General features: G+C 43.9%; 3 protein-coding genes across 4 annotated transcripts in view; all 3 read right to left on the bottom strand.

The window, feature by feature from the left end:
* Nucleotides 1–14691: 14691 nt before the first annotated feature.
* SLC39A4 (solute carrier family 39 member 4) lies at nt 14692–27892 on the bottom strand. Its single transcript, XM_027857684.1, has 12 exons — nt 26364–27892; nt 23909–24169; nt 22888–23089; nt 22203–22381; nt 21935–22106; nt 20461–20633; nt 19604–19750; nt 19328–19444; nt 18763–18817; nt 16362–16514; nt 16031–16218; nt 14692–15943 (listed from the first exon to the last, which is right to left on the bottom strand). The coding sequence occupies exons 1-12, from the start codon at nt 26547–26549 to the stop codon at nt 15815–15817; spliced, it is 1962 nt and encodes a 653-aa protein (XP_027713485.1). The 5' UTR covers nt 26550–27892; the 3' UTR covers nt 14692–15814.
* Nucleotides 27893–42895: 15003 nt separating this feature from the next.
* On the bottom strand, nt 42896–51430 carry VPS28 (VPS28, ESCRT-I subunit). 2 transcript variants are annotated; one of them, XM_027857685.1, is made up of 9 exons: nt 51114–51430; nt 50667–50695; nt 50412–50449; nt 49832–49921; nt 47772–47877; nt 47517–47618; nt 43671–43724; nt 43371–43462; nt 42896–43141 (listed from the first exon to the last, which is right to left on the bottom strand). In XM_027857685.1, exons 1-9 carry the CDS (start codon nt 51148–51150, stop codon nt 43024–43026), a joined length of 666 nt encoding a protein of 221 aa, XP_027713486.1. In that variant the 5' UTR covers nt 51151–51430; the 3' UTR covers nt 42896–43023. The 2 variants fall into 2 exon arrangements, with proteins under 2 accessions (XP_027713486.1, XP_027713487.1); XM_027857686.1 differs by lacking the exon at nt 50667–50695 and having other exon boundaries at nt 51114–51429.
* A 1341-nt stretch (nt 51431–52771) lies between these two features.
* The window catches only part of TONSL (tonsoku like, DNA repair protein), a 32375-nt gene continuing 24198 nt past the window's right edge, over nt 52772–60948 (bottom strand). Inside the window, exons 22-26 of the mRNA XM_027857703.1 lie at nt 60852–60948; nt 59452–59627; nt 58328–58401; nt 57126–57259; nt 52772–53092 (exon numbers count right to left, since the gene is read on the bottom strand). The exon at nt 60852–60948 is cut by the window's right edge and continues 75 nt beyond it. Coding sequence (XP_027713504.1) covers nt 52899–53092; nt 57126–57259; nt 58328–58401; nt 59452–59627; nt 60852–60948 — 675 coding nt within the window. The 3' untranslated portion in view covers nt 52772–52898. The remainder of the gene's footprint in view (nt 53093–57125; nt 57260–58327; nt 58402–59451; nt 59628–60851) is intronic.

Genomic DNA, 60948 nt, shown 5'->3' with positions numbered 1-60948 from the left:
CTCCTTCTGCTATATCTGCATGAGCCACTAGGTGGTGGGCTACACTTAACTACAAGTTTACACCCATTATCCCACCCCCAAACTGAGGAAGGCACCCAGCATTTATTAAACACCTACTATGTGCTAAGCACTTTATAAATATCTATTTGATCCTCACAACAACTCTATGAGGTAGATGCTATTATTACCTTCATTTTACAGTTGAGGAAACTGAGTCAGAGAGAGGGCAAGTGACCTGTCTAGGGTTACACATGTCTGAAGCTAGAATTAAACTCAAGTCTTACTGACTCCAGGCCTAGGTCTCTATCTGCTGTGCCATCTAGCTGCCCAGCTTTGGGCCTAGGGGCAAGACTATTCCAATAACATCACTTGCTTGATTATTCTGTTCGCATTTTCACTAAATTCTGAATCTTGCTTTCCCTCCTTAGCATGACCCCCAAATGACTGGCTAAATTGGAAATTAGGTCAAATGCATTTACTAAAGCAAAAGCAAAAAAATAAATAAAGTGTAGTTTTAAAACTCCAGCATAGCTGGCCCATTCCTGCTCTGTAAATATATATATATATATATTGTTCCTAGAAAGAGCACGTTAACTGATTGCCCTATAGATCAACTTACCATACCAGTCACTTCTCTGACATTCCATTCCCTAGTCACAACTCAAGTGTGTGTGTGTGGGTGTGTGTGGGTGTTGTCTCTCCCTTTTAGAATATAATCTCCTTGAAGGCGGGGACTGTGTCCTCTTTGTATTTGTGTCCCCATGGCTTAGCACAGGATCTGCCCTTAATAAATGCTTTTTCATCCATTCCTGGTAAGCTTGGAATTTTCACTTCTGCCCATCCTATCTTCTGTATCTTTAAAAACAACAAATAGATGCATCCAAAGGTCCCAAAGTCACAAGGGGGACAGGGAACACATCATAGTCTTCTTGAACAAGGAAAGGACAATGACTAACAATTTGTATTATAAATGTTATCTATAGCAATAAGACAAGAAACAGAAATTGAAGGAATTTGAACAGGCAACAAGGAAACAGAACTATCACTCTTTGCAGACAATATGATGACATACTTAAAGAATCTTAGAAAATCAACTAAAAAATTAGTTGAAATAATTAACAACTTCAGCAAAGTTGCAGGATGTAAAATAAACTCACATAAATCATCAGCATTTCTTTATAGTACAAGCCAAAGTCCAGCAGAAAGAGATAGAAAGAAATTCCATTTAAAATAACTGTAGACAATATAAAATACATGGGAGTCTACCTGCCAAGAGAAACTCAGGAACTATATCAACACAATTACAAAACACTTTTCATACAAATAAAGTCAGATTTAAACAATTGGAGAAATATTAATTGATCATGGGTAGGCTGAACCAATATAACAAAAATGACAATTCTACCTAAATCGATTTACTTATTCAGTGCCATACTAATAACATTACCAAATCATCATTTTATAGAGCAAAAAAAAAAAAACATAGCAAAATTTATCTGGAAGAGCAAAAGGTCAAAAGTATCAAGGGAATCAATGGAAAAAAAAAATGTGAAAGTGGCCTAGCTGTACCAAATCTCAAACTGTATTAAAGCAGTAATCATCAGAACAATCTGGTACTGACTAAGAAATAGAGAGGTGGCTCAATGGAATAGATTAGGTACAAAATACACAGTAGTAAATTACCATAGTAAGCTAGTGTTCGATAAACGTGAAGATCCAAGCTTTTGGGAGAAGAACTCACTATTTGACAAAAATTTCTAGGCAAACTGGAAAATTAGGCATAGACCAACACCTCAAACCATATACCAAGATAAGGTTAAAATGGGTACGTGATTTAGACATAAAGGGTGATATCATAAGCAAATTAGGGGAGCATGGAAAATTTTACCAGTCAGATTTATGGATTAAGGGAAGAATTTATGACCAAATAAGAGAGAGGACATTACAAAATATAAAATGCATAATTTTTATTACATCAAATTAATAACTTTTGCACAAACAAAAGAAATGCTGCCAATATTAGAAAAAATGTTTATAGGAAGTTTCTCTGATAAAGGCCTTATTTCTCAAATATATAGACAGCTGAGTCAAATTCATAAGAATATGAGTCATTCCCCCAATTGATAAATTATCAAAGGATATAAACAGGCAGTTTTCAGAAGAAATCAAAGCTATCTATAGTCATTTGAAAAAATGCTCTAAATTACTGTTGATTAGAGAATGCAAATTAAAATGATTGGTTAACATGACAAAAAGGAAAATGATAAATGTTGGGGTTATGGAAAAATAGGGACACTAATGCATTGTTAATGGAGTTGTAAACTGATCTAGCCATTATGGAGAGCAATTTGGAACTATGCCCAAAGGGCTATAAAACTGTGCATACCCTTTGATCCAGCAATACCACTACTAGGTCTGTATCCCAAAGAGATTTAAAAAAAAAAAAAAGGAAAAGGAAAAGGACTTATATACAAAAATATTTATAGCAGCTCTTTTTATGGTGGCAAAGTATTGGAAATTGAGGAGATGCCCATCAACTGAGGAATGGCTGAACAAGTTGTGGTATGTGATTGTTCTGGAATACTACTGTGCTATAAGAAATGACAAGTAGGATGCTTTCAGAAAAACCTAGAAATACTTACATGAACTGCTGCAAAGTGAAATGAGCAGAACCAGGAGAATATTGTAAACGATAACAGCAATATTATATGGTCCTCAAATGTGACTGATTTAGCTATCCTCAGCAATACAATGATCTAAGACAATTCTGAAGGCAGTATGATGAAAAATGCTCTCCAACTCTAGAGAAAGAACTGATGAAGTCTGAATGCAGATTGAAACATAAATTTCCTTTATTATTCTTGTTTTTTAGTCTTCACTTTCTTTTGTAACATGGCTAATGGAAATGTTTTACATGACTGCATATGTATAATCTATATCAAATTGCTTGCCTTCTCAAGAAGAGGGGAGGGTGGGAGAGAATTTGGAATTCAAAATTAAAAAAACCAATGTTAAAATATTTGTTCACATGTAATTGTGAAATAAAATCAAACAAAAATTAAATGTTCAAAAAAAAAAAACAAGGAAAGGACAAGATTAGAGCTGAGTTTTAGGAATATCAGTTAAGTAGCTATGTGGAAAATAGATGGGAGAGGGAAGACATGGGAAGAAAGGAGACCAGTTGGAGACTATTTCAATAGTCCAGGTAGAAAGAGTCTGAACCAGTATAGAGACTATGAGAGTACAGAGAAGAGAAGGGTTGTGATACATCTGAAAATTAAGGTAAAAGAACAATCATTTTATTGTTTATATTAATAATAAGCAATAAATTGAGAAAATGGCCTCTCTCAGTGACCAAAAACCCTAAATGAGGGCTGACAAGGTCTTTGAAAACAATTAGCAAGATGATAGAACAAAATGTTGAGCAACAAAGATTTGTCTTCTTCTGATTGGCCATCAGTGACGTGGTCAGAATTAAGATCACATCATTTGGACCTCCCTTTCTGAAACTCTTAAACACAGCCAAGACGTGATTCAATTCACAAGACAAAGGGTCTCAGGCAATGGGAGTAGTCTTCAGGTGATGGGAGTTGCTACAATAGTTTAAATTGATGAGATTTGACCTTTAGGTTAACCAAGTTTCTCTGGAAAGTGGGTAATGGTTAGGAGTACAAAGTATAGGTAACTACAAGACAAAAGCTTGACCTTTAGGCAAGTTTGTCTGAGATGTGAGTGGAAGGTGAACTTTACGAGGGGAAGGAATTGTACAAGGGAATTGTCAAAATATTTCAAAGAGACCCTGTTTCCCAGAGCTAAGACCCAGCAAGCAAGCTGTGCCCTGAGTTTAGCATAACAATCATCCTTTGCACTCTGGATTAACTCACCCCCTGGCAAAATGTGTTGCTTTGACCAGCACCAGGTGTTCACTGAAGGATTTACGATTTTCGCTCCCCTTATTTCCCAGGCACCTGAGAGCCAACATCCATGTCTCTGGCAATGCTCACAATTCCTGTTCCTTGTACTCCTGTCCATGTCACAGAAATCTGGTTCTGTACCCACAGAGTGATCACGATCCCCAAGACTTGAGACAATCAACTTAAGAACTGTTCCTGAGGACCCAGGAATGCCATGCATGAGCTTGCCATGGGAAGAGTAACTCAAGACCTAAAAATGATTGTCATGGCCCAACCCAGTAAATATATATATATATGTACACACACACACACACACACACACACACACACACACACACTCTGCCTTTCCCCTAGTCAGATAAGTCCTCTTTCTGAACAGGGTAGAGGGCAGAGCCTTCCACCTGTAAAGGTTGTTTTCCTCACTTTGCATTATCTTGGTGTCTGTTTGATCCCCGACTCTCCTGTCTCTAGCCTATTCCGTTCAGTACTGGCCACCCACAGGTTATTTAGACCATTAGATGCTGGTTCCAGTCCAGTTGACATTAATTGGTGTCAGATGTAGGATTTGACATGGAACAGGGCCAAGTGGATCTTCTGGTACCAGTGGGGGTGGACTAGGGACCACAGGAGATTTCTCCAGAGTCCAATCCCCCCTTGTCTGGGGAGTCCACCACCCTTTCCTGCTCAAATCCTCCAGGCTCACCCTTGATTGACCTCACCTTTCTTTGTGAGGAAAATTCTAGGACTCCTTCCTTGGCCCAGTTCAAAGGCTAGAGGCTGGTTCCAGTCAGGTTGACAGAATATTAAGTCTATCTTGATGAAGTCTTAGCAAAGATAGAATTAAAATCAATTTTCAATTTTACAATTTCCCCTTTTCATTCTTGTAAGGCCATACCTCCCTTGAATCACTTAGCCCCATTAAAGTTACAAATCAAGGTATAATTAAAATCACATATGTCTATTAGTCCATAAGGTTTAGTAAAGCTGAAGCAATGATTTCAGAAAAAATTCTGCGAAAAAGTATTTCTGCTTGTATTAATGCTGCAACCCTAATATATGAGAATAGGGACTAAAGAAATTTTATTCCAGAGAATCTACTTTAATAGGACTAATTTCAGGAGAATGACCCCCAAACCATCAGGCTTAATCTTACAACAATTCATCCCTTGGTCTTTGAGACCACCAGTGATCGATGCATTGACAAACTCTGTCAGGGGCAGTCCCCTTAGGTAAGCAGGCCTTATAGAGACAGCGGCACATGGGGAAGGAAAGAAAGAGAAGGGCAAACATTCAGTCTCTTTCCTAGTCAGCCATTCCCAGCGTCCATTTCATCAGCACATCATATCTGAGAGCTCACATTTCCTCATACAGTCATCTGGTTTCTGAAAACTTCTCCTCTTGGGTATTCTGTAATGGGGCCTACTCTCAGAGCATCTTTGAAAGGAGGGTTTTCTCCTAGAAGATCTGCTTCTCTGGTTCAAGTGGCTTGTAGAGACTCTGATGTTTCTGCTAAGATCTACCAATAAACAGACTCAATGCAATTTAGTACAACCTCTAAAATTTTGCTTTTTCAATGAGTAGTTCATGTGGTGAAAACCAGCTCAAACCTTATGGTTCTGAAACTACTAACAATAGAGCTATAAAAACATCAAATTAGGAACCCATAGTTCAATGGAAACTTCAGAGAATTTAAATTTTTATATTCCCTTTGCTGTTTTTATCTTTATCTAAACCCTGTACCTGATATAGACACTGCCAAACAAATAGTTGAAGGAGAAATCTTAAAAAGAACCTATGAGGAGCTAACTTATAAAGTAAGATTTAATATTTACCAAAGTAAACATACAAGCTAGGGCAAATTATCATGTTGATATATTTAAGAAATTCAGATAGCGAAGAATTAAATATGAACCAATATATAAGAGTAGGTCATCTGATTTCTAATTGGAGGAAAGATTAGGGGCTTTCTGATTTGGGAGGGGGAGAGCAAACAGGTGTAATTCCTTAAAATAAGAAAAAAAGTGTCCCACTACCCCCCCCCCCACAAGTGGCTGTATTCAATCAAAGGAATGTGGAAACAATAACTAATTGGCCACTATAGGGTCAATTTTCAGATAAGACATGTGAGTTGCTTGAGATGTATAATTGTGAGAAAACTCCTTGCATCAGTCTTAGGATATGACTGAATTTCTGGTCAGCAAACCCTAGGTCCTTAGTTAAGGGTCTCTAACCAACAGGTAGAGGTGGTTTAGCTTCCCAGCCAGGACAGGGCTAGGTTCAAACAATGCAATAAAGTTTTCTCACAATTCCCATAACTGAATAAAGTTTTCTCACAAGACAGAAGTTAGACTAGACTCATAATTGAATAGAAAGGGAACTGAGCTAGCTGCAAAATTGAATCACAAGATGGAGTCAGTGTGGTTCACTCAATTCCCACAATTTCCTCAATTCCCCCTTTTGATTCTTGGGGGAGGGGGCACTTTTTCACGTATTCGTAACTAGAAGTATGTAAGTCAGGCTACATATTAAACTACTTAAAGAGCTCAAAATGGATTAATTTGAGAAGGGAGATTTACATGTCACCAAGGAAACCAAGAAAACTTAAACATAAACCTCATGGAACAAAAAGTCTAAGTAATAAAAAAAGATCAACAATATTAACTAACATCAAGTCTCCTTGTATCCTAGTAAATCACTCCCAATGTCCACTTAATCATTTCATCTTGTCTTGAGTCCTAGATGTCATATGTAATTGTCTGGTCTCTGGAAAATATCTTCTCTTGGATACTCTGGAATAGGTCTCATCTTTAGAGCAGGTTGAAGAGGGCTTTGCTTCTTTGGTTCCAAATCACTTGTAGAGATTCCTAGATAATTCTGCTAAAAATCTACCAGTAAGAAGACTCAGTATAATTTAGTCCAATTTCTTTCATTTGGTTCTCCAATAACATAATTCATGTGGTGAAAACCAGGGCAAATCTTATGGTTCTGAAACTATTAACAACAAAGCCAAAAGAAGAACATCAAATTAGGAAGCCATAATTCACCTGAGACTTTAGAAAATTTCCACTTTTATATACCACTTATTGTTTTTAGCTTGACCTAAGCCTTGTACCTGATATAAGAATCTAAAAAGAAATTCACTAGTGTCTAACCGTAAAATGAACCCTTTTATCTTTTAAAATTGTTATAGATAGGGACAGCTAGGTGGCACAGTGGATAGAGCACCGGCCCTGGAGTCAGGAGGATCTGAGTTCAAATCCGACCTCAGACACATGATACTCACTAGCTGTGTGACTCTGGGCAAGTCACTTAACCCCATTGCCTAGCCCCCCCCCAAAAAAAATTGTGACAGATACTTTAAAGTGGGGGGAAATTTTCACTTTCTTTATAATTATCAATGCAATTTGTTTTTGCTTATTTAATTTATTTTTATTTTAGTCTACTGCCTATTCCTAAACTCAACATTCCACCTCCTGCACTAGCTGTTAGCACTCACTCTCTCTCTCAATGTCATTGTATAACTTTGTATATACTTTTTGGTTTATGTATGATATCTTTGAGGGTAATGCCTATTCACTTTATAAAAGGGATGTATATCCCCAACGCCTGACACACAGTAGGAACTTATTATATTGAATCATCCTCAAATGCCATCTCCTCCATCAAGTCTTCCTGATTCCCCACAGGCTTATTAACAAGTTTTCTCCCAGACCTAACATTGCACCTAGACTCTGCTTGTACCTCTCAAAAACACTTAATTAGCATTACAAATCTCTCTGTGTTTGTCTTTTGCTGCTTCTAGATTCTAAGTTCCATGAGGCAGGGGCTGTATGTTTCTTTCAGCACACAGTAGGCATAAATGAAAAGATGGTACCATGGGACAATCTTCAGAAAAGAGAGAGACCAATGTTTTTTGTGAATTAGTGGATCAGACAGGGAAGGCTTTCTCTAAGAGTGGAGAGTTGAAAGAGAGGAAGGATGTAGAGAGGTGGGAAGAAGGGCATGGGGAGGGGGTGTTTGGGAGGGGCTCTCCAGGTAGGGGGAGCAAAGACATGGGGACAGGAGCCCACAAAGCACATTCAGTGAAAAGATAAGAGACCAGCTTAGAGAGGTAGTCTGAGATCAGGTCATGGAGAGCCCTGAATACGGGGGCTGAGGTGTATAGATTTTCTCCAGAGGAAATGTGGTTATATGTGATAGAGAAATATACATGGGGAAGGAACTGTGAAAGGGAATATTAAATCTAGCTTGATTAAGTCTTAGCAAAATAGAATTAAAATAAATTTTTGACTTTATAGTTGCAAGATGTGCTATGGAGGTATCACTGATAAGACTTGGCAAATGATTAGATATAGAAGGTGGAAGTGAAGGGAGGAGTTAAAGGAAAGAGGAGAAACAAGGGTTTTTAAAAATTTCTTATTTTCAAATTCAGTCTAGCACCCATTTTCAATTTTTTTTTCAGTTTCCATAATAGATCAATCCATAATAACCTTCTCCTCCTTCCCCTCCTCTTCCTCCTTCTTCTTTCATTTGACCAGATTTTATTGACTAGACTTCTGCAGTGACTTGCTGGAGGGTCTGCCTGCCTCATCTCTCCCCATTCCATTCCATTCTCCATTCAGCCACTAAAATGATTTTACTAAAGCACAGATCTGAACATCTCACCCCCATAGCAGATAAACTGCAGTGGCTTGCTATCACCTCCAAGAGCGAATACAAAATGCTCTATTTGTCATTCGAAGTCCTTCATAACCTAAGCCCCTCCTACTTCTCCAGTAGTCTTACACCTTACTCCCTGCCATGTATTCTTCAATCCAGTGACACTGGCCTCTTGGCTATTCCACAAACAAGATATTCTATTTCTTGGTTCCAGGCATTTTCTCTGGCTATCCCCAATGCTTGGAATGTTCTCCCTCCTCCACTCTGCCTACTGACTTCTCTGGCTTTTACAGGAAGCCTTTCCCAACCCCTATTAATTCTAGTACCTTTTCTCTGTTAATTATTTCCCATTTATCCTGTATGTAGCTTGCCTTGTATATATTTATTTGTATGTTGTCTCTCTCACTAGACTGCAAACTCCCCAAGGGTAAGGACTGTCTCTGACCTCTTTTTCTATCCCCAGCACTCCCCACAGTGACTGGCTTATAAGGCAGGTAGTAGTAGGTACTTAATAAATGTTTACTGATTGATTGATCCTTATCTTTTTATATCATTCTATTTTGAGTGTGAATACCTTATTTGTCTCATAAAAGGAGTTTGGGTAGAGTGCCTTCTCTTTTTTTTTTCTTTTAGTATTTATAAAATACTATGCGCTAGGCACTCTGCAAAGCTCCAGGGACACACACACAAAAAAAAAAGATTTAAAAAAGTGCAATTGGGGCAGTTAGGTGGCGCAGTGGATAGAGCTCCAGCCTTGGAGTCAGGAGGACCTGAGTTCAAATCCAGCCTCAGACACTTGGCAGTTACTAGCTATGTGACCCTGGGCAAGTCACTTAACCCCAATTGCCTCACCAAAAAGCAAAATAAAAATGCAGTCTTTGATCTCAGGGAGCTCACAGTCCAATGGGGGAGACAATGTGCAAACAACTATGTATAAACATGATAAATTGGGGGTAGTTTGTTTTTTTTGGAAAGTAAAAAAAAAGTATGCTTCAGTCTGTATTCAGACACCATCAGTTTATTCTCTGGGGATGGATAGCGTTTTTCATCATAAGTCTTCAGAGTCGTCTTGGATACTCGTATTGCTGAGAATAGCTAAATCATTCACAGCTGATCATCTTATAATTTGCTGTTACTTTGTAAACAGTACATTTCACTTTGCATCAGCTCATGTAAGTCTTTCCAGGTTTTTCTAAGAGCATCCTGCTCATCATTTCTTATAGTACAATAGTATTCCATCATAATCACATACCACAATTTGTTCAGCCATTCACCAGTTGATGGGCATACCCTCAATTTTCAATTCTTTGCACCCAGAAAAGAGCTGCTATAAATATTTTGTACATATAGGTCCTTTTCCTTTTTGGTTTTTTTTCCTCTCTTTTGGGATACAGACTTGTTAGTGGTATTGCTAGCTAAAAGGGTAAACATTGGCAAAGATACTGGCATCTTTGGTTTGCCATTTCCTTCTGAAGGCCCTTCCTCTGATTGGATGGCTCCTCCCAAAACCCCAACCATCTCTTCATTTCCCACCAAGCTAAGGTTCTCCATCATGCCTCACTCCCTCCTCTCTTCCTTCTTAGCTTCCTCTTACGAGGTGTTTTCCTCCTCCCTTAGAATATTGAGTCCTTCAGGTCGGGGATAGTCTTTTTGCTTGTATTTGTATTCCCAGGGTTTAATATGGTGCCTGGCACATAGTAAACAGTTAATAAATGCTTGTCAACTTAATGTCACCTGAGAAGGATACATGGACAAGCAGTACAGTTTTGGGACTACCACCATTAAACTGAAATGTACGAAAACCCAAAATGCGGATATTGGAGGTCATGGCTTCATTGGCAACCTTCCTTTCCTATTGTTTGTCTAGGGAAATGTTCATATCTGTTGATGCCTGTCAAGTATGTATTTAAATAGAAAAAAAAAAAAGCCAGAAGCAAGAAGGACTGATAAAATGTCACCAGCATGGCATAGGACTTTTTCTACAGTGAAGAAATGAGCTAGAAGCCTCTCCTCACAGAGCTACCACCTACACTGGCTGTTCCCTAAAGGACTGAATGACTGTACATATACTCTTCCATAAATAAACTTTTCCAGGGTATGTAAACTGTATTTGAGTTGTTTTTTCATTTCCCTAGAAAAACCAGGGACTTTCCACCTGACTGCTCACTACTAAATGATAGAGAATGGACAGGGGACACAAACAACCTTCCCAGCTCTGAAAATTATCATTTCTAACCCAGAACTCATAGTCTGGTGGGAAATAGAATGCTGAGACTTCTTCCTAATGAATATTGTTCTCTGAGTTCAACTGTCATGGGAAATGGAGTTCTGGGACCTTTTTCCCCTCAACACTGCCTACTATCATAGGTATCAGTGGACCATGGGCAGTGAGGTGGCACAGTGGATAGAGCACCGGATTTGGAATCAGGAAGACTCATCTTCATGAGTTCAAACCCAGCCTCAGACACTTGCTAGATGTGTGACCCTGGGCAAGTCACTTAATAACCCTGTATGCCTCAGTTTCCTCACCTGTGAAATGAGCTGCAGAAGGAAATGGCAAACCACTTTGCCAAGAAAACCTCAAAATGGAGTCATGGAGAGTTGGACACAACTGAACAATATCAGTGTACCTGTCAGCTCATCTTCATTAGAGAATTAGGTCTTTAAGGTCTTTTATCATTGACTATATGGTTTTTCATCTTTATATTCCTCATAATGTAACACAAGAACCTGCATATGAGAGTCATATATTAAACATTTCTTAACTTGAACAAATGTCCTAAAGAATAGTTTTGCTATTGTTTCAGATTTCAGGAAAATTGGGTCAAAATTGCACTTTCTCTGCCACTTCCTCTTTATCTGGGCATCCAAGGACCTCTGAAGTCTCCAACCTGCTTTTTCAGCCTCAATTCACTTTATTTCCCTTTAATGTTCTTGCCAAAGTAGATTTTTAGTCACTCTCCAAACTCTCCATTTCCCATTCTTTTGTCTACTTGCCTTCATATCTAGTACTTTATTGGCTTTGGTCATGGGGAAGTCATTTAACTTCCCTGTTTCTTAATAATTGGGGATGACAGCAGTAGCGCCTACTTCTCAGGGTTGTAAGGCTCAAATGAGATAATAATGCAAAACACCAGGCAAACTTGAAAGTATTACACTAGGTGTCCCGATAGTCTTAAGCTATTAAAGCTGCCAACAGCAGTCAGACTTTTGGGACACTCTGTATTAATATCACTTATTATTTCTTGCATCTACCTCTAAGAATCTTTGTCTTTATGATAGTTTTAGTTCAGGTGTTCTTTCAGTCATTGGTGCTATATTCCTCTCAAATGACCTTATATTTACTTAACTGTATATATGGAGTCTGTGCCCAAAGTAGAATGTGACCTCATTTAGGGAGGAGCTTCCATTTTGTTTTTGTTTTGTCTTGTATCCCCAATGCCTAGGCATGCATTGCACAATGCAGACACTTAATGATAATCTGATAATCAAACTGAGTTTGATATAGCACTAATTAGTGTCATCTCTTCCCTTCTCTAGGCCTCAATTTCTTCATCTGTAAATGAGAGGGATGCAGCAGATGACCTCCCAGGTCTCTTCTAGCTCTGATCTTGATCGTCTTCAACAGGTAGAGATGTGGCAGGAATGCCTTCTGTCCCAAGGGTGCCAGCTTTAGGAATTCAGAGATGTGAGAGAGCACAGAATGAGACCGGAGAGTGGCTGTTAGTTTACTTTGGTGGGACTCCAGAGTGATAAAGGAGAGTAATGTGAAATAAGGCTGGAGGAGTAGGGTAAGGCCATATGTAAGGCTCTGACTGCCAGGATAACGGTTATATTTTGTCCCGTAGACAATGGTGAGCCCCTAAATATTTTTGGCAGAATAGTGGCAAGGTAAGACCAGGGAACTGGGAAATTGATAGTACTTGTGACCTTGGGACTAAACAGAAATCACAGATACTTTCAAATCACGTTATAGGTGTTGCCAATACCTCCAAATATCATTTATGCTCATTACTACTTTAAAATTATGGCATTCGATTAGACCCATGATAGATTACTACAATCACAAATTTTAAAAAAAAACTATTTAAATAACTATTTCAACACAATTGATTTCCTTTGTAATTTTATGTATTTTATTTTATACATTTTAAAACATTCTGAGAAGGAGCCCATAGAAATACCAGATTGCCGAAGGGACCCAGGACATAGAAAAAGTTTATAGACCCATGTAGTGTGATGACTGAATTCAAAAAAGACATTCTAACCTCACTCAATATGCCCGTAATTTGACCCAGATTCTTCTTTCATGTTAATCTTATTCCTAGCTAGGCTATGAAGAACTGTTTATAGTATTTGCTCCCAGTAAGGGCTGGTCACCCCTCCAGGAACCGGATATTCATAAACAGGAATATCAGATCACTCATACCCACAAGGCAACTCTCATCCCCCACCACGTACCATCTTTGCAAAAGCTCTCCTCCCCAAAATTCTTGTCCTAATGGTATCTGCACAGGTAGTGCAGGTCAAAAGATCAGCAGAAATTCTTACAAGCTCTCCCTCCACAGGGGTGCTAAGTCGTCTAGTGGCTTTGGAGCTTGTCTCCCAAGTAAGGGAATATTCCCCTGCGGAGAAGCAAGGTGTTGATATATAGATAGTGGCCCATAGAGAAGTGGCAAGCGTAAATGAGGTGGTATAAACTTCTGAGAAAGTCATATTGGGGTCACATCTTGGGCAAGGCCCTGGAGGTGTCCGTCCCAGGGGCTTCCTCCAACGAGGCGCCTTGGAGGGGCACTTCTTGGACCAGTGACCCTCCTGGTTGCATCGAAAGCAGGTTTTCCCCCTGCCCAAGTTGCCAGGAACACCCTGACCATGGCAGCGGCCAGGAATGGAGCATGTTCTTTGTCTCTAGCCCTCTTCCTGCATTCTTTCTCCTCTGATGCAACTAGGCCTCTGAAGACTCCAAAGGCCATCTCCAATAACTGTGCCTGAGGTATTTGGGGTCCCATTGCTAATTTCTGTAGTTTTCTCCTAATATCTGGGGCAGATTGGTTAATGAAATACATGCTAAGGATTGCTGCCCCTTCTGTAGAGTCAGGATCTAAATTAGTATACTTTTTAATGGCTTCTACTAGTCTATCTTGGAAGAGGGCAGGGTTTTCCTTTTCTCCCAAAGTTAATTCTCTTAATCTTCTGAAAGTTTACTGGCTTTTGAAATGCTGTTTTCAAACCTTCTATCAGCCAAATTATCATATGGTCTCTCTTTCCCCCATCCTCACTCTTCCGATAATTCCATCCCAGATCACTAGCAGGAACTGCAGCTATTCCTGGGGGGTATAGTGTGGGGTCATTGCTTGCACAAGGATTCCCCAAGTTTTGGGCTTGTTCCCAGATTCTCTTCCTCCCCTCAGTGGTACAACAGGTAGAGAAGAGGACATGCAAATCACTCCAAGAAAGCTCAAATTGTAGGGACACATCCCTGAAGCCTTCAGTAAACTTAGGATCTTCAGAGCATCGCCCCAATCTGTCCTTAACCTGGTTGAGGTCTGAAATGGAGAATGGAACATGCACCCTAAGTGTCCTATCAGCCGAGACAGGTACTTCAATTAAAGGAAGAAGCCCTGAAGGCCCTGCAGGAGCAGGGGCTTGTGGGGGAGGGAGATAGGAAGTTCCACTTCTCATGAGTGAGGGACTGGAAAGCGCCGGCTGAACTGGCAAGGCCGAGGAATCTGGCTGGCAAGGGGAAAGATTACCTGACGCTGGAGGAGGGGGAGGGGTCAGGAAAGGAGATACCAAGGCTAGGCCCTTGTCAGAGTCTGAGCAGGGGTCTCCTTGGAAGCAGAGGATGAGGCCAGGCCCTTGCTCAAGGCCTGAATAGAAGTCATCTCCAGAGTAGGGGCCTGGGGAGGAAATGCAAGAGCCAGAGGAAAAGGGAAGGAAAGCCAAGGGAAAGAGGAGATGGGCAAGGAGGAGGGGGCATGGGAAACAAGGGGGGCCAGTTATTCCCGCTCAGGGAACCATAGGATAAGGTCTAGAGATTTAGGGGTGCTGGGATCCCCAGATCACGACTCACGGGCCCTGCCTGAATGAATTCAACCCAAACTTTCTTTCAGCCAGAGAAAAAGTTTATTAAAATCACACAGGCCAGACTCTTAAGGAATCTGAACGTTAGTAATGCCCATAAGGACGAGGGGGCATGAGAAAGTCTCAAGTGTTTAAATGGGGGCCAGAGTGGATCTTATATACACTCAAGTAATTTTGGGTGACCAGGTGAGAACTCCAATTTGGAACATCTTGAGAGATTGAATAGATGATGGGAATAGATAATGAAGGGAAGGAATGGAAGGAAGAAGTTTGAAAGGCATCTGAATAAAACCAAAAGGTGGGGCTAGGGCATTCAAAGGGAGATAAGGCAGTGGATAAGGAACTGTTTGAGACAGTTATGAGTAAGAAAAGTTTAAGGGTTTTCAGGGGCCTGTAGACAAATGGGAGCCAGATTCTTTGTGGGGGCAAGGGGCAAAGGTCTCGGCTTGGGCCCATACCCCATCACCCCCACTCCGTGCAGGCATTGTGTGTCTGTCCACCACTCCATCCTGCTCCCCCTTCCACACTGGGCTCCCTCCATCCTTTCATTCTCCCCCTCCTCCTTCCCATTGAAGGGCAGGAGACCAAAGCAGCCCAAAAAAGGAAAAAACAGGTTTATAAGGGTTACATGAAGTGGAGGCAGGGGCCCCCTCTGGAACTCGCCCTGGGTTATTCTGCTCTCCCTGCTCCCCTGTGTCTAGCAGAGAGGGTGCAGCAGGAATTCCCAGAGGCCTGAGGGGCTGAGGACCAGGAACAAAAAGCTGATGTGTAGGATCTCGAGGTCACTGGAGGTTAGAAAGCAGTGAGGGGCAGGGGACAGATCCCTCCTCGCCCTTCAGGGGGAAGTTATGTATGCATTTTAGGATGTGCTGAAAGAATTTTGTAGACATTTTCTCTGAGGCTCTAATGAGTGGATCCTGAAAGATCCAGAGAGTGATGGGGGCGAAGAGGAAACCTGGGGGCACCTCAATTCAGGTATCATCAAAGAGCATCCCAGAGAAGTATCTAGTGCACTGTGCAAGGTGACAGAAGGGGTCAGAGGCCAGAGGCCAGAGGGCTATGCTGAGTCTGATTCAGAGTCAGAGAGTAGTAGAGAGTAGAGGGTGGGCGGTGAAGGGTCAGGTGTCAGGCAGGCTGCCGACGAAGCGAGCGAGGGATCAGAAGGTGATGTTCTCCTCGTACAAAGACAGTACCAGCAGGATGGCCCAGCCGCTGAGGAGCCCCAGATTGTGCAGGAAGAAGAGCAGCCAGGGCCTCTTGTCCTTCTCGTTCATCATCGACGGCAGCTAACAGAGGAAAGGAGGCAGGGTCACCGCGTGGTGTGTCTCCGCTACCCCGGCACCAGCCGCCCACTTCTCTGCCCCAGCACTGACCATGTCACAGAGTGCCACATAGAGGAAGAGCCCAATGGCGACCGCGAGGATCCAGATCTCACTTTGCTCATTGGACCCGATCCCCAGAGCCACGTAGAGCCCAGCAAAGGCCGTCAAGCTCGACACCAAGTTCAGCAGCAGGGCACGACTCACGGACAGCCCTGCATGGAGCAGGGCACCAAAGTCGCCTGGGGAGAGGAAGGAGATCAGTGCAGGGCATCTGATGCTTCTCTCCCCCTGCGTCACCCACCTTCTAGGACTCCGGGCCAGCCCCCATGAGCCTGGGCCTGCTCGTTCCCTGGGATCGAGAAGTTGGGGATAGATGCCTCACCGAGTTCATGGGGCACCTCATGGCACAGAACAGCCAGGGAGGTGGCCAGACCCGTCTTCCATGAAGCAGTAAAGGCAGCGCCCACAGTCAACCCATCCGCAAAATTGTGAATGGCATCTCCAAGGGTGATCATGTAGGGGAGAAGCTGCAGCTCTGGAGGAAGGGGAGAGAGAAGCCAGGGGTCACCAGGCAGTCTGGGGAGGGGAGTCTCAGGGAATCCTCAGGGGGTTCATATAGGTGAGGGCGGCTCTTCCAGGTACTTTCCAAGAATTCTATATTGAAGAGATTTTTGTAAAAGGAAATCTTCATTCAGGGTACCCCTTTCCCTCCCCGCCAGGAAGGTCACTTTCTCTTCTGCAAAATGGAGGTTTTGGATTAAATTATATCTAATGTCCCTACAGGGGCAACCAGGTAGCTAAGTAGGGCCTGGGCCTAAAGTCAGGAAGATCTGAGTTCAAAACCGGCCTCAGACACTTGCTTGCTGTGTGACCCTGGGCAAGTCACTTAACCCCAACTGCTTCCACCCCCCCCAAAAAGTGATCTAGACCAAACCCCTCCATTTATAAAGGAAGAAACTGAGGCCCAGAGAGGGACAGTGATTTGACCAATGTCACATAAGTAACAGAGCTGGGATCCAAATCCTCTCACTCCACATCCAGTTCTCTCTCCACTACACCAAGCCCTCTGTGGTATGGCTCCCACCGACCTCTTCATTATTAGTTCATAGTATTCCTTTTCACTTACCCTCTGTTCAGTCAAATTGACTGACTACTACCACCTAATATGTAGACAGTCTCAGGAAACCGTCCGAAAGAAGCTAAGTGATTTGCCCAGGAACACAACAAGTGGGATTTGAACTCAAATCTTCCTGGCTTGAAGTCTAATACTTTATTCCAGGCAAGTCTAGTCTACTGCCTATTCCTAAACTCGACATTCTACCTCCTGCATCAGCTGTTAGTGCTCACTTTCTCTCTCTCTCTCCTTCCCTCAATCTCATCTCCTCTCCTCTTCTCTCTCTCTTTTCTCCTTCTCTCTCTCCCCCTGTCCCTCTCTCCATCTCTGTCCCCCTCCCTCCCTTGGTCTGTCTGTCTGTCTGTCTCTCTTTTTCGATCCCTTCTCTCTCTCTCCCTCCATCCCTCCCTACCTCCATCTGTAGCTCTCTCTCTCAGTGTCATTGTATAACTTTGTATATACTTTTTGGTTTACAAATAATATCTTTGAGGGTAATGCCTGTTCCCTTTATAAAAGGGATGTGTATCCCCAACGCCTGACACACAGTAGGAACTTATTAAATCATCCTCAAATGCCATCTCCTCCATTAAGTCTTCCTGATTCCCCACAGGCTTATTAACACCTTTTCTCCCAGACTAGCATTGCACCTAGACTCTGCTTGTACCTCTCAAAAACACTTAATTAACATTACAAATCTCTGTGTTTGTGTTTTGCTTCTTCTAAATTCTAAGTTCCATGAGACAAGGGCTGTGTATTTCCTTCAGCACACACTAGGCATAAATGAAGAGATGGTACCATGGAACAGTCTTCATAAAAGAGAGTTTTTTTTTCACAAAAAAATGTTTTTTGTGAGCTAGTGGAACAGACAGGGAAGGCTTTCTCTAAGAGTGGAGAGTTGAAAGAGAGGAAGGATGTAGAGAGGTGGGAAGGAGGGTGTGGGGAGGGGGTGTTTGGGAGGGGCTCTCTAGGTAGGGGGAGCAAAGACATGGGGACAGGAGCCCACAAAGCACATTCAGTGAAAAGATAAGAGACCAGCTTAGAGAGGTAGTCTGAAATCAGGTCATGGAGAGCCCTGAATATGGGGCTGACATGTATGAATTTTCTCCGGAGGAAATGTGGTATGTTGAAAAGTGCCCAGATTTGGTGTCAGATTATTGGGGTTCAAACTCTGGCTATGTGATCTCAGGTAAATCCCTTCCTCTCTCAGAGCCTGACCCATCCTTAGAAATGTGATGTAGTGAAAAGGGGGCACTAGGCTTAGCCGTAGGAGACCTGAGTTAGAATATTGGCTTTGTCATTTACTAGTCATTTGAGCTTGGCCAAGTCACTTTCTATCTGGGCCTCTCTTATCACATCTGTAAAATGGGGGTGACGTTCACATTGTCTGCCTTACTGGAGTGTTGTGGAGGAAGAAATATTTCGTAAACATTAAGGGGCTATAAGAGTCCTTCTGGCTTTAAAGCTCACGATGCCACTGGTAAAGGAGAACTGAGGGAGGAACCCAGCTTTAGGATGTGGAGGAGGTGGCAGGGGTGAATAACCCTGGAAGGGATGAGATGGAGAAGGAGGACAGTGCTTGGAAATGAAGAGGAAAAGACAGAGGAAGGGACAGTCAAGGCTGGGGGACAGCAGAGCCCGGGCAGAGAAGCCTGCTCAGTGCCTGGCTTACCTCGGTTCAGTTTTTTGTGATCCTTATCAGAAAGCTCTGGGTTGCCATCTGATACCTGGGGAGGAAGAAGGGGAGGCAGATGCTCGGGGAGGTTGGTCAGAGGTCAGGCCTCACCCAGGCTCCTGCCATGACCCGACCAGTCCAGGTTCATAGATGTGGTTTGGTGGACCCTTGGGGAGGCTGATTGGTGAACTCCTGAAAGTTGGCTTGACCCTTCTTTCTGGAGGTCCTCCTACCTGTGGGCAGGGAAGCTCAAGGAACTTCTTTGGGCTCCCTGGAGCCAAGGACATTCCTTCCTATTGTCCTCCTCCCCACTGTACGGGAAAGGGGCTCGGAAAGTAAGGGCGAGTGGGGAGGAGAGAATGGTGGGCTTGGGAGCTAGAATTTGTGCAGGAGAGGGGCTGGGGCTGGGCTGCTGCTACATATGCATGCTGTAGCAGCCTCTAGGGAAGGCTTCCTTTATTTCCTTTAACCCCAGCCTCTAGCACTGAGTCTTGACCAGAAGAGGCCCTTAACAAATGCTGGCTGAATGGTCTGGAGGCTGGGCTGTGGTCGCTGACATTACCAGGTCTGTCCTCGAGCCTTCCTGCTGCTGTGGCTGCCTCTGGTGTGACAGTTCATCCGTCACCAGCTGCAGGGACATTCCATGGCTGTGGTTGCAGGTGCTGTTGTCCTCTTTGTCCTGCAGGGACAGTGGATGTCCATCGCCAAAGTCCAAGGGACACTCTGCCTCCTCTCTCTCCCCCAGACGCTGACTCTCGGTCAACCCTCCCCACCCCCAGCCCTAAACACTCTCTGTCCCCTTTCCCCATCACCTCTTCAACTGCTGGGGTCCCCTCACCTCTGAAGGCCGGGACGTCAGGATGTTGAAGAGGTTCTCAAGGAGGAATAAGGCATAGAAGCCACCCAATGCACCCAAGAGCCTCCACACAAACTCAGGACTCTCATGCTCGCTGCTTTCCTCCCCATGGGAATGTTGGCCTAGCACCTGGAGGGAGACAGCCAGGGAGACATAAGGGTGTATCTTTTTTGCCTTTTTTTTTTTTAAATTAAAGTTAAATGACTTGCCCAGGGACACACAGCTAGTAAGTGTCAAGTGTTTGGTCTGAAGTCAAATTTGAACTCAGGTCCTCCTGACTTCAGGGCCCGGTGCTCTATCCACTGCGCCACCTAGCTGTTCCCTTGCCTTTCTTTTTGTCCCCAGTACTTAGCACAGAGCCTGGAATGCAGCAGGCACTTAAGGATCACTGATGGCCTGACTGACTCTAGGGCATAGCAGCTGGGACGTGACAGTCATCAGAGGGTAGGGAGGGAGAGGGACATTTTACTCATTTCTGGGGAGATTGAAAACTAATGTGTTGGGACAGCTAGATGGCGCAGTGGGTAGAGTACTGGCCCTGGAGTTGGGAGGACCTGAGTTCAAATCCGTCCTCAGACACGTGATACTCACTAGCTGTGTGACCCTAGGCAAGTCACCTAACCCCATTGCCTAGCCTCCTCCCCCAAAAAAAGAAAAGAAAACTGAAGTGTTGAGCCGGACCCTAGATCAAGGTAAGCACTGGCAAAGGGGAGACCTCATCTGCGTCCCCACCTTTTAAACTGTCCTAAGACTCAGGGGGCAATTGTGGGGGGAGGGGTTGTAGAAGGGGTCACGGCCCGAGTGGGGGACAGGTCAGGCGGCACTTTGGGAGGACCTACCTTAGGGATGAGATGAAGCACGGCATCTCCAGTGAGGGAACCCACGGCCATGCCCAGGAAGGCTTGGATGACGTAGTGGGAGACATTTTTGCAGGAGGCGCAGAACACAATCACCAGGCCAAAGAGGGAGGCGAGGCAGATGATCAGTGTGGCTAGGGAGCTATATAGGTATTCTGTGGGTACAGGCAGGGGAGGAGACGTTAGGGCTGAGAACAGGTCACTGCGGGCCCCTTCCTCTCCTAGGGCAGAGGCACGTGAGGAGTGTGGCTAGAGAGCTATCCTGTGGGCACAGGTAGATGAGAAGAAGGTAGGACTGGGGACAGACAAGTCACTCACTGCCCCCTTTTCTCCTGGGGCTCCCATGCACGGGGAACCTTGGGCTCTTTCCCTTCTATGCTGAAAATCATGGAGATGGGAGAAAGGGAGAGAGGGGAAGGGTTGGGACAAAACAGGAATGCTTGATTTGGAAATCCCACTGTGATGCAAACACCCTGCTCCCTCCCCCACCAAAAATGATCTTTAAGAACGGAGGGAATGAGGAGGGTGTTGAAACAGGAAGAACCGAGAGGGCCAAGCTCAGGGAGGAAGGGTGGGAAGGAATGGTCCAGATTTTAAGGTGGAAACTTTTTTAAAGATTTATTTTCATTTTCAGTTTCAAATTACCTCCTTCCCTCCACTTCTCCCCCACCTATTGAAAACACAATACAATACCTATTCTATATAGGAAGTCATGCAAAATCTACTTAAAGTGGAAAGGGATTGAGTGTCTGTGCCCAGCATAACATTCCTTCCTGGTAAGTCATGCATTCCAGAACTGGAAAGACCCTCAGAAGGCATCTAGTCCAACCTGAACCTGAGCTGAAATCTCTTCTGCAACGTTCCACACAAGTGGCCACCCAGTCTTTCTCTGTGAAGACTTCCAGGGACACAGAGCTCACTACCTTTCAAGGCAACCTGTTCCATTTGGGCTAGGCTGTAATTATTGGGAAGCTTTTTCTTGGAGGAGAGAGGCGATGTAGCATAGTGCAGGGATGGGGAGCCTGCGACCTTTTCGACTGGCTGCACTTGAGGATCTAGAAGGCCACATGTGGCCTCAAGGCTGCAGGTTCCCCACCCCTAGCATAGTGCATGGTGTGCTGAATTTAGAGGTCAGGAAGACCAGGGATCGGTCCTGCCTCTTGGACGGTCACTCACAGGGACCTTCTCTCCCAGAGGATGGATTCTCTGTGGCTGCCTGTTCCCACAACCTTTGCTGCTATGGCCAGGTGATATTCTAGTAGGGCTGGCCTATGATTGAGGCTGGGCTAGGAAAGGACTAAGAGACTACCTGCCCTCTCACCCAACTCCCCTCAGGCGGCAAGAGAAGGACAAAAGGAAGTAGCCCCAAAGGCCAAGCTGGGTGAACGTGGACTGAGAGGGATGAGGTCTCTGTGGTCTCAGCGCTAGAGGCCAGCCTCTGGTGGGTGACACTCACTTTCGGTGACACTGAGGTCCCCTTGGGCAGGGAAGTGCACATCTACTAGGCAGGCCCCACTGAGCTGCTGCTGGAGTAGGGCTGGGCTAAGCTGGGCCCAGGCATGTGGGGACACGCCTTCCTTTTCTGATATCCCATACACCTCCAGGACATCAGAGGCACTCAGGCATACCTAGGGGCAGAGACAGAAATGGAATTAGGAAGTAGGGGAAAAAGTACTTCTCCACTGCTTTCCTTTCTTCTCCTGCTCCTCTTCTTCCTGACTTACCGTGTCCCATACGCTGTCAGAGTCCCCCAGGTGGGCCTTTGGAGGAGTCCTTGTCTGGCGGCTAGCCCTCCCTTCCAGGCTGTGCTCTCTGTGCTGGTGCTGGTGCTCTTCATTGCTGCCATGGGGATGGACCTCAGTCTCCTTCCCCACATGCAGCTGGCTCATCAGAGCCTGCAACTCTGGGTAGGGAAAGGAGGGTGCTGCTGTTAGCCTCAACTCCTTCTCTTCTTCTATACCCTCACCTCCCCCTCAACTGCTGCTGCCTTCAGGAAGCCTTCCAGGACTGCCCCACTTCTCCAGGAATATCTGGACTGAGCGCAGTGCTCTTTTCACGTGGTGGGTGCTTAATAGATGTTGGCTAAGTTGAATCAAGGATTGGGAGGGAGGGAGCGAGAGAGGTGGAGAGATGTGTGTATAACAGGAGCTGAAAGGTGCATTACCCTATCTTCACACTGACTGGGATGGGTTGGATACTTTAGCGCCTCATGGGCCTCTTCCTAAACCTGTTATTCCATTCCTTGCCCTCTAGGGCCTTTCTCCCATAAGTCTCCTTTCTTCCTGAATCCAAACACTTCTACACCCAGAGGTCAAACAAAGCTTTCCCTAAAGGGATCCCATCTGAAGACCCCCTACCCTGAGGTCCATATTTCTTTCCCATCCCTCCCGTTCATCTCTTACTCCTTACCAGATAGAGTGAGGTTCTGTGACTCATCGCCATGAAGTCGGAAGACGAAATCAACAAAGTACTGGGGACTGGGCAGGACGTGGAAGCAGGACCCAGCTAGGGCGTGGTCCAGGAGGACAGCCAGAGCCCGGCTTGGACTTTGGCCTTCAGTCCCTGGGGCTCCTGCTGCTTCCTCCAAAATCTGGTGTATGTCCACACAACTCTGTGGATCAGAGACCAGAACTCAGGCCCCTCCCCACCCTAGCCCACCTACTTCTTCTCCCCACAGAGCTGTGGAGGGGGTGGGGAGGGGCAGGGTTGTTTGCTTGTGGCAAGGTAGAGGGTGAGAATTAGGGAATGCAGATAGGCCCAAAATATGCATTTCAAGCCCTGACCTCTTCTTTGAACTCCAGCCCTACATCTCCAGCGGCCTAAGATCATCTCCACCAGGATATCCAACTTCACATGCATACCCCTAACTCAACTTGTTTCTTACCTTTCCCCCTGAAACTGTTCCTCTGGTACCATGTGCCTAATCATCTAGGTTTGAAGCTCAGTCCCCTTCTCTCTGAGCTTCTCTATGCAATCAATCCTCAAGACCTTTTGATACCATCTCTACACCTTTCAAATCCATCTTCTTGATTCACACTGCTACTGACTTAGTTCAGGCCCTAGATCTCTGGCCTTCCAGCCAGCCTCCAGGCCCTCCCCTCTCCAAATCAGCTTTTGAAAAGCTTGAAGAACAATCTTCCCACTACACATGGTATTAGGATTTAGAGCTGCTAGCACCTTAGAGATCATGCTGTCCCACATCACTTCCTCCTTTAAAACTTTCAATGGTTCCCCACTGCCTACAAGTTAGTCCAAGCACCTTAGCTCAGAGTCCAAACCCTGCCCTCCCCCCCCATTTTAAAGATGGCGGAAACAGGTCCAGAGAGAAGGAAAGAGATATTCCCAAGGTTATACACAGCCAGGGCTCAAGCGCAGAGCTCTTCCCTTTCATATGCCTTGTACTTTTCCCCTGACACAACCAGGTCCTCACCTCGCCTGGCTCTCCTTGGTAGTGCCCTTGGATCTGCTGAAGAAGTTGGTTTAGGATGTTGGGGTAATTGGCCCCAGCAGAGGCCAAGGAAGCCAGGAGGCTCTCTGCCTGGGAGCCCCAACTGCCAACCTGGATAGCAGCACAAGTGCCCTCTGGATCCCTGAGGTAGAGAGTGATCCCGGCACAGAATTTGGTAACATTCTGGGAACTCAGAATCCAACCCTGCCCTGCCAGGGTCAAGGCATTCTCCACGGTCATGCACTGCAGGTACAAAAAGGCAGTCCGAGAAGTCAGGGTAGTAATCAAGGTAGCCTTGGGGGGTTTGGGGAATAAGCATTTAAAAAGCAATTTTTGCAAATATTATCTCATTTGATCTTTACAACAACCCTGTGAGGTAGGTACTATTATTATCCCCGTTATACAGTTGAGGAAACTGAGGCAGACAGAGGTTCAGTGGCCTGCCCAGGGTCACGCAGCTGGCAAATGTCTGAGGTGGAATTTGAACTCCTGACTCCTGGCCCAGTTCTCTATCCACTGCCCCACCTCAGGGGAAGAAAAGGCCAGGATTCCTCGTCTCCAGTCCTCCCCTTGGCTGGCCCTATCTTTCCTCTGAATCCCTGTTCCCCCCCCCCCATATTCTGCCTCTACCATTCCCCAACTCTAAACTCCATATAGTTATTCCAAGCATCAGCACCATGCTCAGGTCCCCCAGGATGAGGGCACAGCATGTGCCAGACGCACCTCCAGGCATCAAGTCAGGAAGCTGGGGACTGTGTACTCCTGTGCTCACAAATGAAGAACAATAGAAAGGAAGTAAGGACCCCACAGGGGTGAAGTCCCACTGTAGACCTAGATACAGGTGACTCTGTGAACCGCTGCCCCCTCTGCCTCATCGTTCTCCTTCACACAGACATAAAGTACTCTCTCACAGAAAGGGCTCTGAGCTTTGTCGCCCACCCCTGTGTGAAGGTGCTGTGTCTTCTTCTTACACACATAAAGCTTCCATCACAGAAAAAGATGTCAGGGTGTCTCTCCCACCCCCCCATTCACACACATACACAGAGGACTCACAAGGGAAGCCTCTCTCACACCCAAGCAAGCCACATCCCGTAGTTGTCTAACATACATATAAGACTGCTATCCAAGCGCCATCTTTCTCATACATGGAAGACCTTCTGTCTCTTTCTCCTACCCATATGTACCAGTTCTTTCTCTCTAACATACACCCATAGAAGTGCTTTCTTTCTCTCTCTCTCTCTCTCTCTCACACACACACACACACACACACACATACACTCTCTCACACACACTCACACACACATACACTCTCACATACACACACACTCTCTCACACATACACTCTCACACACACACATATACTCTCTCACACACACAAACACACACATACACTCTCACTCATACACACACTCTCTCTCACACACACACTTTCTCACACATATATACTCTCACACACACATACACTTTCTCACACACACACTCTCTCTCACACACACATACACTCTCACGCATATACTCTCTCACTCATACACACACTCACACACACAAACACACATACTCTCTCACACACACACTCTCACACACACACTCTCTCATACACACACACACACACTCTCTGTCACACACACATACACACTCTCTCTCTCTCTCTCACACACACACACACACACACACAGTGCCAGCTGTCCCATTTGCTCATGAATGCAGATGGGAGGTTCATTGCAGTCTCTCACTCAGAGGAGAGGGAGAGAGAATGTACAATCAGTGGCCCCTAGGCCCCACCCGCACCTCTGCCACCAGGGTGACTTTGAGCCTCTCAGCTAAGAACCTGAGGGATAGGATCGGGCCCTGTGGGGAAGTCTGAAGCTTCAAGGCAAAAAGGGAAAAGAGGGGAAAGACAAAAAAGGGGGAGAAAGGACGCTAGTCTGTCTTGGAGCCCCAGGCTGCCCTTCCGTAGAAGGGCACAAGCTCCTCTCTTCTTCCTATGGAAATTTCTTCTCCCATAAAGAAGGTCAACCCACCTCTGCCCCTGCGTCCCCAGGACAGGCTTCTAGTCTCTCTTCCCACCCCCATTTCCTAAGGTAGCATTGGATGGCAAAGGTCTGGCTCCAGCCCTCTCCCCCTTTTCTGTTTCCCATCCCAGGCTAAGCCCCCTCTCAGGCCCTGGGTCCTTTTGTCTCCTGGAGCGCAGGTAAAAAGTGATGGGTTGAGGTGGACCCTCTGCAGTCCCTTTTCTTCCTTAACCATCCCCTGCCTGCCAAGACACCCATGCCTCATCCTTTCCTATCTTCTCCCCTCCCTTCCTCTCTGCCTCCTTTCCTCCCTCCCTCCCTCCCTCCCTCCCTCCCTCTTGGAATTTGTCCCCTTTGCTCCCGGCCCTAGTTAGGGGTGGGGTGAGACAGAGGGAGGTTAAGGCCTTTTCCTTGCTGTCTCTTACCTTTCCACACGGCTCATCTAGGCAGTGCACACGGGCCGCCAGTCTATTTAATAGGGAGCCCATGGCATTCTGGTCCATAGAACTTTGGTTGGAGGTGAGCACGGTCAGTAGGCTGGCAGGTGTTGGGGTTGTCCCCAGGGCTATCCCCAGCCATGCCCCCAGCCAGAGACAGACCACACTCCACATAACTCAAGTTTCCAGAAGACTCTTGACAAGGATCAGGGTAGGTTTGGGGGGGGGGGGGGGTTGCTAAAGATTTCCTGGAGGTGGAGGTGTGGTCTTGGGGGCTGGACTATGGATCTCTGGGGGCCTGGTTGAAGCGGGGAGTGGGAGCCTCCTGGTGTAGATCTTGGTCTCAGGAAGAGGAGAAAGAAGAGGACTGCACTGCAGCTGGCCACAAGAAGTCCTGGGCCAGGGCAGGGCTGGGCTGTAGAGTTCTTGGGGAATCTCCCAAGCAGGTATTTCCTGCCAGGCACTGTGATTGGCTGCTGCTCAGATGGCCCCAGGTTAACCATTCCAGCAGTTGACCCTCCCTAGATAGAGCAGTTAGAACTATCCAGCCCCCATCTCCTCATTCTCTCTCTCAGCACCTGGCTTTCACTCCCCTCTCTTTTGGGGAGCCTAAACTTTCAGTCTGTTTGTCCCTACCCTTTCCTCTCTGTTTCACGGACCTACAGGATTATTTCCCAAGCCAATGACCACATGCAAAATCTCTCCCTTTCTTTCCTTCCTTCCTTCTTCCTTCCTTCCTTCCTTCTGTTCCCTCTGGCTTCTTCTTGTTATACAGCCCCTTGTCCTGTGAGATCTGTTCCTCTCATCTATGTTTACTGAGAACCATTGTTAAAAATAAGCTTGACGCCTAAAATTTAGTATCAAGAAAGTTGATTACCGAGAAAGTCCAGAGGATTAGAAGTTTCTGGCCAGAAGTGGGCTCCACCCCTCTTCAGGAAGGATGGGTCAAGACACCCATGCCTCGTCCTTTCCTATCTTCTCCCCTCCCTTCCTCTCTGCCTCCTTGCCTCCCTCCCTCCCTCTTGGAATTTGTCCCCTTTGCTCCCAGCCCTAGTTAGGGGTGGACTGAGACAGAGGGAGGTTAAGGCCTTTTCCTTGCTGTCTCTTACCTTTCCACACAACGCATCTAGGCAGGCTCTAGGCCGCCTTCGACCACGTGCCTAGATTGGGAGTGGCATTGAGGTTGGGAATCTGGATGTAGCCCGAGGCTATCAGACCAGTAAAAGACTATGACGGGCTAGCATAGATAATACAAAAAAAGCCAGTCTAGAGGGTTGGGAGTGGCCCCAGGAGAATGTTGGACCTGGTGAAGGGGTCCAGAAAGAAAGAAAGATTTTTATTGGGCCTATTTCAAGTTTTTAATATACTGCTTACATAGTTCTGAATTTTCTTATATGATGTAATCTGGTAAGCAATTGTATTAGTTATGTTGTTGGAAAGGCAATTTATTTTATGATCTGGAATGTTAGATTAAGAATTGTGCCTTCAGAGAAAAGAGAAAAAGGAATGAGTGGAGCTGTTGGGGCATTCTATGTGATCCCATTTTGTAACATTTCCTTTTAAGTACTGTAATTTAAGAAATAAGAACTTCGGGGCAGCTAGGTGGTGCAGTGGTTAGAGCACCGGCCCTGAAGTCAGGAGTATCTGAGTTCAAATCCGGCCTCAGACACACAACAATTACTAGCTGTGTGACTCAGGGCAAGTCACTTAACCCTATTGCCTAACCAAAAACAAAAAACAAACAAACGAAAAAAAAGAAATGAGAACTTCAAAGTTTTGTCTGTGTTTAAAGGGAAAGTTTTAGCTGGGATTGTTTGACTCTCATTTGTGAAGTTTAAAATTGTTAACTAAGCTATGTTTAAGTGAAGTATTGGTAGAAGTATTTTTGTGTGTGTAAAGAAACTATGTAATTATGCAAAGAAAGAGATTTTGTAAAATCTCAATTCTTATCAATCCTGTGCAGGAGTTTTTGTAAGATGTAACTCTTACTGATTAAGTGGCCCATTGCAGACACCTCTGGACTAAAGAAATTAGGTAACTAGGAATTTTATGGTGATAATCATTTAAGATCAATTGAGCCCCAATAAGGGCCAAAAACCTGAGTTGATCTTTTCTTCCTGAGTGAGCTAAGAATGCCCCTGCCTGTGCAGACAGCTAAAGCTGATCAAGAGCATTATTATGTTCATGAAATTTGATTTTACTCAGGATGTTATTAAGAGCCAGAATATGTGAAGGAAGTTATGCAAATTACTTAGAGCTCACTTTGGAGATGTTCCCTAATTAATGTGAAACTATAGTCACACCTGAAGCTCTGATGAGGGGAATTTGCTATCTAAGACCTTGGAAACTGTTAATGAACTGTTGTTTTGAGTCCAACTCCAGGTATGATTAACAAGGAGCTGATTGAGCTACTGATCCATGACGTCAGCAATCTGCAAAGAGGTTTGTGAGCTGCGTCTATGAGCTGCAAGAGGGTGTTCTCATGGGAATGTTGAGAGAATGACTTTTCTGCATGGCTGAGGTAGGATTCTCCTGACTCAATTTCCCCACTATGACACCTGGCAGACTTTAAGCCTGGCTCAATGCAGTTGGTCATATATATGTAACCTCTGCCTGGAGTTGACATGAATCTAGGGAAGCATTGTTCCCTTACTTTAGTTATGTTCTTTCATGGCAAATTCCTACAATAGTAAGTTTGTAAGCATAAATGTCAAATCTATTAAACAATAGATTGATGCGGGAACATCTGAGGTTATTATAGTAAGATGCAAGTATAAGATTGAGTTATTTGGCCTGGAATTTCAGAATAGTATTCAGTCTTGACATCTGTTACTAGTATATTCCTGTATAAGTCAGGATCCTTTAGTTTCTCATAATGGTTATTATGAGGTCTGGAGGTTTGGAGGTGCTGGGACTCCAGGGTCACAGCACAAGGGTTCCTCCTGAAGGAGTTCAGTCTAGGTCTTTCAACCAGGGGGGAAGTTTGTTGTAGATAATCCATATAGGCCAGGTGACACCCATAAGGACAAGCCGGCTGAGACTGGCATGAGAAAGTCTCAGCGTTTAAATGGGGGCCAGGGTGGATCTTACATACACTAAAGTAACTTTGAATGACCAGAGGAGGGGCTGGGAAAAGGGTCTAGGGGAGAATTCCGACTGGAATGTCTGAGAGATTGAATAGACAATGGGAATAGATAATGAAGGGTACTGGAAGGAAGAAGTTTGCAAGGCATCTGAATAAGATCAAAAGGTGGGGCTAAGGCTTTCAAAGGAAGATGAGGAGTTGGGGCCCATGGACTAATGGGAGCCAGATTCTTTCTGGGGCAAGGGGGTGAGGGTCTTGACTTGGACCCATACCCTATCATTAGGGGATAATTAGACCAGGAGACTGTGGAACTAGGATATTACTCTATTACTTAGTTAATACTTAATGTTAAAGTTGTCTCAGTTTGTTACAATTAATGTTAAAAGAGGAATAACTTATGGCTTATCTTGTAAATGCCTTGAAAGAAGCATCTATTTTAATTAAGGACTATTTAGTTGTACATGACTAGAAGTTGGGATTGTTTTGTTATTTGATATGTACTTAACTACTATGTATTGGAGTGTGTTATTAATTCCTTAATGGAATCTCATCCTCCTGATGGGGAATATAAATAGGAATGAAAAGTGAACTAATGCAAGGTATAAAACTAGAAGTGATGCAGAGGGTAAGGCTAGGTTCTAATTTTTTTTAATTAATTTGAGTTTCTTGAAACATGACAATTGGACAAAGTTTCAATTTTGATCTTGTAATGGTGAAGACATAGGGGTTGAGTTAATTTTCATTATTTGCCCTGGTTGTTGGCAAGGTAATTTAAAATAGTGTTGAGATCAATCTTGTAGGAGAGAGAGGACATAAGAAGGAGGATCTCTGCAGGAGGGGAGTCTGCTGGACACTGTTTGAACAGCACTTAGACAAGAAAGAAGACTTCACTGGATGATGTCCAGAGTGTCAGCTGTATGAGAAGAGACTTCTGAAGCTTTAAATGGACAGTTTATCATTACTTTCGGGTCTCTGTATCTGTACTTAATAAGGGGACTGCCCCCTTTTTACTTTGTCAATATGTCGGTCAACTCCTCCCTCGCTTCTCCCATAATAAGTCCCCAAAATCCCTTGATGAAATATGGCCCAACAGCACAGTCCCAGTTAGAACCATCACTAAGGCACTGCAAGGTTTAACCACTTTAGCTGAGGAGTTGGCAGAGGACAGTGAGATAGATAACTGACTAAAGGGGTGGTTAGAGTCCTGGTTTGGCAAATGGAAGGGTACAGCAGCATCCATCATCACCTCTCTGATCTTGCTGCAGGAGTTTTAACTGTAGTAGGGTGTTGCATCATCCCTTGTATCAGAGGACTAGTGCAAAAATTAATAGAAACAGCACTAACTAAAAGTACCCCAATGGGACCGGCTATGGGAGTTCAGGTAACACGATCTGGTGGAGTTAGGATGATGATGGAGAGAGTTAATGATCATTCCTCCCCCTCTGATGAATAATGCAAACTAATGCTAAAACGCTTTGAGGAAAGACAACAAGAACAAAAAGTGTGGAAACATAATTCTTATTGAGAAGAAGAGGAGGGAATTGTGAGAGTCAGACTGCTTAAGTTTCCACAGAGAAAGAGAATAATGCCGAGATTTAAAGAACAAATTCAAGAAGTAGTACACTGTAGGTGGGCAAGGGCTTAACCTATAAGAAGTAAGTTGATGGCTCCAAAAAAGACTCCAAATCTCCAAATTCAAGATAAGGATCAGAGCCAGCTCAGACCAGTTGGGGTCAACCTGAGAACACCTGAAAAATGTTAGTGTGCCTGCTTAATGAACTTCATTACTATTATCTGACACACCCCGCATAAAATTAAAGCCTCATTAACGAGTCAGGGGAAATATGACCAAGAGAGGGGGAACATACTTGAGCATATCAAGGGGAAACATGTAAGGAGGGGTGTAACCCGGGAAGGGATGGACCACCATCCCTTGGCCAATCCATGGCCTGGGAGGTTTTGCGCAGAATTTGGATGCATAAAAGCACGCTTGCCCTAGCACTCAGGGCCCACCCCTCCTGAAGAGGGGTGGAGCCCACTTCTGGCCAGAAACGTCTAATCCTCTGGACTTTCTCTGTAATAAACTTTCTTGATACTAAATTTTAGGTGTCAATCGTATTTCTAACACCATGAAAGCCTGAATTCCCCCACCAAGCTGGGGACAGCTCACGGTCTCCTCCCTGGACTACCCAGGAGCTCATTCAACTCTGATCAGGCCATGATATTAATGCAGACAGGCAGAGACAGCCCATGGCATGCCAGCTCCAGTCTCACCGGATGCTGGGCCTGGGAAATGGTGCTCCTGAGTGTTTGTGCCTCCATATTACAGACTTTACACAAAGATAAACACAAATTTACATAAAAACATGGATAGGCAAGCTCAGATTGACAGAAACACAAAGACAACCGTCTGTTTTTAAGTCAGGTTCCTTAGACCGGTCAGGCCCCAGCCCAGACAGGGCAAAAGAACAACAATCTTTCCTGAATTTCACCCTGTCCTCTGGGCCATGTGCTTTGGGGGAGGCAGTGGAGAATTGGGGTCTGGGTCACAAACTCTTCCCAGAGTTCACGCCATCCAGGTATGGATGTACAAGTACCAATACAGGTACTTGTACTACCTCCTCCCCCTTCCTCTTTCTCCCTTTCCCTCCCTTTGCCTCCCCTTCCCTCCAGAGTCACATCTCAGAAATTCTCCTGTCAGCAGAACTAGTTGTGGGGGAATAAACAGGAAGAAAAAAGGAATTGGCAGGGAGAGGGGCTAGAGGAGAGAAAGTTTTGCTGTCCTGGAACCAGAGCACACAATTCCCGGGGGTCTCACGGCACTGGGCAGGGAGCCGCAGACACTCCCCTCTGTTCTCTCCTCTTCCCACTTTCCCCCTCCCCAAAACCTTTCTAGGCCATGAGTAGAAGCAGTCTAGGAGAGGCAACTAGAATTCCTGAATTTTGCCATTTCCTTTCCACTCTTTCACAATTCTAAATACCAAAGCAGGGAAGGGTGGACAGGGTGTGGGTTGGGGGGGGGAGTTGACCTGGTTGTTAGGAACTGAGTGCAACTGGGGAAGGGTCAGAAGTGGGAGGGACCTCATAGACCTTGCAGTCCAATGAATACCTGAAACGAATTCCCTCTATTGCACACCCAAGTGGACATTCAATCTTCTCTTAAAGATTTACTAGTAGGAGAAAATCCATTATCTCCTTTCCAAATTTAGATAGCTCTCATTCTTAGGAAGTTGATTCTGCTATCAAGCCTTGGGACTCTTTACAAGTCCCACCCATTGTCCTTGTTTTGCTGTCTGGGGTCTAACGGAAAAGTGTTATCCTTCTTCCCAATCTTTCCAAGATAATATTTGTCTTTCTCCAGTATATTTGAAGAGAGGAGGTAGGCTAGGGATCTTGGGCTGGTTAATAGTGTAGGGAACTCTTGGGGTCCCTGGCTAGTTGATGGGGTGGAAGTTTTGGGTCGGGGCCCTAGAATGGTCAGTTAGGGGGAGATCACCAGAATCCTGAGTTGGGTCTTGCTCAGACATCCTGAGAGCCAGCTCCACAAAGAAGAGTCAAGGACCCTGAGCTAATCTGTGGGGGAATTCAGGGACATTGGTTAGGGGTTCTGGAGTCCCAAGTTTGCTCTCACTCAGGGAAGGCAGAAACTGCTTTTGCTGCTGCTGTTCCCAGAGCCAGAGACAGAGATCTGGGGAATGACTAGAAAAGACAAGAAATTCATTGCTGACTGTTACTGTCCACATGCTCTAATTGGGAGCCTGTGTCCCACAGATGAGGTCTCAGTCCAGCCATATTTTTGGTGGGCGTGTATGTGGCAAGACTGGGAAATCAAGGATATGAGGGATAAGGTATCCTGGGGGGGTTGGGGAGGGGTGCTAAGAAACTACTGCTTCCGGCTTTAACACACATGGACTTGAGCATGGTGGTAGATCTCAGGGGAGGAGGGAATAGAAGACAGTCTTTATTTTACCAGAGTAATGGCAACGCCTTCCCTAGAGTGTCTAAGGCTGCAGTAGTAATCATTCTGTGTGGCTGCCTTGAAGCTGGGCTTGCCGGGGACAAAGGTCCAAGGAAACCATGTCCAAAGGAGGGGGAAGATGGGCTAGGAAGCTAAGGGTCAAATCTTGAGTACTTCTTGCCAAGCCCTCTCACCATATCGGCCTCTCCCTGCCACTTGCCTCTGTGGCCTTTGCCCGTCTGGTTTTATCAAACACTATTTAGTCAGCTCAGCATGTCTGGGCACCAGAGGAAGGGGCAAATCATCGGTCATCAGGTGGGTTCAGTCTCTGCTTAGGAGTGTCTGACCCCAAGATTTCAGATAAGCCAGCCAACTAGACACCCAAAACTTCCAGATGGAGGGGCATGCCTTGTTGCAATGATATCATTATTCACCCCATTCCCTCTCCAAACACATTCTGACAAGGTCCTGGGATATTGTCTTGTTCTAAGTCAAGTGGAACAGCCTACAAGAAGTTGCTTCTTGCCACTGTTTTGATGTCATGGTGGAATAATGATACTGAGTAGTTACATGCAGATGATTTATTTAGCAATGAATGCAACTGCAGAAACAAATCCAGTCCAAGGCTCTTGGTCTGCATAAGGACAAGGACCATTGGTTTCTACAGTTATTACATCTGGGCAGCAGGATAAACCTCGGCAAACTTCCCCACACTCTTTGGCATTATGCCTCACTATTCCTGTAGGAAATGGGTAGAGTGACATACATACCCCAAGACCTTTAGAGAGAACCATCCCCCTGATAATCAAAGTCATAGGAGGAAAGGGAAGCACTGTCATCATACATCAGCTTCCCCCATCTTGTGTGGGAGAGGATGATCACATCTTTCGGGCCCATAGCTTGGTGAACCTTAATTCTAGAAAGGGTACTCACCTCCTAGTCATTCAGTACTTTAGTTTTGGTTCCCAAAATTCCAGTCATTAAGAGCGAATGCCCAAAAAAGCCCGAGGGTGAAAGAAAGTGTTAGAAGTGGCAGATGCCCTTTATGGTAACCCTGAGTCTTTTCCATCTTTCTTTGGTGCCTAAAGATACAAAAAATTGCTGGGGAAAACTGCAGGTATTACATTCAAAAACTTAACCTCTATTTGGAAACGGATATCTATGAGAATAATAAATAAACTGCTCAAATTCCTTAACAATTAGAGAAACGCAAATGAAGACAACTTAAACCTAAACCTTACCTGCACAAGAAAGGTAACACAATGCATACCCTTTGATCCAGCAATACCACTACTAGCTCTGTATTTCAGAGATCATAAAAAAGGAAAAAGGATCCACATGTACAAAAATATTTATAGCAGCTCCTTTTGCGGTGGCAAAGAATTGGAAATTGAGAGGATGTGCATCAATCAATCGGGGAATGGCTGAACAAGTTGTGGTATACAAATGCAATGGAATACTAAGAAATGAGCAGCAGGCCGATTTTAGAAAAACCTGAAAAGAATTACATGAACTGATGCTGAGTGAAGTGAGCAGGATCAGGAGAACATTGTACACAGTAACAGCAAGATTATTCGATGATCAACTTTGATAGACTTGGGTCTTCTTAGCAATACAATGATCTAAGACAATTCCGAAAGACTCATGATGGAAAATGCTATCCACATCCAGAGAAAGAACTGTGGAGTCTGAATGCAGATCGAAGAATACTATTTTCTCTTTTTTTTCTTTCTTGCGGTTTTTCCTTTTTGTTCTTATTCTTCTTTCACAATATGACTAATGCGGAAATATGTTTAATATGATTATACATATGTAGTTTATATCACATTGCTTGCTGTTGTGGGGAGGGAGAAAAAAATTTGGAACTCAAAATTTGAAAACTATATGTAACTGGAAAAAATAAAATACTATTAAGTTAAAAAAAGAATAAAATTTGGAATGGTAAAAAAAAATAAAGGTAACAAAAGCAAAACACAAGATTCAACATTGGTGGGTCTAGGGAGAAAGTTCATTAGGCTGTCAGTGGGAATGCAGAGTTCCACTCTTTTTTTATTTTTTATTAATTTATTTTGATTTATCAACAATCACTTCCATATGCTTTTGAGTTTAAAATTTTTCTCCTCCTTCCTCCCCACCTTCCTCCGCAAGACAGCACATAATCTGATATAGGCTATACATATACATTCCTATTAAACATATTTTCACATTAGTGATGTCATAAGTAAGAGTTAGAACCAATAGGAGGAACCACCAGAAGAAGGAAACAAAATTCAACATAAGAAAAAAAAATAGCAAATAGTATGCTTTGATCTGCATTCAAACTCCATAGTTCTTTCTTTGGATGTGGATAGCATTTTCCATCACAAGGCCTTTGGAGATGTCTTACATCCTTGTATTGCAGAGTACCACTCTTTAGAGGGTAAAGTGGCAATATAAAATAGAAGTTACAAAATAGATATACTTTGATTCAATTATTGCATTCCCAGAACTTTTTCCTTAGTATATCACAAAAAAGTACCCACACAAAAATATTAATTGCTCTTTATTTGTAACACTGAAAAACTGGAAACAACCTCTGTTCAATGGCTGAATTCTGGTATACAGCGGCACTACAAAACATATAAATATGAAGGATAAAAGGAAACATGAAAAGACCTGAATGAAATGATGCAAAGTAAGATTAACAGGAGCAGAACAACATACACATTAACTACAACAATAGGAAAACAAAGCCAAACGTCAGACATGAGGAGAACAAATTTGTCAATTTGTTAAAGTATCTAATATACTATGCTAAGGATCTTATGTAACAACCCATTTTTTATTTTGCATGTTTCATTAGTCCTACTGATGGTTGTTTATAATAACTTGGTAAAAAGTATCAATGAATATATAGGTGAAGAAAAGAGAAAGAAGTAACTTATAAACTGTTAAGGATAACTTAAACATCAGTACAGGTCTGATCAAATAATTTCCTTGCTCAAAAAGCCTAGGAAGCTTCCTGTTGCCTCTGGGGCAAATATAAATTCCTCTGTCTGGCATTTAAAGCCTTTTACAAACTGGTTCCAACCTATTTAGAATGGTTCCACATAGCTTCCTTTCTTATTCTCAGGACTGTTTCTCATAAAAAAACATTCATTTCCTGCCTCCACACCTTTATCAGGGCTGTCCCCAAAGTTTGGAATGCTTGGCCTTCGGGAACATCTGATTTCCTTCGGGTACCACGCCCCCTCCATTCACCATATATGCGTGTGCGTGTGTTTATACACACACACACACACAGAGCTTTCACTTTACCTACATGGGACATTCTGCAGACCTCTTGGTAAAATGATTTTTACTTAATGCAAATTTGCCCATGGATTTTTGGAATGGAGGGAGCCAAGTAGGAAGGGAGCCAGCACTCAGTTCAAGGACACCTGGAGGCAGGGGAACGAGAGGCTAGAACAGGAACAGGCAGGGGCAATTGTGTATAGTTGGAAGCCAGACACACAGGCAAATTGGTGGAGCAGCAGTGTCTCTTCCATGTCCTTTATTCTTTCCCTTGGGGTTTTTAGGGCTTTGTGTGTGTGTGTGGGGGGGTGCTACATAGCTGTGAGTTGGAGAGGCAGGAGCAGAGACAGGGCAAGCACAGTACTGTGCAGCAAAATTAACATCGGTATCTTCATGGAATGTGGATTTCTTTCAGAATTCTTTATGTGGAGTTGAATTTGTATAATGCAAATTGCCTTAAAGTGAGGACTGTTTGTATATTTTATATTTACTTATCTGTGTACTTTCTGTTTTAATAGAATTGAAAGTTAGGTTGAAATAGGTCGAAAGTAGTGACTGCTGTTTCTTAGTATTCCCTACACTTTACTAAGTGCCTGGAACTTACTAGGAACTTAATACTTGTCAAAGTAAATTAAAATTCATTTTACAAAATCACACACACACACACACAGAGCTGTAAAACTATGTTTCACTGGCTTTCTCCTAGGTTCAAAGACTAGATTACTTCCTGATGACAGAACCTAACTGAGCAAGTCCAGGAAAAATCTCTTCCCTTCTTTGCGCTCTTTCAGCATTAATAATCAACCCAAACTTTGATTTTAGCCTGCCTCAAATTCTTCTCCATTAGTTTTCTGGTTATTTTCCTCTCTTTGTTTTTTTGTTGGTTTTTTTTTTTTTTTTGGCTAACCAATAGGGTTGTGACTTGCGCAGGGTCATACAGCTAGTAAGTGTCAAGTGTTCGCATTTGAACTCAGGTCCTCCTGACTCCAGGGCCAGTGCTTTATTCACTGCGCCACCTAGCTGCCCCTATTTTCCTATCTTTGTTCACCCTACCTTTAATGCCAGCTCCATTTGTTAATATCCTCCTCATCCTTCCCTGCTACCTCCCCACCTTTCCCCAAGTCTCTGTCCGACGAACTCTACAAGTGCTTTGTGGGCTCTTCACACATTCCATTCTTTGTTATTTTAAACCATCTTCTCCGAAAAGACACTGAAATCCCTGGAGTTCAGGAGTCATTCTGATTTAATTTTGTGCCTTTTCCAGCACCAACAGTGCTCCGGTCAGTTGTCATTTAATAAATGTTTATTGAAGGCTCAAACTTCTTAAAGTCAGGAACTGTATCTTACTTGATGTTTTAATCTTTCCTTGCAAAGTGCCCAGGACACATAACTAAACAATCATTTACTAAGTGCCTCAAATATGTAAAAACTCCAAAGCAAAACAGTTTCTGCCCTCAAAGAGCTTACAGTCTTCCAGGGGACATATAAATGTACAGATACATAAACACATGAGGGAGAGAGCATTAACAAATATGGGAGGCTTCCTGAAGGTGGCACTTCTCCTGAGTGCACGGGAAGCATTTAAATAGTGTTAAATGAATGACACTAGAGAACAGACAAGGTGACGGAGGAGCAGGAAGAAATATAGCTCAGCGACTCCCAAAACAACTCCACCAAGATCTGAGAAATGCATCAGACTGAAGCTTAATTGGGAAAGCCAAGGAAAAAAAAATTCACAATGAGTCATTTTTCCAGTCCAAGTCAACACAGGGAGGTAGAGAGGTCTGTGGACATTAGAAATTCAGTCTGGCCAAGAGCACATCGAGAAGCATTCCAGCTACATTCTGACCACTCTGAGAACACTGAAAGCTTGCAGATCCTCAGCCTGTTCCTGAGATCCTGGAATGCACCAACACTCCATGAAAGCAGCAACAGGTCCTGCCAGACCCTTCCTCCATTAATGCTGTAGAGCCCAGACCTAACCTCAAGTCCAAAGTCAGGAAGGAGTCTAGAAAAATGGGCCAACAAAAAAGGAACCCCACCATAACGGGCTATTATGTTGGCAGGGCTGCTTTGTGACACAAAGGCAGAAAAAGAGAATGTCTCTGAAATATCAAGAAGCAAGGCCCCCAAGAAAAACACAGATAACTAGAATTCTTGGAAGAGATGAGGCAAGAGTTAAAAGTTTTTATAAACGGAATGAGATGATGAAAAAAGCTATCCACCTCCAGAGAGAGGAGAAAACTACCAAAGGATTACTTTACAGAGCTAGAAAAAATAATAACAACATTCATCTTGAAGAAGAAAAGATCAAGAATGTCAAGTGAATTAATGAAAAAAAGGGGGAAGGAAAGAGGCCTAGCCAGGCCTTAAATTACATTACAAAGCAGTAATCACTCAAATAATTGGGTGCTGGCTAAGAAATGGAGAGGCTGAATAGTAGAAAGTATTAGGCACACAACACATAAGAGGCAAATGAGTACAGTAACCCGGTGTGTGACAAATCCAAAGATCCTCACTAATACAGTGAGAACTTGCTTCGTCAAAAACTGTTGGGAAAAAAGAAAGCGGTATGGCAGAAACTAGGTATAAACCAAGAGCTCACATTCAATACCAAAACCATCCAAATTGGAATATTAGACAGGAAGCCTGGCATTATCAACAAATTAGAGGAGCAAAGCAGCAGCTACCTGTCAGATCTATGGATAAGGGGAGATTCACGACCAAACAACAGAAAGGGTCACAGAAGGTAAAATGGACAATTTTAATTACATAAGATTATGAAACTTTTGCACAAAATTTTTGCTAAAATCAGAATGGCAGGTAAATGGGGGAAAAAATCCTTGCAGCAAGTTTCTTTGATAAAGGTCTCATTTAATGATGATGATGATGATGATGATAGCTAGCATTTATATAGTGCTTTAAGGTTAGCAAAGCACTTTACAGATATTATCTCTTTTGATCTTCATGACAACCCTGGGAGGTAGGTGCTATTATTATCCTCATTTTACAGATGAGGGAACTGAGGCTCACAGAGGTCAAATGACTTGTCCAGGATCACATAGCTAGTGAGAGGGCTGGATTTGAACTCAATCCAAACCAAGCTCCTGACTCTAGCCCCAGCACTCTATACACTGTACCACCTGGCTGAGATAATATATAGGGCAAAGGTGTCAAACTCCTGCACCCTCAAAATTGCCCTTTGTAGCCTGAACCAGATTAAAATAGAATTGGGAAATGTTTAACAAAATACAAAATAAAAATACAACATAGATAATAATATTAATTTGTGGTTTCCTAAATCATTACACAGCTGGCAAGGATCTATTTCTATAGAAAACTGATTCAAATTTATAAGAATAAAAGCCACTCCTCAGTTGGTAAGTACTCAAATGATAGGACTATGCCATGAATTTTCAAACCCAAGCTATCAATAACCATATTAAAATATACTGTAGTTTACTATTAAAGAAATGCACATTTAAACCACTTAAGCTGTAAAGCTGACAAAAATGGAAAATGACAAATGCTGAAAGGGCTTTGGGAAAACAAGTACATCAATGCACTGTTGGTGGTCCAGCCATTCCAAAAAGTAATTTGGAATTATGCCCCAAAAGTGATTCAATTGTGCATACACTTTGACCCAGCTATACCTATGTCTACTCCCCAGAGAGATCAAAGAAAGAGGAAAAAGACCCATATATACAAAAATAACTATAGCAGCTCTTTTTTGATGGCAAAGAATTGGAAATCGAGAGGATGTGCAACTGGGGAATGGCTAAACAAGTTATAGTATAGGAAATATAATGTAACAGTATTGTGCTATAAAAATATGATGCAGGGGATGACTTCAGAGAAATTTGGAAAGACTTGTGTGACCTGAAACAGAGGCAAGTGAGCAGAATCAGGAGAACAATTTATGTAACAACAATATCATAAAGTCCATTTTCAAAGACTTTGGAACTCTGATAAGCATAATGACCAGCCACAACTACAAAGAACACAAGATGAGACAAGTTATCAACCTCCTGAGAGAGAGGTGATAAACTCAAGAGTAGAGAGTGAGACTTTTTTTTTTAAATGGCCACGGGGGGTATTTAATTTGCTTGACCATGTATGTTTGTAACAGGTTTTGTTTGGCTTGCTATCTCAATCGAGGAGTGAGTGGGAGAGAATGCTCATCAGAAAATAATAAATTTTAAAAAATGTGACCAAAAGCTCCTTGAAGAATAGACCCATGTATTTATCTTTCTACTTTTGGTTCCTCTTAGTACCTAGGCTGGAGGGAATAAATGCTTGTTGACCCCTGAGAGATCTGTAAGAAGAGGAAGAATGCAAGGAGAAAAGGAAAGAGGGCTAAAGACAGATTGGAAGGATTTTCTGAATTCTATGTTGATGGCAGTGTGGTGAACAAGAGATAAACAGTGATATGGAGGTCAGAGAAAGGTCAATAAACTTTTGCAGACAAATCTAGTCCCTCATCCTGCCCACGTGGAGAATTTGCCCATAATGGGGCTGGGATTGGCCACTCTGAAAATGTTTAACATTCAAAAAATTAGTCTCATTTAGGTCTGCCCTTAGTTTTTTCACCCCCTACTTAGGACTAGAAGGACCAGAATTTAAGAATACCTCAAAAAACTAAGCTGCATCAATTGACACAGTCCATTTTTTTTTTAATCCATAAGGCAGAAGAAGATAGAATAAACATTTTTATTTCAAAATAAAATTGCAATAACAAATTTTGTCAATTATGTACCTGGTCCTTCTAATGTTAATAACCTGGTGATCTCTACCCTAACCAGCTCAAGGTTTCTTGTGTGAAGGGGCCCATGTTCACTTCAAATTCAAGAATACAAACACTGCAGGCCAGAGTCTAACATTCACAAATCAGAGCTAGAAAGAGATCTCAGAGGGGTCACCCCGTCTGATCATCCATCCAATGCAGAACTCCCCACTAAAGTGGTCTAACCAATCTACCCTCTCTGCTAGAGCAAACACCTGCACCAAGAATGATCCCGTCTCCCTCTCTGGGGGTTGGGATACATAGCAGCTTAGGATCAAGGCCAACTGCCCAAGGAGAACAAGGGTCAGAGCTTCTAGATAGAGCCTCTTCTGCTCACAAAGGGAGGACTATGCATCGCCCTACGTACTGACAGAGGTCAGAATCACAGGCAGATAGCAGAAACTTAGGTTGAATGGGAATCACCCAAGAGCCAGATTTCCCTTGGAGTGGAAGATCTCGGAGGTTATCAGACTGGGTACAGTGATGGAGACTCTCAATTCACATCAGCTAATATTGATGCCTAGACTCTGCTTTTATGGAGGCTAGGGGGCAGGGGCAGCCTTGGAGTACCAAGTGGACTCCCTCTAGGCTCCAGACTGTGCTGAGTCCAAGAGGATCATGACAAAAAGACAAGTATCTGACTTTGTAACTGCTTTAGGGAAGTGGGGTTGACTTGGTTCAGCAGAACCTTCCCTGTCAGTATAGAAAAAAGGGTAGAGAATTTTAAGTCTCAAGAAGTCTAATGGGTATGAATTAAATTCTAGCACTTCATTCCAGTGTGTGGAATTAGGAGATTTAAAGGGGAGGGGAATAAGTATTTACATGGTGCTTACTATACGCCAAGTATTGTGCTAAGCTCTTTACAATTATCATCTCAGTTGATCTTTATAAGAACCCTGTGAGGTGGATGCTATTATCCCCATTTTACAGCTGAGGAAATTGAGACTGAGAGGTTAAGCGACTTATTCAGGGATCATGCACTAGTGTCTGAGGCTGGATTTGAACTCAGGTCATCTTGACTCCAGATAGAGGGTAGAGTCTTTATTCTGGGAGACCAGTGGGACAAGATAGGATACTACTTACTTAGCCCCACACACATTTCCCGCCCCCCCTCTTCCAAGGAAGAGAGATTAGATGTGGGTTATGTGGACTTGGAAAGAAGAAAAGAGGAAGAGAAAGCACTGTCCAAGGAACCCAAGAGCCCCTAATAACTTGGCTCAGACACCATCTGTGAGCTGGAGTGATTGTGTTAATGCACCCTGGGTTATAAGGGCTGGGGCCAGCCCAAGCAGAATGCTCTGGTGTGAATGAACCCTAGGCCACCACTTACAATTATTTCTCAAGGAAGTGGTGAAGGAAAAGCATTCTCATGTAACCCTGAGACAGGTCCCCTCCCAATCCCTACCCCACCAAGCTGGAAGAAAGGGGGGAAATGAGCAGTTTATTCTAGGGTGCTACCCCACAATTCAGGGATCCTAGCCCCGTAAACCATGGTCCCAGCCCTGGGTCTCAATCTACAGCAGAGTGGGATGGACCAAGAGCCCTGGGTTTAGGCGTGCAGAAAGCGGTTGAAGGCATTGTAGGCAGACTCCAGATCAAACAGCATCTGTCGGACCTGAGAATCATCCAGCTCATCTGCAGCTGACATACCACTCAAGGTCTGGAGCCTGTGGGAAGAGAGAAAGGTCACTGGGAGGAGCTATTCCCACAAGAGCTCAGAAACTAGACTTTCCCCCTCTGAAGCTCTTAACACTACAGAGGTGTTAAAAGCTGTCCAGTTTTTCTGTTCTTCAGGATGCTGCCACTTGGAGATTCTCAGATGACTCTCCCACAGAGAGTTCAGTCCCCTTTCCCAATGACCCACCACTTCCAGGCCATCTCCCAGGGGACACTCACCACTGGCTGACTTTCTGTCGACCCTCAAAGTCAGGAGGTAAGTGGCTCATGCGGTTCATGGTCTCCATTAATTCTCGAAGATCAGGCTGGATCTGAAGTTCATATTTCAGATTCAGGGAGGATTACCCTTCCTTCCTTCCCATTCCCACCCAACCACTGAAGCTTTTTCTAACATGTACAGCACTCAGCTCACAGTCTGTCTTGCAGAAGACAGAGTGCCCTACAGAGCCAGGCACTCCCTAAATAAGAGCATTCCCTTCTATCACATTCACTCTGAATGTCCCCCTACAGACACCTCACCTCATCCATGGCACGAATTTCCAGTCGGAGTTTATCCATCACAGTGATAAAGAGCTGGGGAGAGAACACAAACTTCAGGCACAGGCCTTCTAGCCCTAACTCTTGACAGAAACTTCAGGGTATTTGAGGGAGGGCAGAGTTGTCCTCTCCCTAATATTAAAAACAAAGGGGCAAGATGATGCCCCAAACATCTTGCTTCCTTCAAAAGTACGTTTTGACTTTACCATCTGTTAACTTACTTTTTCCCCAACTTGTTTACATTTTCAGCCAATATTTCTTTTTGCTGGCATCTAAACTTGTTTCTTTCAAGTTTCAAGGGATGCCCCCTTGTTATGCATTTAACATGGTGCCTCTGCACACCTTTCATAAGCAGAGCTTGATTTGATCCCCTTTGTCTTCCCAGATCAGAGCCCTTGTCTTTTTAGTCTGTCCTTCTGGAGCACCTTCTCACGCTGGTCCCCAGTGCCCTTCTCAGGGCACTGTCCACCTCTGATACTAGGTCTTGTGAAGTAGAAGGACGGTAAGACTTTGAACTTGGAAGAAACCTTAGAGATGATCTAGTTCAACCTTTCTTATTTTATACAGTGGGAAACTGTGGCCCGAAAATGCTAGAATGACTTGAACAAGTCTCTAATACAGGGAGTTACGTGGCAAAACAAAGATTGGAATTGAAAGTCTCCTGACTTTCAATTTACTGCTATTTCTTGCCGGCAGGGACATACCAAGCTTCCCACATCTACAACTTTTCTGCTCAATGGTTTTCACAAGGCAAAGAAATTTTGTTTTATTTCCACATCCCTATCGATGCTCAGTTTTCTGTAGAGCCATCTGGTCATACCTACACATTCAGCTGTTGACTGGGAGTTCTCCAGTGATTCCTGGGTCCCTTTTCTTGCTTTGTAACCAATGGTTGAGACCATCACCTTATAAATATTGGGTGTCCCCAAAATACATTAGGTTCACTTCATTTCCAAATTAGCTATTTGGAAACTAAACAATGTTCTCCTATAGAAATAATGTCATGGACTACATTGTGGCTGGATTTCCAGTAGTTGCGATGTCTTTCTTTTTCCTTTTCAGTTGTGCCTGACCCTTCGTGACCCCATTTAGGGTTTTCCAGGCAAAGATACTAGAGTGGTTTGCCATTTCCTTCTTCAGCTCATTTTACAGATGAGGAAACTGCGGCAGGCAGGGCTAAGTGACTTGCCCAGGTGTCACCCACATAGTAAATGTCTGAGGCCAGATTTGAACTCAGAAAGATGAATCTTCCTGACTCTAGGCCCCGAACTCTATCCACTGTGCCACCTAGCTGCCCTACAAAAGTCTGATTATACACAAAGGGAAGCTGCTCCTCAAGTTTATACACTTAGCTTTAGGCCTCTGCCCCGGGAGTGAGCTAATCTGAATGGTGACTAATGGCCTGAAAACTCACCTCATCCCAACCCATCTAGCACGTGCCAGGTCATGCTTCTTCATGTGCCACCCAGCTGGGCTGGATTTCAGGACCTGCTCAGATTGGGCTTCTTCCTAATATGTCCTGCAGCACGTGCACCTTGTCCCCACTTCCAATTCCCCATTCTACTCTCACAACATTGCTTATGTGTCCCCTTCACGGTATGTACACCATCACTGCCCTGACAGGTCTTTCTGTCTCTATAATCCCTGCTTCAAACTGTCTTTCATATGCTGCTAGGCTCATCGTCTACATGAAGAGATCTGGTCAAGTCAGTCTTTTGATCAAAAATCTCCAGGGCCTTCTGACTGTCTACAAAGTACAGTTCTAACTCTCAATTTTTCACCTTCTCTTGGTCATCTAGCTCAATCCCCTTTTGTAGATGATGAAATTGACACCTGGTGAGATCAATAACCTGCCCAAGATAACTCGCCAGCGTTGGAATTTGAACCCAATCCTCAGATTCTGGACGCTGTCCTCTTGCCACTGCCAGACACGACCACACCTCACCCCAAAGGTGCTTCACTATTTAGTGACCTAGCAGTTTTCCTCACCTGGGTTTAGGAGCGTGAGCACCATCGAGCTTACAGAATTACTGAATGGGAAGGTACCTCAGAGACCATCCAGTCCAGCACACACCTGAACAAAAATCCTTCCTATATCATTTGTGAAAAAAGGCCATTCATGACTTTACAATTCTTGAGTGAGGGAGAATTCATTACCTTCTGAAGCAGCCCATCTAATTTCAAATAGCTCGAATTGTTATTTTTTCTTACATCCGGCCTAACTTCAACTCTGTTACTTTTATATGCTGTTCACAGCTTAGCTTTCTGAAACCAAGCAGGACAAGCCTAATTCTGCTTCCTTCAATAGTTCGAAGACAGCTACCGTGCCCTTACTAAGTCTTCTTCCCCACAGGTCAAACATTCCCAGGTCTTTCAATCGATCTTTGTAGAACATGAAAATCAAGGCCCCTCCTTATTCTGGAGGACCTCCTTTGGAAGAATCGCCGATCAACACCCCTTCTAAAACGTGGCATCTAGCACTGAACAAAGCGCTGAAGATGCCTTCTGACCTGAGCAGAGCAGGAGAGGGACTCTGCCCTCTTTTACCTATACCTTAATTTCTACTGAATAAAGTATACTCTTCCAGAACATTATTTTAGTCTTGAGTCTCACTCGATCATGTCTCAGTGAGCCCTGTGTGGTCAAATTTATTTCCTTCCATCCCTATCTCTAGGCCTCCTTCTTTTGTGAATCCACACTTTGTGCCTCTGTAAACAGATATGAGGCCACAGGTCTTACTACTGGCTCCTTTCCTAGAATGTCTCCCTTGTATCTGAAGGAGGTACTTCTATTTGTTATTCTTCTTTCTACATCGTAGTCCTTCCCTCTGGGCTCTAGTTGGTGGCTGCATGTAGCAAGTTTTCTACCTCCCCCTTTCTTCTATAAGACACCAAGCAAATATATTATTATCAGCCCTAGTAAGGTCCACTCCATTCCTGGGCAGGAGCCTGTTATTCCTAAATTTGTCCAGAAATCTAAATCCCTCTTTCAGACACCATCAGCTTAAACAAATGTTTACGTCCTAAATCTGCCTTTTCTCCTTTCCATTTATTGGTGATTGCGATGGAAAATAAAATGTCTTCAGTTTCTTGCACATGACTTCAGTTACATCTTGACATGTCTTAAAAGGTTCTTTTGTCATGTCTTGGACATAGCAGACCTTTTGAGTCTTGTTATCAGGTCAACAAACAGTTGTTTCAATACCTCTCATTAGGAAATCAGCAAAGGTCACTATTTATCTTTTCTTTCCTGGATCCTTACTGGAATATCTCTTACCTGGCAGCAGCATGCTTGGATCCAATCATCATTCCTTAAAAGGAGAAACAGCTGCTTCCTCCTTTGAGGAACCAGTGTTCTCCTCTTTCAGAAAAGTTTTATATCTATTACTTAGATTCAAATGATTCTTCTTCCCTTTTTCTTCTGTGTCATAGTCTTCTACCCTCCCTCTTCAGATCCCCTTTAGTTTTCATATTGAAATCCTTCTATTTTTTAAGAACACTTCCTTCTCCATGATAGCCTGAAGAATGGAGAAAAGCTCTTCCAGTTTCTTCATTTTCCCTTTTAGAAGAAAGATCAACCTGCACTTTGAATAGAAGTCACTTGGCCATGGTAGAAATATAGGTACTACATATGCTATGTGGGGCACTGAAAAATTCTTCCTGCTCTCTATAGTAACTAAAAGTTAGAACATCAATCTTCTGTTGGTCTTGCTAATGTTTCTCCCACCAGTCCTAAAGTACAATTCTTCTTGCTTCACTTTGATGTTAGGACACAAATAGGACTGAGGAGCTAAAACCAGAATGACCTTTCTGAGGGGGTAGGACTTACCGAGACAATGTCAGCAATACATCGGTTGAGGTTGCCCTTGTCGTCCTTGATGGTGATTGGTCGGTCCTCCTTGATTCTCTCCATTGCTAGTGGGCAATCAAGCTGCCAGGGGAGTAAGGAGAGTAGAGGTTACATAACATATCTGAAGATAGCCCTAATACCCAGGGGGGAAAGTCCATCCACTTGGAAAGAAAGATCAGAGTAGGAGCAAGGGTCAAAGCACCCTGGGTACTCTCATCAGGTTGGCTGACTCACACGGAACTTTCGGCAGAACTCATCAATGGAACTGATTTCTGAGCCTTGCACCTGCTTGAAGGCAGCTTTGTACTGGACCAGAAGTCGGGAACAGGCTGCTGTGTACCTGTGGAGAAGTAAGCCTCAGCATGGGCCATGACCTCAACCTTCAACTAAGACAAAGACATATGTCAGGCTCTCTGGGATCAGAGTCCAACCCAGGGTAGGGAGGGGCTTGGGTCTTAAAGGTCAAGTAGGAACTTGGAACTCAAGGAGACTAAGGGAAAAAGAACTTATGCCAAGGGAAGATCTGTGCCAGGTAAGAGAAATGCCTGGTTCACAGATGAAATGAATCTTAGCATCCATCCAGTCTAACTCCCTCATATAACAAAAGAAAAAGCTAAACTTCAGATAAGTGATTTGCCTGAGGTTATACAACCAGCACCACCTAGTAGGTAGCAGAGCCAGGATTTAAACCCAGATTTCACATCTTTAAGACTCCAATGCCTATACTCCCTTATTAAACCTACAAGCTTACATATTTCATATTCATGTTATCACATACTGTTTTGTAATGTCATTATTTATATGGCAGGAAGAACATCAGATTTGGAGTCATAATATGTGTTCAAATTCTGACTTTGCTACTTAACTTTATGATCCTGAACAAGATGTTTAACTCTGGGCCTCGGTCTCCTCGTCTATAACTTGGGAATCAAAAGAACTATTTCACAGACTATCTATTTCATAGAATTGTTGTGAAGATCAAATGAAATAAAACATGTAAAGCACTATATAGATACCAGTCATCATTATTTTTATCCCCTACTAGACTATTCTCCACTGAAGAAAGGGATCAAGTCATTCACCCATTCAATCAACAATAAGTACAGATGATGCAAAGAAATAAGACACGATCCCTGCCCTTATGAAGCTTCTGGTCTAACAGTGCTAACCGTAACAGACAAACCTACATGCTACAAAAACAAGTGTTGTATGAGATCTGACCAGGAATATCAAAGATGATGTCAAGAAAGAGGTGGTACTTGAATTGCGCTTTAAAGAATCAGTATTCACAGGCTCATAAATTTAGAACTGAAAAGCACTTTACAAGCCATCTAGTCTAACCCTCAAACTTTATTTATTTATTTATTTGGCTAGGCCATGGGGTTAAGTGACTTGCCCAGGGTCACACAGCTAGTGAGTGTTTTGTGTCTGAGGCCGGATTTGAACTCAAGTCCTCCTGAGTCCAGGGCTGGTGCTCCATTCACTGGGCCACCTAGCTGCCCCTAACCCTCAAATTTTTTAGAGAAAACTAAGGCTCAAAGGACTTACATGTCTTAACTATGGTTATATAGATATTAAGTGACAAAGCTGGAATTTGAACCTAGCACCTCCAATAATGTCTCCACTGTAGCACACTGCCTGATACACTTTTCTTCTTTGTATTCTCTTCAACATAGGTTAGCCTCATAACAGAAGCTCAAAAATCATATACCCTGGAAACTTAAAGAGTTGGGAAGAAACTTAAAGGTCCAGCCTTTCAGCATGTGCAGCAAACATCAATGTTTGTTGACTTAAATGGATGAAAGCATATACCTAGCGCATTATCTTGCACATAGCAGAATCTTAACAGCTACTTATAAAATTAGAATGCAACTAAAAGAACACTGAACCAGGAGTTAGGAGCTCTGAGTTCTACTCCCTATTTTGTCACTGACTTGGTGTCTGACTTTGGCGAGGCCCTCTCGGGGTCTTAGTTTCCCCCACCTATGACAGTGAGGAAGTGACCATTAAGGTCCCTTCTGTTCCTAAATGTTTTAGAATTATATGAAAATAATGGAAACAAATTAATAAAAATAAAAAGTGGACAAGTTTTGGAATTTAGTTGGAAAATCAGACTGTAACCCTGGGATAGTTTACAGTTAGCAACGTTTCCACAGCAGATGTTCTATCACAGAACTTCTGAATATCCAAAAAACCATAAAGAATATCTAGAAACCAATTGAGATGTCAAAGGGCCTTTCTTCCTTCCCTTCCTTTCCTCCCCTCAACAGTATCCCTTCCTTAAGGACACTCACTCATTAGGGGTGACACAGTCCTTGATGTATGCTTTCTCCAGGGCTTGCATCGTCTTCACCACAGCAAACAATTCTGCCATGTTGTCATATCTGAGGGCATGGGCCTGGTTAGTCAAGCTGTAAGTTCCCAGGTATAGCACAGAGAATGTACCCCACCCTTCCCCTGGGCACGGCCATGGCTCTGGCTCCAGCCACCCTCCACTCACTGTCCTCTATGAGCTACCCTTGCCAGCAATGCTGAATGTGTCAGAAATGCTCATAGATCTGGGAGTAATGGCAAGCACACAGAATCAAGTGAACAAGGGTCAGGGGATGGGTGATTTTCTTGACATTTCGATACCACCCAACTCAAGGAATAGAGCTCAGCCAGTTACAGTCAGATCCACCTAGTGCCTAGATAGCCCTAGGCTACAATGGCCTCAAGGCTGAAACCATGCATGCCAAGACCCCCAGCAATTAAGCTGGAGGTGACCAATAGAAGGGAAGGCTGTAGTGCAGAGGTCTACCAGATGGCCTGGGACCCTCCCCATCCCCACCCACATTCACAGAGGGAAAAAGGCTGGTCCTCTTTGGGACTCACTTCTCTCTTTCCCGGGCATTCTTGTACAGCTTTACTTCCTGCAAGAGAGAAAAGAGAGCCTTCTTAAGGTCAGGTACGTGCAAAGAGGCAAGCCCTGGGCCCCATATCATCTCGGCCTTCTGGGAAACATGTAAACTGCAGGTAAAAAGAATCACTGCTAGGCCTGTTCGTGTCTTCCTCCCAAAAAATGGAAATGATGGAACTGGGGAGAAGGTAGCCCAGAAAGAATCCCACCAACACGGAGGTAGAGCTCACCTCATATAGCTCTGGTTTATTCCCAGGGGCTGAAAACAGAGAAGAAGATTCTGGATGAAGACATTAGCGGGGGGGGGGGGGGGGGGCAGGTACCTGGTCCTCCCTAAACTTACAGTCTCTGCCCGCCCGCTGCCCGTGCTCTTTAAGTAGGTGTCCCTTAGATAAATCAATACGAGCCTCTGGCTGGTCACCTTTCACACCAGTTCCCTCGATCTACTGGCTCTCCTGGGACCCCTGAACAGCAGAAGAGGGTCGGGGACAGCCCAGTCCTAATGCAAGTGTGGACAGACCCTCCCTCACCCCCGGCCCGCCCCCTCCTTCGGCCTGGGCTCCCGGCGCCCCCTGCCGGCGGTGGCCGTGTTTCCTCCCAACTCCCTCGGCCTCTCTCCGAGGGCTCCCCGGCCTGCCCCCCGCGTTAGAACGGCAAGGCGGGGCGGGGACACTCACCTCCCATCCCAGGGGTGGCTGGGATCCCGTGAAACATGCTCGACGGTGGCGCCCGGGTCCTCGTCTGTGGTCGCGAAGCTGAAACAGGGCGGGGCAGAGGAGAGGGGGAGAGCCGCGGCTGCCGCCAGGCCTTCTCTTGGGAGTGGGCTCAGGGGCGGCCGAGACCCTAGATCCTGGGGCTCGCCTTGGGGGTGGGGGTGGGGTTGTCGGTCTCCCGCTGGGATCTACTCTCGGCACCTAGGGATCGTTCTTCTCAGGGCTGCTCGATCCAAGATGGCGCCAGCCAAGGGTCTCTCGGACGATCGATGTTTCGGCGCTCGTCCGCGTACGCCGGGCATCCTGCGCTTGCGCAGATCCTCGAGGTGCTCGGGAAAAGACGAGCCTCCCAAGCCCCGCCCCTCAGACAGGTCTAAGGTATCCTAGGCTCACCTGAGTAGAGCTCCTAGATCCGGGGCGAAGCTGAAAGGGGCCAAGGGTGGCGACCAGTTGCATTGACGGCTCTCTGGGGTCCATCATTTTTGCTTCCAAGCACAGATCTGAGTCAGCCCCGGTCCTGTAACTGACTTTTGTCTCCCGTATTTAACTCTGGGCTAATTCTACGGGAGAGGGCTTTAGTTTCCTCCAAAAAAAAAAAAACAAAAAACAAAAAACTCCATCCCTGGCCTCGACCGCCATGCCCACAGCAAATGAAAAAGGAAATCGGGCCTTTTGATTGATTCAGTGTAAAACGGGACTATGGGCAAATTCCTTCTAACACTACATCTAGACTCCTCAAAACCATTTCGAAAGCTTTAGAGGGTCTCTAGCAACCCAAGAACAGGAGGCGAGTAACAACTGTCTGTGTTGGGGAGTGTGAATTTTACTTTGGTCTAGTCTAGGAGTTAAATGATGGAGAAGCCAAGATAAAGGGGAAGATAGTTTTGTTGTTATAGCTGTCTTAATGGTTATTTTGTGATGAAACATGGAGTCGCCTGTGAAGAGCTTGTTTTTCCTGAAGGCAGGGAAATACAGTGAGAAAAAGAAGAGAATACTTATTTATTCAACTATTATAATCTTTCTTGCCCAAAGAGGATTCTTGCCTGAAGCCTGACATCTTGAACAAACTAAAGCCGGCAACCATGTTCTCAGTTGTCATGCACAGTTACGGTGAGGACTGAGGGAATATGTAAATAATTACACCTATTATTGATTTCATTGTTAGCAAATTATATATTGTTAACTTTAATATTTACTAAAACCTAGGAGATCAAGGGATTTGATATATAAAGAAATGAGTACCTACTAGTGGGAAAGGTTTCTCAGTTGTATTAAATATTTGGTGAACTGGGATGGGGAACTGAGCTTAAATGGATTTAGAGATGTTGAAATTTTATTAATGAGGAAATATATAAACAAACTTAGAATTACCCTAGAAGCCCAGGATGAGATTAAATATGGGAAGAAGTCAAGTAGCAGGCTGAAGGGTCATTTCCCTAATCCTATTACAATCCTATAAACTACTTGGGCAACTGAAGCTTTTCTGTCCCTCTCCTAAGTGACCAGAGAGATTTGGGTCCTAGAAATACACCAGTTCCCCAAAAGGCCTTCACTGTGATTGCTTCAAATAGGGCAGTGAGATGAGGAAAGGCAATGAACAGCTGAGACAGAGAACAGCGATGTATAAATAAAACAAGTAGCAGTGATTTATTGAGGATTTTAAAAGTCTCAATCCATGGGTAAGCTTATTGGAGTTTGTAAGGTCCATAAATGGAAGTAGAGGAAGGAGAAATGAAGGGTTGCTGCTGCTCAGTGGCATCCAAAGAAAAGTTTGTGGTGGTGGCTCAGTATGAAGGAGGCAGGACCCTTCTTGCAGGCCAACTGCTGGCCTAAGGCTTGATGGTCAGTAGGTCTCAGTTTGCTGCAGCACAGCTGTAATTCTCGAAGCTGTGAGGTGATTTTCTCCCATGTGCACCTGCCCAAGGGTCCTTCGATGGAGCATCCTATAAAGAGGGAAAGATACAGGAAAAGCTTTGTGTAGAATATATCCAAGACACTAACAATTATGAGTCTATAGAATAGGAAGCCCAGGTACCACATGATTAAATAAAAATACAAGTTCATAATATTTTTTCCCATGGCCTCAGTGTTCCTTGTAGCTATAAAATAACAGCACAGCTGGAGAGCTGAAAGGGAATTTGGAAGCCATTTAGTCTAACCTCCTCATTTCATAGATGAGAAAACAGGTCCAGATGTCCTAAGGTCTCTTCTAGCTCTAAATCCTATGACATTCTGTGACCTATGGCATTTAACCTGTTTCTTCAACTGTGAAGTGAGGGTACCATCACCATCTGCCCTGTCCCCCAAAGGATGGCTGGGAGGATGAAGTGGCTATATAAATCACTATAGAAATGTAAATGACTGCTATTAGCTCTGGTTATGGACTCAGGTGGTTAAAGCACAGTGTTAATGAGGCCAATGAAGGATTTCCCCAGAGAGCAATTAGCTTTGGGGAAAAGCAGTACAGTATAGTGAAAAAAGCACCAGACTTGAATCAGGAGAATCTTGGGTTTGAGTTCCAGCCTCCAGCATCATGTGCCTGCTTAACCTCCCTAAGCCTGTTATCTCATCAGAAACACAGGGATACTGCTACTTGGACTGCCTACTTCATAGCCCTTTGGTGGGGAAAACTTTTTCTAACTTTAAAATGTTATAGTGAGCAGTAGAATACCAAGAATACTTCTGGCCCAAGTCCTGGGCCCTAGAATTTTGCCAATGGTCTAACAAAAAGATGCCCTCGTTCATGGGGAGGAGGAAGAGAATGCATATAGAAGGCTCAAAGGAAGACCATCTCTATGGCTGGAAAGAAAAGTAGGTATGTTACTAGGAGTGGTTCAAACCGGGACTGATTAGTTCTGGTGTGGAGAGGACAGCTTCTGAATGCCACTGCTAGTCAGTTTCCTAAAAAAGCCCAGAGTAGAGAGGCTAGTAAATGTTAATTAAAAAATAAACAAAAAGTCAGTGCTGGCCTACTTCAGAGCATGGAGTTCAGAGGATCAAATAAGAGATGGAAAGGCCTTTAGAGGATATCTAGTCCAACCCTCTCATTTTATAGATGAGTAAACTGAGGTCAGTAGAGGTTAAGTGATTTGCGCAAGGGTCACACAGTCTGTAAATTTATCCAAAACAATATCCAGTCCCCATTGCAATGTGAAGGAGTGCCTTCTTCCAATACTCCTGAAAGGTAAGTAGTGCAAAGATTTCATCCCTGCTTCACAAATGAGGACATTGAATAGGAAAGGGGCTTTAACTAGTCTAATAATGATTAATAAGTGGTAGATCCCAGAATTCCAACCTAGTTTTTCTTATTTCAATTTCAGTGTTCTTTCCACTACATCAGACTAAGGCACTGGATGTGTCTGGCTACAATGTAAATAGTAGCCATCAAACTTAGTCATTAAAACCAAATACACATGAATCTCCTTGATAGGGCCACTTTGATACAGATTGCTTGTTGAGAGCCAACTGTTGGAGAGGGAGAATCCCAAGCCAGGAGGATTACCCAGAATGGGGAGGCTAGGGTCAAGGACTGAGAAAAGGAGAAGCCCGAGCAGCCAAGGGAGCACAGGAGCACCCCAAGGGGGCAGTGCTACAAAAAGGGAGGGAAACAATCTTAGGATGACTTTACAGTTTTGCCAAGAACTGAAGCTCAGCAGGCAAGCCCTGCTTAGGACAGAACATGTGGAGTGGCAAGGACTAAGGCTGCTTAATTTGGCTTTCCATGGCAATTGTTATTTCTGTTACTTCAATGGTAACTTCAATTTCCTATTCTATTTGAATTCATAGTTTAGCAGTAGACTAGAAAAGGCAAACTCAAAACCACGATACAAATATCTTCTCAGAAGCTATGTCAATTGTCCATTCTGACAAAAAACCTCAGTGATTTTGTGGAAGCCTAGATGGTTCCATATGCAAAGACCAGATGAAAAGGATGCAATGGAGAAATGGGAAGGATTGTATAAAGAGAGTCACATCAGAAGGACAAAGGAAAATTAAACATTATTCAGCACTTATTATGTGCAAGGCCCAGCTTTTCTCTCTATTACAAAGGACAAGAGGTAGAGAGCAGGAAACAAGACCATTAATTAATTCATTACAAATTAATTGTAAATTAATCCATTACAAAAAAATCCATTACACCTAGTTCAGCTGTCTGGAGCCAAGCACAACTCACCATTCACTGACTTCAATGTGAAAGTCCCGCTATTACCTGAAGACAGATACACTGTTCCCTCACTCTCTTCTCTCCAAGCTAAACATTCCTGCTTACTTCAAATGATTCTCAAAAGAATGATCTTGAGGCCCTTCACTATCCTGGCTTTCCTACTTTCCAATGTGGTATTCAGAGCTTAACATTAATATTCCAGATATGGTCTGATCAAAGCAGAGTACAGTGGGACTGTTGCTGTCTGGTTTTGGATACCTTTCTTTTTTTTTTTTCTTTTTGCTAGGCAATGGGGTTAAGTGACTTGCCCAGGGTCACAGAGCTAGTAAGTGTTACGTGTCTGAGGCCAGGTCCTCCTGAATCCAGGGCTGGTGCTCTATCCACTGAGCCACCTGGCTGCCCCCTGGACACCTTTCTTAATGCGTTAAGATTGTCTTGTCTTACCTTTTCTAGCTGCCATAACATACTGTTGACTCATACTGGATTTGCAGTGAGATCTTTTATTTCAGAACTTCTTCATAGCCATGCCTTCCTCCTCTCTTATTTGTGAGGATGATTTTTTAACCCACTTGGGATACACTTGTATGTTTACATTTATCCCAATTAAATTCCATCTTATTATATTCAGTCCAGTGTTCTAGCCTGTCACTATCTTTTTGGATCCCGATTCTGTCAACCAACCTGTTAGTTATTCCTCCCAGTTTTGAAAAGGAAAGACTAAAATGGATCCTGAACACAGCTGTGCAGATGGCAGGGGCTTACCTTCTTAGTCACCTCTTCTTTTTTTTGGGGGGGGGGGGGTTGTTTTGCTTTTGCTTAGTTAGCCGAGGTTAAGTGACTTGCCCAGGGTCACACAGCTAGTAAGTGTAAAGTGTCTGAGGCCAGTTCGTTTTTTTTCCCCCCCTTAAGTGAGGTCCTGTGGCTGGGATGAGATCACAGATCTCCAATTAATCCTGGGCTAACTGCCTTGGTTCACATATAATTTTAATACTTCTTAAAACAAAAGCTGCTAATGGATCAATTAGAAGTATCACACATGGCTAAGGAATCCAAATTTAGTGAGGCAATGATTAGTAGGTATCTCAAGAATTAATGGCAGAGATTCCTAACTGGGAACATCCCCCTCCCCAACTAGGCTTCACAGGAAGAAGAGTATAATGCCAGGGATTTTTAATGCTATCTATAGTTGATAAGATAATTTCTAAGGACAATGGAACCACTCAGTAGGAAGGTGGCTGATTAAAAGAGGGCCATGAATGGTTACCAGGTGACCTACTTGGACAGTAAATAACTGGCTGAATGATCCTAAGGAGGCAATTTCCCAAAGTTTGGTTCCCAATCCTAAATCCCTTCTCCCAGGACAGGAAGATGATAAGGAAGAATCTGCTAAAGCAAGGAGCTTAGAAACTTTGAAGACCAGTGCTCTCAGAATCAAAGTCAGAGTATGAATCATTCCAGATGGGTCCAGTCAAATGGAAATGCTGCTTCTTCCTCACAAAGGTCATAAGAAGGGATGCTAGGTCTTACCTTTCAGATTCAACAGAAGGCCAAGTTCCAAAAGTTAAAAGATAGGGATTGTGGCCCACCACCCACCCAGATACCACATATTTCCTTCCTCTGAATCTTCCGATAGCTCTCAGAACAGGTTTTCTACATATTAAGTATTTAATACATGGCATTTTCCTCACTTTTTTGATCATAAAATGGCATTATATCCATGTTTCTGTCCAGCTGAGAACTGAGACATAAAATAGCTCAACTGAATTGACTTGAGGTTAGGGGTGAAAAGTCAGGATGACCAAAATTCTCACCTGAAAGACCAAGGAAGTCAAGGCCAGAATTTCTTTCCTGAAGAGTTGACAAGATCTCTTCCAGGCTGGCACAGCTAATGTTAGGGTTGGCAGTCAAATCCAGTGAGATTAATGAGGGACAGATAGGAAGACATCTAGAAGAATAAGACAAAAGGAAACTGGGGTATAGGTCCAGAAGGAAAGGGATAAGGAAGAAACTGGTACCCAACAAACATTTGCCCCTCGTGGTCACCCCCACTACTAGGGATAGTCTTTTCCCATTCAATTCAACAAACATTAAGTATACTGTGGCACAAGGACCTTAAGATAAAATGATTAAAATAATACCCAGGCAAAAAAATTCGTTTTAGGTCACTCCTTGGAAATAGAGTATGGATAGACAAGCCCCATCACACCAAATGTATTTGAAATTCAAGATGATAAAGGAAGCTTCACTTTGTCCCCTTAAATGACCTCAAAGAGAGGTGGAATGGGAGTCTGCCCAATACAGCACAGTTAAAGAGAAAAGCTACTGGCTCCTAAGAGTAACTGTTGAGTCATATAGCTGTCCAAGTGACCATAAAGAGGAAAGCTTTCCCTAGTCCTGGTCTCGATGTCTCCTTGAACCTCTGTGCTGTAACTAAAGTATTCTGTCATGTGGCCTGTGTAAATAGAAATGTTTATAGGTGTTAATGTGTAATGACTAACAGGAGAGTGGACCAAAAATAGAGTGGCAAGACTGAAGGGCACTAGGCCCCAGGTAAACAGATGAAAGAAATGAAACGGGGCTAAGGAGTCTAAAGAATGAAATAGGGTTTGGACTGAGGATGAAAAGCAAGGTAAAACAAAGAAGAGAACTTGGGATAGTCAAGTAAAAATAGGGGAGAGTGTGGGCTAGGAATAGGTTAGACTTGGGTGACAAGACCAAGGCATCTAGAACCATGAAATCATTAACCATCCTAAACCAGACAAGGCTGGACTGGCCCTGTGACTGCCACACTGGATTAACTCTTATCTTCATGTTTGTGGTAAAGGACTTTTTGTGTATTCAAGATGCCTGGTCTGAGAACCTGTTTGCTGTTAATGTTTGAATGCTGAGAGGGACACTGTAGGAAGCAAATAAGTTGGACTGTGTTTTCTGGACTATGCCCTTGCCTTGGGTGGTGTGATACTAAAAACAGGCAGTTGAGTGTTTGTCCCAGAGGCCTTGGATCCCATGTTACCTGCTCAGATCTCTTACAGCTTCATCACTCAGGTAGTTGCCAGACAGGGTCAGATGTGTCAGAACACAGCCTTCCTAGACACAAACAGCAGGGACTCAAGATAGCACAAAGGAAGGGAGAGGAACACCAAAAGGTTTGTAACACATGCCCCAGAGTCAAAGTCAGATGAGGACTGATTAAATTAGCATGCCTGGACAGGAGAGGTCAAGTCCTTGAAGTTTAAAAACTTATGACCTAGGGAGCTTGAGTGAGCCCTTTTCCCTAACCACCACCTAGCACTGCACTACCACCTCAGGACAGGATATAGAACTCTAGGCCCCTCAGACAAAGCCACCTCTGGAAGTGGATTTGCCATGTAGAATTCTGAAAGACCACTGAACTTAGGAGTCATAGAAGAACATTAGGAAAAAGCAATCAGCATAGTTTGATACAGTTGTGTCAGCAAGAGTTTCAGCCTTGGAAACCTGGGACAGCCTAGAGAGCTGGGAGAACAAGAAGAGAATGTGGAAGTGTTTTCAGATTAACTAATGTTAAATGTTAAAGCCCCTTTGAGCTTAAGCCTTTCATCATACTATCAAATGAGGTAATATTTGTAAAGTGTTTAGCACAGTTTCTGGCACATAATACGTACTTAATAAATGCTTGTATTCCCCCCGTCCCTTCATACCTAGTTGTCCCTCTTCTCAGGAGTGCCTAAACTCCTTGGGAGAAGGTAGAAAACATGACTTCTCATTTTTGTACTGAGATTTGACAAATTGTTCTGTGAAGTTTGGATTCAGTCAGAGAGCGGCACTGGAGGACCTAGAGGGCCATATGTGGCCTCGAGGTAGCAGATTCCCTGCCCCTGTTCAAAGCCTACAAAAATATGACAAATGCAAGTTGCAGTAATACTGTCCTTTCCTTTTCAAACTCAGATAGAGGAAGCCTTAGTACTCTGAACCCTCTTTTTTCTCTTCTGTCCTAGTGAATCAACAAGTCAAAAAGTATTAAGTGACTATTATGTGACAGGCACTGTGCTGAAGATACAAATAAAGGTACTCATCAAAAAACCAAAACCAAAAATTTGCTAGTCCCTATCCTGTCTGTTTTCTCCTTCCCCCACCCCAAGGGGCTCTACTGCATACCTGTGTCAGATATTTGATCATAGGCTCCATGAATCCTGAGCTGTTCCTGGTGGCCACCACCGAGCCAAGCTCCAGCTGAGCTAGGATACGATAAGGCACACACTGAAGAACCCGAGCAAGGGCTGGGACACCCAGTGTGTTATAGGACAGAGAGAATATCTTCAGGTGCCGGGCACCTGTACTTCAAGGAAGACATATTCAAAGAGTGGTGTTAAAAACTATACTCAGAGCAAGAGATTCAAAGTTTTGTACAAAGTGGTACTCAGGACCAAGGGGTGACTAAACTGATCCTACTATCTTCCCAATCCTAAAAGCCACACTATCTGCTACTCTTGAAATGGCTCACCAACCTGTTCCAATCTGTGTATCTCCCACTCCAAAATTCCATGGGGAATTCTCAAGGCTCAGATAGTTCTTCCAGTTCTAGCTTACCTCCTCTAGGAACTTTTTCTGGAGAAATCGTATACCACAACCAAGGTACTGGTTCCTTCTCAAAATTTATAATCATATGCAAAGTATGCTCTGCTTTTAAGCAAACCTGATATATGAAAAGGTAATTTAGTCCAACCTCGTGGAGGGATCTTCTTCTCAACATACCTTATCTAGATTATGTTATGGGAGAGGGAGACACACACCCGGTAAAGTCAGCTAAACCATGGTGTCAAATAAAACCTATTAACATTATCTATGTTCTATTGTATTTTTATTTATTTTGTCAATTATTTTCCAATTATATATTAATCTAGCACTGGGGAACGTTGCCTGCCATATATTTGGCACCTCTGAGCTAAACAATGGATTTGAAATCAAAGGACCTGGGTCTGAGTCCCAGTTTTGCTACTATCTGTGTGACCTTGAGCAATTGACTTGATCTAAAATTACTTCTTCCTCTGCATGTGCACTAAAAGGCCACTAATGTTCCTCACAGTTCTATATTCAATAATACTATGTGGTCATCCAACCTCTGAGTGAACTACTCTATAGCTAGAGAACCTCTCAAGGTAGCCCTCTCTACTTTTGGGAAGCAGTAATTATTTAAAAATTGTTAGACAGCCTTTGCCCTGGCTGCCTCCCTCAACTAGAATCCATTCATTCTTTAGCTCTGCTGCATAAAATCCCTCTCCCCTCAAGCACCACCTTCTCCAAGAACTCTTTATTGATACTTCCAACTGTTCATGTCCTCCCTCTCCCACTTTCCATTTCTTCTATTTTTCTTCTGTACCTATTTATATAGGTACTTGTTCTCTCCCTGTTCACATGTAAGCTCCTTGAGAGTAGGGATTGTTCATTTATTTGTATTGATATCCCCAGTGCCTCACACAATGCCTGGCACACAGTAAGAGCTTAGTAAATGCTTGCTGATGGAAAGATTCCTCTGGGTTTTGGAGCTGCCAGCTCACCCTGCATGGCGCTGTCCATGGTGTGCTGATGGTTCCGCAGGAAGTTCGAGCTGAAACCACAAGCCTGCAGGCGCAGAGTGCTGAGAGCAGGGCAGGC

The sequence above is a fragment of the Vombatus ursinus genome, unplaced genomic scaffold (genome assembly GCF_900497805.2).
Source record: "Vombatus ursinus unplaced genomic scaffold, bare-nosed wombat genome assembly UNPS02012319.1, whole genome shotgun sequence".
Classification (NCBI taxonomy): domain Eukaryota; kingdom Metazoa; phylum Chordata; class Mammalia; order Diprotodontia; family Vombatidae; genus Vombatus; species Vombatus ursinus.
The sequence above is the reverse complement of the archived record's forward strand: the minus strand, read 5'-3'. Positions and strand labels throughout refer to the sequence as shown.

What these genes read in the sequence shown, in the direction of transcription:
- SLC39A4 (XM_027857684.1), bottom strand. Translation starts at nt 26,549, where the DNA reads ATGTGGAGTGTGGTCTGTCTCTGGCTGGGGGCATGGCTGGGGATAGCC. An exon ending in ACCAAGGAGAGCCAGGCGAG is followed by an intron (nt 23,090 to 23,908) that starts GTGAGGACCTGG and finishes TCTGATCCACAG; the next exon opens with AGTTGTGTGGACATACACCA. An exon ending in AAGGCTCGAGGACAGACCTG is followed by an intron (nt 18,818 to 19,327) that starts GTAATGTCAGCG and finishes CTTCCTCCCCAG; the next exon opens with GTATCAGATGGCAACCCAGA.
- VPS28 (XM_027857685.1), bottom strand. Translation starts at nt 51,150, where the DNA reads ATGTTTCACGGGATCCCAGCCACCCCTGGGATGGGAG. An exon ending in ATAAACCAGAGCTATATGAG is followed by an intron (nt 50,450 to 50,666) that starts GTGAGCTCTACC and finishes TCTCTCTTGCAG; the next exon opens with GAAGTAAAGCTGTACAAGAA. An exon ending in AGTTCTGCCGAAAGTTCCGT is followed by an intron (nt 47,619 to 47,771) that starts GTGAGTCAGCCA and finishes CTCCCCTGGCAG; the next exon opens with CTTGATTGCCCACTAGCAAT.